The sequence below is a fragment of the Betta splendens genome, chromosome 6, assembly GCF_900634795.4.
Source record: "Betta splendens chromosome 6, fBetSpl5.4, whole genome shotgun sequence".
NCBI lineage: Eukaryota > Metazoa > Chordata > Actinopteri > Anabantiformes > Osphronemidae > Betta > Betta splendens.
This window is the reverse complement of record NC_040886.2, coordinates 5,256,750-5,322,099: the sequence shown is the minus strand read 5'-3', so window position 1 is coordinate 5,322,099 and position 65,350 is coordinate 5,256,750. Positions and strand designations below refer to the sequence as shown.

General features: G+C 45.3%; 2 protein-coding genes and 3 long non-coding RNA genes across 5 annotated transcripts; 4 read left to right on the top strand and 1 right to left on the bottom strand.

Annotated features, from left to right (window-relative positions):
- The first annotated feature begins 12,211 nt into the window (after positions 1-12,211).
- On the top strand, positions 12,212-12,893 carry LOC129604277 (uncharacterized). The gene is made up of 2 exons (XR_008695035.1): positions 12,212-12,356; positions 12,774-12,893. It is a non-coding gene; the product is annotated as an uncharacterized LOC129604277 (long non-coding RNA).
- A 6,640-nt stretch (positions 12,894-19,533) lies between these two features.
- On the top strand, positions 19,534-21,485 carry LOC129604275 (uncharacterized). Its single transcript, XR_008695033.1, has 2 exons — positions 19,534-20,093; positions 21,053-21,485. It is a non-coding gene; the product is annotated as an uncharacterized LOC129604275 (long non-coding RNA).
- Positions 21,486-21,710: 225 nt separating this feature from the next.
- On the bottom strand, positions 21,711-22,990 carry LOC129604276 (uncharacterized). The gene is made up of 2 exons (XR_008695034.1): positions 22,511-22,990; positions 21,711-22,079 (listed from the first exon to the last, which is right to left on the bottom strand). It is a non-coding gene; the product is annotated as an uncharacterized LOC129604276 (long non-coding RNA).
- A 16,661-nt stretch (positions 22,991-39,651) lies between these two features.
- On the top strand, positions 39,652-42,800 carry LOC129604274 (protein NLRC3-like). The gene is made up of 3 exons (XM_055509938.1): positions 39,652-39,711; positions 40,501-40,736; positions 40,861-42,800. Exons 1-3 carry the CDS (start codon positions 39,683-39,685, stop codon positions 42,783-42,785), a joined length of 2,190 nt encoding a protein of 729 aa, XP_055365913.1. The 5' UTR covers positions 39,652-39,682; the 3' UTR covers positions 42,786-42,800.
- Positions 42,801-52,082: 9,282 nt separating this feature from the next.
- On the top strand, positions 52,083-56,461 carry LOC121202320 (NACHT, LRR and PYD domains-containing protein 14-like). Its single transcript, XM_055509939.1, has 5 exons — positions 52,083-52,099; positions 53,282-53,455; positions 54,186-54,359; positions 55,093-55,263; positions 55,888-56,461. Exons 2-5 carry the CDS (start codon positions 53,334-53,336, stop codon positions 55,898-55,900), a joined length of 480 nt encoding a protein of 159 aa, XP_055365914.1. The 5' UTR covers positions 52,083-52,099; positions 53,282-53,333; the 3' UTR covers positions 55,901-56,461.
- Positions 56,462-65,350: the final 8,889 nt, after the last annotated feature.

Genomic DNA, 65,350 nt, shown 5'->3' with positions numbered 1-65,350 from the left:
GTGTGATGACAAAAGCATATCTGGAGTCTGTGTAGATGGTAACAGACTTTCCTTCTGCTAGTTTATAGGCTTCAGGCAATGCGATCAACTCCGCAGCCTGAGCAGAGTAGTGGCCTGGTAAAGCCACAGACTTCACGGTATGAGAAGTCCAGACTGCATAACCAACCTGAGATTTCCCAGTACCAGAGTCCCTGGAGGCAGAGCCATCAACAAAAAGGACAAGATCAGAGTTAGGTATTGGAACTTCAGACAAATCTGGGCATGGAGTGCAAACCTGGTACAGAATTGAAACAAAGTTGTGAAGCTCCCCATCGTCAGGGCCTGGAAGAAGAGTGGCTGGATTTAGCACATTGCACCTCTTGATAGTAATGTTCAGCATGTTGAGTAAGGTGGTGTTGTATCTAAGCCATCGGGCTGTAGAAAAATGTGAAGTTTTCTGTTGAAAAGGATCAAAGACACAGCATGAGGAACCAACAAGGTGACGTCAGAGTAGGCAACTATGCCACATAAAGACAGCGCGGCTTTCTCTGGCGCAGCCACTGCTCGTAAACACCGTGGGAGTCCAGCAGCGAATGGGTCAAGCTTAGCAGAAAAATAGGCTCCAGGGCGTAACCGACATCCGTGATCCTGCAGAAGAACAGAGGTCATACAACCTGATTTTTTATCCACTGTCTGGGTGAAAGGTCACATAGGGTCAGGCAGACCCAAAGTAGGAGTCGACTGAAGAGCAAGTTTGAGGTCAGTGAACGTTGTTCAGCCTCAGACGTCCATGTGAGAGAAGAAGTAGACGATGAAGGCGTCTGCATCAGAACCCTGAGTGGGGCTTCCAAGACGGCGCAATTAGGAATTAAATTCCTGCAATAAGAACACATGCCTAGAAAGGACATAAGCTATTTATATGTGCATGGTTTAGGCAAGTTATGAATCGCTTCAACTCTTTTAGATGAAATGTATTTCCCTACGGCGGTAATGATGTGACCTAGGAACATAACCTTTGTTTGTACAAACTATAATTTAGACAGGCTCGCATCATGGCCTGCAGCATGCAGGTGTTTGAGCAGCTTGATCGTGTCTGCTGTGCAAGTTTCCTGATCCTCACTGCAGATCATCAAGTCGTCAACGTACTGCAGCAGGGCGGTGCCTGGGGACAAAACAAGATGATCCAAGCTATCTTTTAGTGCCATATTGTAGATCGTGGGACTTTCTGAATATTCCTGACACAATCTTGTAAATGTTTACGATTTTCCATTAAATTCAAAGGCAAACCAGAACTGGCTGTTTTCATGACACACAGGCACACTGAAAAAAGCATTGGACAAATCGAAATCTTAGGTGGAACCTGAGAGAGAATTGGGTAAGGGTTCGGTATCGTAGGCGCGCGTGGTTGGACCAGCGCATTTACTGCTTGCAGATCCTGGAAAAACCTCCATTCTGTTGGCTGTCCTTTGTCTCTGATTTTCTTAACGGGGAAGAGTGGAGTCCTCACGGGAGAGTTGTCGCATGGGACGATGACTCCTGCTTTCAAAAGAGAATGAGCACGAGGGCCTCAGTTATAGGCCCTGCTCTCAGCGTCAAAGCTTCCACTCAGTTTAGGTGGATTGGAAAACGTAGAAGATCTTATTACTGAATTTGTTGCACCTGAATCAACCAAAAACAACATACTTTCACCTTGAATGGTTAAAGTAAACTCAGGAAAATGTTTAAACCCATCAGACTGCAAGGTCATACAGCAGATGTCATTATGCTGTTTGTTACCATTGACCAAATCACTCTGAAATGCTTCGAGCAAAAAGTGAGTCTTCATTGCAAGCAGATAGGAATGAATTTGAATCAATGGAGCATGTATGTGTGAGCATATGTTTGTGTGTCTGTGCGGGACCGTCTACGTAATCATGTGAAAGGAAGTCTTCACTGGGCCGCTCCCCTAGTCAGTCTGATGAGAGGGGTGGAGCCTGACATAGCAAAGGGCAGTTCTTCTTTCCATGTCCTGGTTTGACGCAGAAATGGTAAATATTCCCTGGATTTGTCTGGTGAGATCAGACAAACATGCATCTTCCTTCCATCCGGTGTATGACTGTTTGAAAGCCTCTGAAACTTCAGAGAGTAAGCGTTTTATCACAAGTTCACACAGGTGGCTCTCATACATTGAACAAACAGGCCCTCCCATTCCCTCCGCGGGAGGTTGAACCGGGTGTGTTGTATGCGGTGACCTTCAGCGATGATCATGTTCGAGAAGCCAAAAATGTGGTGGAAATTTATAATAAAAAGCAGATGAGAGAGTTGTTTTTTTGTGAAATTTATTTTAATAACAGAGAAAAAATAAAAGCTAATGGGAAAAGCAAATCAGAAGCTTCAGGAGAAGCTGCAGAACCTGAACAGAACCCACCCACATACGAGGAACATGAGAAGCCCGCACAGAAAGGCTCCTGCTGAACCCAGATCCTTCCAGCTGTGAACACCACACAGTCAGTTCACATCAACACAAAGTCCAGTTACACACTTGCATTTCTCACTGATGTTTGTGAAGCACTTGCAGAAATGTCTAGTGTTGGTTGGTTTCAATTCGTTCAATCATATTTCCTTAAAATTAAAATGTGATGTCTCATTCCGTCAATAGAACGTTTTCTGTGCGTTTCTATAAACGTGTCCAGAACCTGAGTTGGACTCTGGGTTTAGCTCTGAGGTCCAACCCGTCACATCTGACACAACTGTACCTGAGCTGGAACGATCCGCAGGATTCAGGAGTGAAGCATCTGTGTGGTTTTCTGGAGAGTCTTCACTGTCAACTGGAGTCTCTGAGGTCAGACTCCATGTTTTAGTTCTGTGTGAGCTTAATGTGATGTGAACTGTAGCAGGTTTATCACGAGGTCAAATCACCTTCAGTACTGATTACATTCAACTGTTCAATAACTGAAAGGAAGGAAGTAAAAAAAAATCAGTAAGTATTGACTATGGTTTAAAAAAAATGCAATTTAAATGTTTGAAGATGTTTGATTGTGACTGAACTGACTCAGACTAAATAAAGACACTTGTATAAAGCAGCTACAGAGAATCTGCTTGGGGCAAATAGAAGCAGGAGAGAATCAGCAGCAGCTTCAGAACCGGACACACGGAACTAAATAGTTGAGTGAAGTTCATTAATGATCATCACACACCACAGACAGCACAGGATGATGTTTGATTAGAGGAGGAGCAGAGAAGAGGAAATGAATCCTAGCAGCATCACAGAACCACCATCACCTGCAGCAGGAAGCACAGCTGTTCCAGAGGAGTGAAGGTCAAAGGTTACTGACAGCTTGGATGCTATGGAGACACTTTGGTCCACACTAAACATGTGTGGAGTCAGTGTCTCTGCTGGTGACGAAGCCTGAGGTTCTCTGGTTTTTATCTAGTAGTATATATATAGTTTAGACAGAAACATTTCAGTCAGGATCATGTTGTTGGTTCTGTCTCCATCAAGACGACATGGAACAAACCAGTGAATCACAATAAAGACACAAAGATGTTGATGAAAAAAGCATGATGACACCATGACACACTGAATGCTTTCAACTAACTCTTTGTTTTCTGCTGTTTCATCCTTGATTCTTTTTTCAGACTGAGTGGCTGCAGTTTGTCAGAGATCAGCTGTGATTCTCTGGCCTCAGCTCTGAAATCCAACCCATCACATCTGACACAACTGGACCTGAGGGAGAACAACCTGCAGGATTCATCAGTGAAGCCCCTTCGTGACCTGCAGCAGCGTCCAGACTGTCGACTGCAGACCTCTGAGGTCAGTAGAGGTTGGAGTCAGTCTGTATTGGACTAAACCCAGTTAGTGTCACAGCAGAATTCCAGTGTTCCCAGTAAAGCTCCAGTGAGACAGTGGTCGTCACTCATCAAAGTGTCGTAGCATCAACACTAACTACTGATCAGGTTCATGTGTCACAGCTCTGAGATCAGTCTGGCTGATAGAACCATGGTTCCATGTAGTGACCATGTGGTGCTGGTCCAGAGCAGAACCTCTGCTGAAGTCCAGTCATCACATCTGTGTCTGTGTCATTCTGTCATTAGTTTGCTCCAAAGCTTCTCATGTTTCAGTGTCAGCTGATGTTTCAAAGCAGAGGAGATGTTGGTCACCATACAGCGACTCTGTCTGTAATGGACCAACAGGAAGTCGTCTCTGAAGCCATGACTCAGCAGTTTGTTTCACTGTGGACTGGAGTGAAATGTGCAGAGTCAGCAGACTTGATGCTTCAGTCTAGACATTAAGATGAGGTGAAAGGAAGCTGCTCCACTTCTGCTCTGAACACGACTGAAGTCCTGCTGCTCTTTGTCCTGGATGTGACAGATGATGAGGGGAGTATCTGTAGAAATTCACTGATCTGCTCTCTGCTCTCTCATTCTCTCTGCAGGTGCAGGTGGAGATGATCCAGATGTAAAAGCAGCATCAGTGTGTGTAGAGGTTCTGACTGGTCCATGTTACTAGGATCAGAGCTTCATCCACAACTGACTGACAGAGGAACCAGAACCAGAACCAGTGGAGACGACTCTTTGTGTGAGCTGATTTGAGACCAGCTGCTCTGTGTCCAAAAACTTCATTACTTTTGCACTTTGTTTTATTTTGTTTTATTAACTTTTTGAGCCAGCCTTGGGGGACCCTTCAAAACGTGGCTCCATTGTTTACATTCGGGACCAGCTGTTAGCTCTCAGCCGAGTGGAGTTTCTCCACGCTGGAAAGCGATGATGCTGCAGAGCTGGAGTTAAGCGTTGTAAGAGAACAAAACGCCCGCTCTCTCTCTAACAAGCTGAACGAGCTGACGGCACTTATGCGTCTGCAGCACATGTACCAGGAAAGCAGCCTGCTGTGTTTTACCAAGACGTGGCTCAACCAGGACACACTGGACTCTGTGCCTCCATCAATGGATTCACGCTGGTGCGGGCGGACCAGAACGTGGCGCAGAGCGGCAGGAAGAAAAATGGTGGGGGACTGGTGGTATTAGTGAATGACAGAGACCGCATCACTGTTAAACAACATTGAACTGGTGGCAATTAGCGTTACCGTACTACCTTCAATGGGAGCTCTCCCATGTGTTAGTAGTAACTGCTTACATCCCTCCGTCAGCTGATGCCCCAGTTGAGTGTGAGCGCGTGCATAGCACTTCAACCAAGCTGCAGACAGAGCACCCAAACGCCTTGATTATCATGTTGTCACAGTCCAGGTCATTTAGCCACTGCAATTACTCATTTCCGGTTTTATTTTGTCACCACTTCCTGTTCCAGCATCTACATCAGCAGTTCTAGTTTTACTTCCTGTCCTAGTTTTCTCCACCTGTATGTCATCTAGTCATCATCACTCAGTACTTAAGCACCACCCCTCACCCCAGCACCTTGCCAGATTGTCTTTGTGTGTTATTGCCAGCAATCCAGCGTTACTTCATGTCTTGTTTTGTGACCGACCCTGTTTTTCCTGACCTTGTAATCCGCCTCATCTGTGATACTGCCTTGCCGTAAGTCCGACCCAAGCCTGACTTCTGACCACCGACTGTCTATCCCTGCCTGTACGGAAACTGCCGCCTTGTGTACCGACCTTTGCCTGCCTGACGACGAGTTATAATAAATACTTATTATCACCGAGCTTTGTCTCTGCTGTGCATGTGGGTCCGCTGCCTAGAGCGCCGTGACACATGTCTGACGGCAGTTCCCTCTGCGCTTCCTCTGACTGCAACAAAGGGACCCCACCAACAACCCACCGTGTGTCTGATGTGGTAGTCTGCAGCACGGGAGAACCTCAGGTGACAGTGATCTCCCCTTTCACACTGTACACACACAGTTTAAATACAACTCCCACCAGTTCTTAGATGACGATGATGAGATCTTATCTAATCTTATCATGTGGGAAATTAAGTGTGTGGTGCAGCAGTTACAGTGGATATCGAGGACAGTGACATGTAGTGTTTGATACAATTTGGATCTTTCTGCTTTTTAACATTCTTCATTTGGAATCAAGGATAAAAAGCTGTTGTTTTATATAATAAACTAACTTCCAAACCAACGTGTCAGAATCCAGAATGTGAGCTGGGTCTGGGTGGACTCTTCCAATCACGGGTTCTGTTTCCTTGTGTCCTTCATCGTTTGTGTTGTGAATGTGATGTCATGTAGTGTCACTGCTGCCTGTCGCCACCAGAGGACGTCACATGCACAAGGACCGGACTCCTGTTCTAAAGCTGAAGCTGTTTGCAGTGAGGAGAAAGTGAGTCCTGATAAAACTTAGATGACTCACAGACAGAAAGGCCAAGAGCTGAGTCAGTGCAGATAATGATTGACAGCTCACGTCATGTGACGTTACACAAAATGCCACTAAAGTTGCGTCACAAGATGAAAATGGCACTAAGTCAAAGTCACTGCTGAGCAGGTGGAGAAGAAGGAGAACACAAGCAGCACAGTGATCAATACAGACATCCATCCTCAGACAGTATGAACAGTGTGTATGTGAACACCCTGCTAATGGTTCAGTACACATGAAAAACATTGAAATTGCAGCACAACCTGTTAAAACATGGCTGTGTATCAAGTGTGAGTGAGCAGACTCAGAGACTGGTTGCAGAACAGGCAATATTTATTGCTGGAGTCTGAAGAAACTGGATCTATGGAAGCTCAGATCAGGGAGCTAAGGAGTCCAAAGAGGAGAGGAGCTGCCGGGAGTCCGGGGCAGGTGTCGGAGCCGATGGAGAGGTGGAGGAGGCAGAGATGTGGTTGGAGGGTTAATCCGTTAGCGGCTGCAGGTGGATCTAATCGAGGAATGAGATAGAATTAGTAATTGAGAAATCATCAAATTAGAGCCTATAATGTCAAAACACAAAGACTGGAGTGTTTTATATAAAGTTCAGCAGTGTGTTGCTGGTGATATGGAATAATAATTCAAATGGAGGTTGTGTGTAAGGAGTGTTACGTTTTGATTGCAGTGTTTCATTTTGGTAGAGATGTGAGTTGTTAATCTTCAAGTGCTGATGGCTGATTGGTTTGTGTGTAGAGTTTTGACATAATGGGCCAAATTTTGCAAAATGTGTGTAAGCAATAGGCAAAAACTGTAAACATTGTTTCAACATTTTGACACATCTGACATTATTTTAACCATATGTGAACATTGATTTATAGGTATTTTTTTAGGCAATTTTACAACCATTAGCATTAAATTTTGTATCAACATCACATTGACAACTGACATTATTTCTTATTTTAAACGTTGAAGGTCGGTTGTGTGCCTGCTTGGTACGATGAGTTTATACTGGTCTTACTGGTTTTTAATAATTGGGAAAAGACGGTTTCTCTTTGGTCACCAAAGCCAAAACAATGGAATTTGGACTGTTTGAAAGACATCGGTGTTAACTGTTTTGCAAAAGGGAGGAGAAAATGTGTCAATCCAGTTAGAGCGGGGTTACTACATGTGTCTGATGCACTGCTCTAATAGTGATTATAAAAATAAATGGAACCTACAGTAATTATGAAAAACAAGTCAAAGCGACCAAGAAAAACTGTAATATCATGACCAATGTTGGTTTTAGTGGGTGTGATAAGGCTTTGGGGAGGTCTTTTTTTGCTGATGATGACAATTTGGAAAAGAGGAAGGAATAGAGAATATATTACTACTGTAGGAAGGTGCAGGAAGAAGCAAACAAAGTTCAAGAATGGGGCAGCAAGTGGGGCTTTACGTTCTCCATAGATTAAACAAAGGCAAGATAGAGATGTTTACATTCTCACACCTGCATCACTGCCGTCTGACAGAGAATCAGAGAAGATGGAGCACTAAGTCTCTCAACAGACAACTCCACAGGAGCTAGAATATCTATCCATCCATTTTCCAAGCCACTTATTCCCTAATGCGGGGTCACGGGGGTGCTGGAGCCTAACCCAGCTGGCTATGGGTGAGAGGCAGGGTACACCAGTCCAGTCGCCAGTCCATCGCAGGGTAACACAGAGACAGACAACCATTCACACACACACTCACACCTACGGGCAATGGAGAGAGTCCAATCAATCTAATGCACATCTTTGGACTGTGGGAGGAAGCCGGAGAACCCAGAGAGAACCCACGCAAACACGGGGAGAACGTGCAAACTCCACACAGAAAGGTTCTAGGTGCCGCGGAGCTAGAATATGAAATATGCAATAGAAATATGCATAAAATATGAAAGAAACAAATTTTCCCCATAACACCTGTTTTATGAAACTAGTTTCCACTCAGTCTTCATCATCACTATTACAGCAGTGCATCAGACACGTGAAGCAAATGTGTAAACCCATTCTTATTAGATTGAAACATTTTCTCCTCCATTTTGCAAAACAGTTATGTTTCATGTCATGTCATGTCATTCAAACAGTACAAATTTTGTTAGCTTTGGTGACCAAAGAGAAACCATCTGTTCCTACCTATTAAAAACAAGACCAGTATAAAGTCACCATAGCACCTATTTGACACTCCTCCACAAAAATCTTTAATTTGCTATCAGTTCTTAGGCCTTAAGGTACCAGGCCTTTGGTGTTCAACGTGGAGTATCAGTATCAGTATATTTCCAGTGTTTTGACACAGTTAGAGCCTTTTGCAAACAAAACGTGTCATTATGACATTTGATCAGCTATTTAGACCTGTGTGTGAACTGTTAAGAGAATGTGTTGTTTCATTGGACGGCTGCGTCAAAGCGACCAATAAAAACTGTAAAATGTCCATGAGGAGTAATTTCTGTGGTATATTTATGTGCCATACTGTATTATATATTATTATATATACTGTGTCTGTTGCACGTGTGTTTCAAAGTGAATTTATGTTTATTTGTTGTTGAAAAAATTATTTGATATTTAATTTAAGAATGAAATCAACTTGAAGATGTTTGGTATAAACGCCGTCCTCTTGTGGACAACGTGAGTCAGTGACACGTGGGTTCATATAAGCAGAAGAAAGTTTGTGTGACGTGCAGCTACGAGGGAGTTTTGCCTTTATTATATAACCGATGAGCTGAAGGAGACAATGGGCATGTCTAGATTGAATATTGTTTATTTTTTACTGAGACATTTGTTTTTGTTTTTTTGTATGGACTTTCAACATATAGTTTATCAACGGTTCATGACATGATGAACTCATGAAGAGGGGGAGGAGCCAGTAAAACTGAAAGCGCTTAGTTCAACTTCCTCATTTAGGAAAACAGAGCAGAAGGAGGAAAAATATTTAAACACCAAGAAGAAGAAAAGTTAAGGAGGTGAATGTTTAACAACATTACTGTTACTGAGTATGTTTGTATTTTTTTATGTTTGGTAGAGGAAGAAGAGACCAGAGATCCACTTCTGTCAAACTAACACTGACAAGAACCAGATGTGAGGAGTATGGAACAAAGTGTTCATAATTAAATTAGTCAATAGGACGTCATGAAATAAATACATATATAAATAAATGAGAGATAATTATGTTCACTGACCATGAAATTATGAAATAATCACTAAAAACATTTTCCAAATTAAGCTAAGCTTTCCAAATTATTATAAAATACATTTTATTATGTTGTTAGATCTGCTCATTATTATGAAACTCATCTTATTATTTTCATAATGACACATCTGCCTTTTTATTTAAATCCAAAAGTTTTTACCGTATTTATTTCATAATGCCACTTTTCAGCAGAATGACTTGTCTGTCAATCAGTGCTGGTGGGTGGGACCTGCACGCACATCAGCTGATCTATTCACACCGATTCGTTTTCCTGGACACCTGTGAGAGGTTGTGTGGTTAGAGATGGCGGACATGAGTGAAGTCCTCCTTGGTTTAACGCACCAACTAGCCGTCATTTGCCTGAAGATACTGTTTTGAGTTGATTTGGTAATGTTTTTGAAATGCATCCCGAGCATTTCAGTACAGTATATGTTCACATTGATGACGCCATTTTCAACCATTTGAGCCTTGTGTCCAAGTGGAATTTGCACAAGAGGAACTGTTTTGTCTGCCATCCACGTCTTGAAATTCCAAATGCAGCACTAAGGACTTTTGTGCTGTTTAACATATCAGAAACATTATTAACATTTAACATTTGATATATCTCCCAGTACGGTTTGGAGGAGAATGGAGTGTTCAGTATTAAGTCGCGACTACGTTAATTAGTGACTTCCTGACCCTGCAATGGTTGTCAGACTGTGACACATCAGAATTGGGAAGTTTGGCTCTTTTAACTGACTCGGATCTTTAAGTCTTGTTCGGTAAAGTGAACAAATCATTTTGAGTCATTCATTCATTTTGTTCATTTACAGCAGGCAGCGCTGTGGGCGTTGTAATAATGGCCGTGGTTCTCAAACACTATATACTGGAAACAACATGGTTTGCTTCAGTGTACAAATTATAATCACAAAATGCCACAAGCATGTGGCTGTCACATGACGAGTGAACGAATGATCCATATGAACAAATCAGGAACGAACTGTAGTGCTCACCACAGAGCCTGAACTGTGAACAAACAAAACGTAACAAAAGAACGAAAGAACGATCCATAAGGATCCATAGAAACGAATCAGGAACAAACTGGAGCGCTTGCTGCTCGCTACAGCGCTGGCACGGCTTGGCTGTCACGTGACAAAAGAACGACTCCCTGATGAAGGATGGTCAGTTGTGGCCTGGTAGCTCAGTTGGTAGGGCATCGACCTCAGAAGGCAAAAGGTCTGCGGTTCGAATCCCCGCCTCGGCATCAGATGTGTCCCTGAGCAAGACACCTCTACCGCTAGCTCCCCGAGCGCCGCTCATGTGGCAGCTCACTGCTCCCCCAAGGGGGATGGGTCAAATGCAGAGAATGAATTTCCCCACTGTGGGACTATTAAGGGTTGCTTTCTTTCTTTCTTTCTTTCTTTCAGTTGAGTGAGTCCTGAACAAATAATTTCTATTTCCTGTCCTGCTGACTGAGCTTAAGCAGTGCTGCCATGTGGCAAGAGAAGGTAGAGATGGCGAAATCGAAGCCTCATGAATCACTGAGCAACTATGACACAGTTGGGCTGAAATCGACACATTGCTCGACACCATCATGACACAGTCAGAACAACGACATCTGCTGGTTGTGCGTGAGAACTGCTTGAGCAGACTGACCATCAAACCCTCTCTGATACGTTGTTGTTCAGGATCACAGTCTATGTTTTATTGTCAAATAAAACTTATTTAATCAAAGGTGTGTAATTGTGTTTCTCTCTGGATAATAATGTATAAGTGGCCTTGATGTGGCAAACATGTTTGATGTCCAATGTTATTAGAGCTGTATTTGTTCTTCTGCAACTATGTTTATTACTACATTGAGGAGACATGTTTGTCAGTTAGTTTAATCAAAGACCTTTATTTCATTTTATTTTTCCACAGAACATGACTTTAATCACATACTCTTTGGAGAAGAGCCGTTTGCACGGCACTGATGTCTGACTAATAAAGATATTTGTATTGGAATTGCGACTTGTCAAAATGTAGTTTTAGTCTTTAATTACATTTTGAACTTGTCATAAATAGATTACAGATGTCTGTAATGTGAAACCTGTGTATCTTATAGATCATATATCATCTTATAGATCATCTCCGGACCGCTTGCCACGTTTATAAAGCTCTGCCATATTAAAACAACCGTCCGTTCAAAGTGCACTTAAGCCGCTCGGCAGTCACGTGACGTATCGACACCTCTCGCTCTCATTGATCACGTGATTCGGAACGCGCTCGAGATTCTGCTTGACGACACTTCCGCTTCAAAAGATCGACGCTGAGTCGAGTGGGAGGTCTCGAGTTGAACATCTCTAAGAGAAGGTACTGCATGGAACTGAACGAGTCGTTCACTGAGAGGACTGCCGAGTCATATAATAGATTAGTTCATATTGAACGAATCGTTCACGAACGACGTGAGTTGTTTTATATTAATCAACTACCCAAGTCTCTCCCTCTCTCTTTTTTCCCCTTTGAGTTAGTTTCAGAAAGGCTCAACTATTTGGGCATAGTGGTCACTAGTTTTTTTAAGAATTTGTTCAGTGAAAATCTACGCCAATTTTGGACAAATGTAAAACTGATGTAAAATTTTGAGTCAGTGTTTGCAGCCCAGTGACTTTAAAATAACATGAAACTCAGGATTCAGATTTGTCTAACTTAGACTCCTATTAAACAAAGGCACAAAGTCTGTGAGACTCTGGACTCACTTTAATACATGTCACAGCAGGAGTTTAGCTCTGGATCTTTGGCTTTTTCAGAACATGAGTGTTTGTGTGGAGGAAGAGGACAGAGCAGAGTCTCCAGGATCCAGATGTGTGTCTATGAAGAAGGACTGGTCCAGATGTGAGCCTCCATCATTCAGTCCTGAACCTGGAGCCTCAGACACAAAGTAAGAACTGATCCAAACTCACAGATATGAATCATTTTTAGTTTATTTTCTGTGTCTTTTAGCTTCATGTCTGATCTTTTGAACTGACTATATGAATTTATATATGAACCTGACTGTGATCATCCAGGATGTTCATTTTCCTCTGGATGAACTTCATGTGTGTAGACGTGATCATTAAAATGAACAATGAAACGACTGATGACACACAGAATTGATTTGTTGGGTCTCAGTGACTCTGACAGCTGTCAATCACAGAGAACAGCTGGAATCTGATCTGAGATCTGATCCTAAGTGTGAAACGTCCTGATGATCTGCAGCAGCAGCAATAATTGGCGTTTAGAGCCACAGAAATGTCTTTGATCAGAGATTTAATCAGTGACTGATGTGATATGAATGAAAACATGTTTTTGTTTACAGAGTTCAGAACCACAGACAAAGCTCAGAACCTCCAGGACCCAGCTGTCTGTCTATGAAGAGTGATTGGTCCAGATTTGAGCCTGTAAACTTCAATAATGAACCTGGAGCCTCAGACACAAAGTAAGAGACAGTTTCTACTGAACTGACCTGATGGAGGATGAAGACAAAATGTTCTGTTCATAGACTTCTATTGATGATGCAGAGACTGTTTCAGAGTGAGATGGATGGTTTTCTGTCCAACTATTGATGTTGGTTCTATAGTGAACTTCTCGTTTCCACAGTGTTTGTTCTGCCTGTTTTCCTTCATTTGACAGTCGACAGTAGAGACGGACAGAAAACATAAAGGAAGAAACCATCTGGTCCCTGTGACACCACTGTTCCATGTGTGAGATGCTTCAAGCTCAGCAGTAGAACAGTAGTGGACAGAAGCTGCTGTCTGTAGTGGAGGCTTTTATTGTAAGGGAGGCGCAAGAAGTGCTGAGTGTGTATGAATCCCAGAGCAGTAGGTCATGTTTACTGGTCTCTGGATCATCTGAGCTTCTACATTGTTGGACTCATCAGTTTGGTTCTGAACTAATGTGTTGACAGAGACAGCTGTGGACACTGGTTCTGCAGACAGGGCATCACCTCATACTGGGACAATTCTGGACCATCAGGAGACTCTTCCTGTCCTCAGTGTGGCAAACAATCCAGGACCAGAACTGGACTGCATACGGGCCGTCAGACCAGCACCGTCCAAAGTGAGACTGTACATGTGTCTGATGATGTCATGGTTTCAACCAGACTGACTTCATATTTCATAATTTTGTTATTTTCTAAACAACTGAATCATTTGTGGGTCAAAAACATAACATGTGGGTTTCTGTTGTTTCTTCTTCTTTCAGCAGTTGCTGCTCTGCAGGAGGCTTTAGATGAACACAAGCTCAGTCTGAGGAGCAGATGTGAACATGTGACTGAAGGAGGTGAAACAGGAAGTGGAGTCCTCCTCACCAGCATCTACACTGAGCTCTACATCACAGAGGGACAGAGTGAAGAGGTGAACACCCAACATGAGGTGAGGCAGCTGGAGACAGCTTCCAAGAAGAAGACCCTCCATGAGGCTCCCATCAAGGTCCACCACATCTTTAAAGCCTCCTCTGACCCACACAGACCCATCAGACTGGTTCTGACCAACGGCGTCGCTGGCGTTGGAAAAACCTTCTCGGTGCAAAAGTTTACTCTGGACTGGGCCGAGGGCCGGGAAAACTCAGACGTCCGTGTTGTGGTTCTGCTGTCGTTCAGGGAGCTGAACCTGATCAGAGATCAGCAGCACAGTCTTCTCACGCTGCTCCATGTTTTCCATTCAACACTCCAGAAGGTCCCAGCAGAGCAGCTCACTGTCCTAAAGCTTCTGTTCATCTTTGACGGCCTGGATGAAAGCAGACTTTCACTGGACTTCAGCAGCAGGAAGGTTGTGTCTGATGTCACACACAGGTCATCGGTCAACGTGCTGTTGACCAACCTCATCCAGGGGAACCTGCTTCCATCCGCTCTGGTCTGGATCACTTCCCGACCCGCAGCGACCCATCAGATCCCTCCTACATGTGTGGACAGGGTCACAGACGTACGAGGCTTCACCGACGCCCAGAAGAATTAAGAATTAAGAATGCCTTTATTAGTCCCACAGCGGGGAAATTCCCTTCAGCAGCCAGGTTACCCGGCGCTAGTCCGACAGTGGAAGCAAATTGCAGTACAAACAGTAAAAATAAAACGCACACACATACAGTATCACACAGTACAAGTGGAAACCTTGCTGGAATTTTTTCTTGGATTCATCAGGACAGATAGATAAGGTCGGAGAGCAGACAGTGAGACTGTAAGGAGGGGAGGGGGGGGGGGGGGGTGTATCTGAATCAGTGTAATGAAGTGTTGTTTATAGAAGTATGACCGAGGCCGACCAAGATTACAGGTCAGTCCAACAGTTGTCCTTGAAGGGAGTCACAATAAGGGGAAGAGGATAGATAGAGGCACAGCTGGTGAGCTAGATTGGACCCGGGAAGGGAGGGGTGAGGGAGAAGGGACAGAGTAATACACAGCCAAAATTAATACATTTTAACAATCCATGACTAATTTGTCTAGATCAATACTCCAATGGGTCAGAACTCAGGGCTTCTTCGCCTCTTGTGGGACCATGGGTCACCCGTGACATCTCCTCAAGCCTGTCAGACAAGGCTGTCACCATATTCACCAAGTGTTCAGTCTGTCTGCAGATGTTATCCCTCTGTCTCTTGTCTTCCTACATACGGGCTGAGATCTTATTAGTCAGTCCTGTGATCCGGGCATCCGAACGGGCTGAGATGTTACAGATCAGTCCTTCAATCCGGGCAATCCTCTGGTGTAATTCCGTCAGGCGAGTAACCATGGCCCCCGTCGGCGTTTGCAGCTCCACAGCCGGTGGACATGCCAATGAGCCGGCCACAGATTTTCCAATCTTTCCAATCTTCCGATAAAGCAGGGCACCACCAAAGCCAATCATGAGTAGCCCAGTTATCGAAGTCCAAAATATGAATAGATCCTCTGCATCCTCGATGGACAGAGGCTCCAGACACAGGGGGCACCAGGAATCCCACGCGTCCCGCACGTAGCCGGAGGCAAAAGTCCCCGAAGGGCAGAGTGGTTCTCCCGGAGATTCTTTCCTTTGTGAAAACATTTTGTCCAATGCTACTACTGCTTTGTTCATCTGAGCGTTCAGGAGTTTCTGGCTGCTGTTTACATGATGCACTGTTACACCAACGAGAAGAAGGAGGAGATGGAGAACTTCCATCCATCCATCCATCCATTTTCATCCGCTTATCCGGGGCCGGGTCGCGGGGGCAGCAGTCTAAGCAGAGAGTTCCAGACTTCCCTCTCCCCGGACACTTCCTCCAGCTCTTCCGGTGGGACCCCAAGACGTTCCCAGGCCAGCCGAGAGACGTAGTCTCTCCAGCGAGTCCTAGGTCTTCCTCGGGGCCTCCTACCGGTGGGACATACCCGGAACACCTCCCCAGGGAGGCGTCCAGGAGGCATCCGAACTAGATGCCCGAGCCACCTCAGCTGGCTCCTCTCGATGTGGAGGAGCAGCGACTCTACTCCGAGCTCCTCCCGGGTGACAGAGCTCCTCACCTTATCTCTAAGGGAGCGCCCAGCCACCCTGCGGAGGAAGCTCATTTCAGCCGCTTGTATCCGTGACCTTGCCCTTTCGGTCATGACCCAAAGCTCATGACCATAGGTGAGGGTAGGAACGTAGATTGACCGGTAAATTGAGAGCTTTGCCTTTCGGCTCAGCTCCCTCTTGACCACGACGGACCGATACACCGACCGCATTACTGCAGCCGCCGCACCAATCCGTCTGTCAAACTCACGCTCCCTCCTTCCCTCACTCGTGAACAAGACCCCAAGATACTTAAACTCCTCCACTTGAGGCAGGAACTCTTCTCCAACCTGGAGAGAGCAAACCACCTTTTTCCGGTCGAGAACCATGGCCTCAGATTTGGAGGAACTGATTCTCATCCCAGCCGCTTCACACTCAGCTGCAAACCGCACCAGCGCACGCTGGAGGTCCTGGCCTGATGAAGCCAACAGGACAACATCATCTGCAAAAAGCAGAGATGCAATCCTGTGGTCCCCAAACCAGACCCCCTCCGGCCCCTGGCTGCGCCTAGAAATTCTGTCCATAAAAATAATGAACAGAACCGGTGACAAAGGGCAGCCCTGCCGAAGTCCAACATGCACCGGGAACAGGTCTGACTTATTGCTGGCAATGCGAACCAAGCTCCTGCTCCGGTTGTACAGAGACCGAACAGCCCTTAGCAAAGGGCCCTGGACTCCATACTCCCGGAGCACCCCCCACAGGATGTCACGAGGGACACGGTCGAATGCCTTCTCCAGATCCACAAAGCACATGTAGACTGGTTGGGCAAACTCCCACAAACCCTCAAGCACCCTGCTGAGGGTATAAAGCTGGTCCAGCGTTCCACGACCAGGCCGAAAACCACATTGTTCCTCCTGTATCCGAGGTTCGACTATCGGCCGAAATCTCCTCTCCAGTACCCTGGCATAGACTTTCCCAGGGAGGCTGAGAAGTGTGATCCCCCTATAGTTGGAACACACTCTCCTGTCCCCCTTTTTGTAAAGAGGGACAACCACCCCGGTTGTCCAGTCCAGAGGAACTGTCCCCCTCCTCCACGCGATGTTGCAGAGGCGTGTCACCCAAGACAGCCCCACAACATCCAGAGACTTGAGGTACTCAGGACGGATCTCATCCACCCCCGCTGCTCTGCCACCGAGGAGCTTACTGACTACCTCGGTGACCTCAGCCTGGGTGATGGGCGAGTCCGCCTCTGAGTCCCCTGCCTCTGCTTCCTCAGCAGAAGGCATGTCGGAGGGGTTGAGGAGATCCTCAAAGTACTCCTTCCACCGTCCGATAACATCCCCAGTTGAGGTCAACAGCTCCCCACCTCCACTGAAAACAGAGTTGGTAAAGAACTGCTTCCCCCTCCTGAGGCGCCGGACGGTTTGCCAGAATCTCTTTGAGGCCGAGCGATAGTCCAGATGGAGAACTTCCTAAAAGAATCCAAACACAGAGGATCAATATTTACAAAGATCAAACAGTTGTTTGTAAGTAAAGAAAATCAACACTGTGTTAAGTTCTTGTATAGAACCATGTCTAAATCCCTCCAAAGTCCAAGTGGCCACCTGGACTGTTTGTTCGCTTCCTTCATGGCCTCTGTCTGGAGTCCAACCAGAGAAGCTTAGAAGGTTTTCTGGGTCACACAGAGAACAGTCCAGAAAGCATCCAAAGAATCATCAACAACCTGAAGGAGATGAAGAATGATGAAATCTCTCCAGACAGAAGCATCAACATCTTCCACTGTCTGATGGAGATGAACGACCACTCAGTCCATCAGCAGATCCAAGAGTTCCTGAAGTCAGAGAACAGATCAGAGAAGGAACTCTCTCTGACCCAGTGCTCAGCTCTGGCCTACATGCTGCAGATGTCAGAGGAGGTTCTGGATGAGTTGGACCTGAAGAAGTACAACACATCAGAGGAGGGACGATGTAGACTGATCCCAGCTGTGAGGAACTGCAGAAAGGCTCAGTAAGTCCAACGTTAATGTGAAGCTAAACAGCTGGGGACGAGTGGAGCTCTCACCTACGTTGTCACACAGAGCAACACGTCCAGTTGATATGAGAGCAGCTACTGCCTGTGGACTCAGAAAGACTCACTGTGAAGTTGTTGCCTCAGCTCTGAAGTCCAACCCGTCACATCTGACACATCTGGACCTGAGTAGAAACAACCTGCAGAACTCAGTGAAGGTTCTGTGTGCTGGACTGGAGAGTCCTCACTGTCGACTGGAGACTCTGAAGTCAGTGTTTTTCCTGATTCATGTCTCAGCGGCAGTTTTTCAGCTTGTCGTCCATCAGACGACTCAGAATAGAGAAAAGACTCTGAATGAAAGGAACTAGATGTGGGTTTCTCTCCTCCACTTGTTTGGCTGTGTGTAGCAGCTGAGCTCCTCCGATCACCCTGGCTTTTACAAGTGGCATTGTTCATGCACCAACTTCTGCCTCACCCTTTGGTGAGCAATGTAAAGCTACAGCTTTACTAACCTTGTAGTGGGACACTGAGCACCTGAGCTGATAAACAGGCTTTCTAAACTTAGCTGTAAGTATTACTGGTACTTATCACTATCAATATCAATATTGTGCCAATATGGAAATTGTGATATTGTACATCATGTCTATTATTAAGTAGTGTTAAGTATGACATTATGTAGAACTATGTGTATGTGTATGTATGTGATATATGTGTGCACATACCTTCACACTATTCTTGGTATTGGTATTAATCTCAAAGGTAAACCACCGTACAGCAGTTGTTTAATTATAAATGTGTTAGCCTAAGGTTCCTCCCTGCTTATTTATTTTGCACCGATTGCTTGCTTAACTGATTCGCTTGGTTTCAGCAGCTGGTCGCTTGCTCGTGTGTGTGTGTGTGTGTGTGTGTGTGTGTGTGTGTGTGTGTGTGTGTGTGTGTGTGTGTGTGTGTGTGTGTGTGTGTGTGTGTGTGAGAGAGAGAGAGAGAGATACAGGAGACACAGTACACAAAAAAACAGGTCTGCTTTTCTACTGGTTTCAGCAGCAGCTTGTGAATCAGTGCTGACATCAACAGGTGTATGAATGTTGTGCTGACATGTGGATGATGTGTAGAAGCTGAGATCATGACGACACAACAACACAAGCACAAAGTCACTTTGCTCATTTTAGACTTAACATCAGTGATCAGGACAAATCTGACACATTATTAATGCTTTGATCCACATCTTTGATTCTTTATTCAGATTGAGTTGGTGCAGTTTGTCAGAGATCAGCTGTGATTCTGTGGGTTCAGCTCTGAAGTCCAACCCATCACGTCTGACAGAACTGGACCTGAGTCATAACAAGCTGCAGGATTCAGGAGTGAAGCGTCTGTGTGGTTTTCTGGAGAGTCGTCACTGTCGACTGGGGACTCTGAGGTCAGACTCCATGTTTTAGTTCTTTGTGAACTTAATGTGATGTGAACTGTAGCAGGTTTATCATGAGGTCAAATCACTTTCAGGACTGATCACATTCAACTGTTCTGTGACATTCTGCCTCCGCACCGCTAGAGGCGCTCCTGGGGCTTTTGGTGTGGGTCTGTGGTTGAAGTTCATTTCCTGCGTAATTAGTTGACCCACCTGTTTGTGTTAGTATTTAAAGGGCTCATATCATGCAAAATCCACTTTTTAGACATTTTGGAGCGTCCCTATGACTCTATGGGTCACATATACACACACTGAGCACGGTAGAAATGCATTTCCTGCTTTTTTCACATTTTGAAAACGTAAATTTTCTCATCCAATGAAAACAGCCACGACCTACTCTGAGGCCGTGGCCCAGTTGTCGTCACACTGGTTGAAAGTTCTCCTTGCAAATCCTGAACCACCACCCCCACAATGATCCCGAACCAAAACTGGACTTCCGCCATTTCCCCCCTCTCACTCACCGTGAACAGACCAGCACGGCAGCGCCCAAGTCCTCCCATAGAAATAGTTCGGTTCTTAGGTGTTCTAACCAACACCAAAGTCTCTTCACTTTAACAAGGGATCAACAAGTGAGGATTTGTGGGTCACTTTTATTTTTAACGGACCGGTGCCAGAAACACTGCCTCAGCATTTATACGTATGTGCATTTCAAACGAGGGTGCGTACAATGCTGGATTTGTTTCACGGCTCCTGTTGGAAAAAAGGACCTATTCCTAAAGTCCGTCATCCACTCACTGAAGTAAGTACATGCTTGATATTTATAATGTTTTAAAATGTTAGTTTGTCCGTTTAAATGTAGTAACCTATGTGTGAGTCAAGTTACTAGCTAGCTATGCTAACGGCTACAGCCAGTCGACCGAGCCTTTGTCCCCTTCAAATGTGCTCATGTGGGCTCCTGCAGCCACACACCTGTGTGGAGAAAAGCTAATGATTATCGTAACGGCATCGAGCGGCTACAGGCAGGGAGCGGTGGGTCTAGCGTCTGTCCTTTTTCTGTAATCACATACACCTGCGGGGAACAGCTGATCGTTATCGCCCTTCCAGCGGCGACAGACAGGAAGCGGTGGATCTAGCTCGCTGTAGTAAGTTTGTGCTTGATACTTGTGATATCTAAATATGTTAGTTGGGTCTGTTTAAAATGCAGTAACCCACATGTGAGACAAGCTAATCGCTAGCGTCGCTAACGGCTACAGTGAGTCAACTGAGCCTTTGTCCCTTTCAAATGTGCTACTGAGTTGGTGCAACCACACACCTGTGTGGGGAACAGCTAATAGCGATGGGCCTTCGATCGGCGACAGGCAGGAAGCGGTGGATCGAGCTTTTGTCCTGTTGACGTGCTGCCGCTCCTGTTTGTGTTGCGTTAGCCGTTAGCATGCCTTTAGGCCTTTGCACTTTAGAGCTACAGCTGGTCGATCGCTACAAAAAGAACCTGCAGATGAACGCGGTTATGTTTATTACCCCGTCCTGTGTCACAGCCTAAATCAACTTGTGATTTGGGGTTATGTCATTGTTCTATCAAATTCTAACATGATTAGTTGGAATGATTAGTGTTGTGTTGCAAACTTAGTTGCTAATTAGTCACATCTCTACAATACCTGCTGCTTATCTGGTCAGTTACCGATAGCTTGTACCATAGCCATTATATTTGTAGGACCAATATAATTTATAGTAAATGTAACAGTCTTTTCTATACTGTAGGGAGGCACATCCCAGTTACCCACATGCAAGGAGGCTGTCAAACAGAGAAATCACTGCAGACTGTTGGTACACAGACATCTGCTGCCCAGCTCAGGAGGTATGTAAGTTTGTATGTACCAACAGTAAGATAGGTAATAGAAGATTTTAATTGGTATATACTGTTTAGATTTTATATTTGAATTGTAACAACTGTTTATCTGTTGTTTTAGCACAGACAGGCCTGTCCTCTTGTTTGGTTTAATTTTTTGTCTGGTATTGTGTGTTCTTACATTAGAGAAGGTTTTGACCTACATAATAATGAACATTTCACTAATCTACAATTCTGATTGCAGTACCTTTTGTTTTGATGAGGTGATGGTGAGGACAGCCACAGCTTCCATCTGGTAGAGGACTGCTTCCGCTCAGTCTTCCAAATAGTGATGAGAACAAGGATCACCACATCTCCCTGTTTACCCTACTTTCATGCATTTCGTCTGCAAGGCCCTGCAAAAGCTTCTCCTTCGTCCTCAAACCCCCAGACTTCTTAATTAACTCAGTAACCTATACATTGCACGTTGGAGTTTGAAGGTAACAGTTTGTTCTAGCTTTGGAGTAGTGGTGCATTTTTTTGGTTTACAATAAAGTTGGCTTTAACTATTATGTATTTCACTGAACTCTGTTTCTGAAGGGAAAACACTTTTATTTAGGAAATCATAGTATTGAAATTACATGTTTTTCTCTTTCTAATATGGTAAGCTATAAAGTTGAAGCGGCCATAAATAAAACGCATATAAATTATATATAAATAAAGTTAAAAAAATTCTTAATGAGTGTTGCACTCACAAAAAACACATTTTTACTCAAACGGTAAAGGAGTTATTCTACAGGTGGTCTACATCAATCATACTATGAGTGTTTTAGTGTTTTATCCATCAGGAAACTGCCTTCATCTACAACCCAAGCATGAAGAGATGGCAACTCAGATCCTTCACCCCAGGAATCCTCAGCACCAGCTCACTAGCCTCTGTAGACAAGATACCTGTAACAACTTCAGATACAGAGACATATTACTGTCAGATTTATCAAGAATGACAAAAAACATAATTAAAAGCAGTAAAAATACGTTAGGTCAATATATAATTTGAACCAATGCTTTTTGTTCCCAGGAAGGTCATGCAGTGATTGCTCTAAATATTAATGCACATTTTTTAAATAAAATTGTCAGAGCAGCAGCACAAGTAAGACAAAAACAGTGAAATGTGTAAATGTAAAATGTATTTATATTATTTCAGCTATGCTCTCTAGCTTACATTATACAAATAAATAAGTTTAAGTAGTGTTTTCTATTAACGAGAGTTTTCCAGGTAAGTCGTGTTGTGAATATTGAAGCTGCACACGCCATTTAGCATTCGCATTAGCAACCGCTAGTCGCTTTGCAAATTACATAAATCAATTAAATTAAAGTAAATGCGACATTACCAATGAGACACATCTTGCATCAGCCGAAATGTGGCGACTTCAACAGCCTCCTCTTCAGCTTCAGGGTCAGATTCGGGATCGTAGACGTATGGTTCTACTACGCTACGAATCAGCTGACTAATGTCGTGCAGTCCTGTAGTGGGTCTTCTTCTTCTGTGGAGGATTGCGGTGGATTGCATTCTCAATGTCGCACTACTGCCACCTATTGTATCCTAACCGTGCGGTGGCTCGTATCCATGGAGCCAATTAAAAAAAAAAAACAACAACAAAAAAGGTATGCGCTTCCGCACAGAGGTGTGGCGAGCAGCTTCGCTTGCGACACGCCCAGAAAACACAGCGTTTGCTGATGGAGAGTGAAAACCACACATTGACAGGGGCAGTGTGGACGATCTACAGGGTTTTATGGGATGAAAATTTACAGAGACCTTACTGAGACATTAAAGTCTAATATTTTTTAGAATGAAAAGCATGATATGACTCCTTTAAAGTAAATGCGACATTACCAATGAGACACATCTTGCATCAGCCGAAATGTGGCGACTTCAACAGCCTCCTCTTCAGCTTCAGGGTCAGATTCGGGATCGTAGACGTATGGTTCTACTACGCTACGAATCAGCTGACTAATGTCGTGCAGTCCTGTAGTGGGTCTTCTTCTTCTGTGGAGGATTGCGGTGGATTGCATTCTCAATGTCGCACTACTGCCACCTATTGTATCCTAACCGTGCGGTGGCTCGTATCCATGGAGCCAATTAAAAAAAAAAAACAACAACAAAAAAGGTATGCGCTTCCGCACAGAGGTGTGGCGAGCAGCTTCGCTTGCGACACGCCCAGAAAACACAGCGTTTGCTGATGGAGAGTGAAAACCACACATTGACAGGGGCAGTGTGGACGATCTACAGGGTTTTATGGGATGAAAATTTACAGAGACCTTACTGAGACATTAAAGTCTAATATTTTTTAGAATGAAAAGCATGATATGACTCCTTTAAGGGATGTCCTTTTGTTAAGACACCGTTGGTGTGTACACTCGGCGTAGCTGGATGCTACCCCCATTGTTACGCTTAAGGAGAGCTAATGCAAAGGAGTTCGGGTTTTGGTTTGTCCTGTCTCTCCACGTAAGTTTTGTGAGTGTCTTATGTTTCATGTTTAGGTTTTGCCCGTGTTACGGAGCGTGTTTTGTTTATGCCTGTTAGACAGTGCTGTGTGTTTTAGTGGTCCTGTGTTATGTTTCGTGTTCATGTTTAGGAGTCTGCCCGTAGTGTACGGAGCGTTTAATTTGGGTAGTGAGTTTAGGTTGTTAAACGTTTACCTGCATTGCAGTGATTTTAGTTCTTCCTTTTTTGTTGAACTGAGTCCTGCTGTGCAGTGAGTTTTTGTTGTATTTAAATAAACCTTTTTATGTTAATTTTACCTTCTGTGTTGGGTCGTGCATTTGGGGTCTCCCCCCTCTCCTGTGTTCCCTGCGACCTGGTCTGCCGGTTGCGGCCAGGTGTCTGTGTGAGGGATTACACAGAGAGCTGTGTGCTGGAAGCACGTCGGCCGTGGTGCCTGAAGCCTCCGCTCAGTGTGAGCGTGATCTCCTCCCGGCTCCGTGAGGTGTAGTTCTCCCCGCTTGGAGCGGGTGCTGTCACCGTCTCTCTCCACCACATTCCCTCTCCTGCCCCAGGGTTCCGTCAAGCCCTGCCGGTTCGGAACTGACGGGAGGAGTTTAGTAGGTTCCCTGTCAAACCCCGCCGGTTCGGAACCAACGGGGCGAGTTCGTAACATGTTCAATAACTGAAAGGAACGAAGTAAAAATGTCAGTAATTGTAACAATGGTTTAAAAGAGAAAATGCAATTTAAATGTTTGATGTTTGATTGTGACTGAACTGACTGAGACTAAATGAAGACACTTGTATAAAGCAGCTACAGAGAATCTGCTTGGAGCAAATAGAAGCAGGAGAGAATCAGCAGCAGCTTCAGAACAGAACACAGAACTAAATAGTTGAGTGAAGCTCATTAATGATCATCAAACACCACAGACAGTGAATGATGTTTGATTGGAGGAGGAGCAGAGAAGAGGAAATGAATCCTAGCAGCATCACAGAACCACCATCACCTGCAGCAGGAAGCACAGCTGTTCCAGAGGAGTGAAGAAGGTCAAAGGTCACTGACAGCTTGGATCCTATGGAGACGCTTTGGTCCACACTAAAGCATGTGTGGAGTCAGTGTCTCTGTTCTCTGCTGGTGACGAAGCCTAAAGTTCACTGGTGTTTATCAGAGTTTAGACAGAAACATTTCAGTCAAGATCCTGTTGTTGGTTCTGTCTCCATCAAGACCACATGGAATAAACCAATAACTCACAATAAAGGCACAATCAAGACAACATCAAGATGTTGATGAGAAAATCATGACGACACCATGAGACACTGAATGGTTTCAACTGACTCTTTCTTTTCTACTATTTCATCTTTGATTCTTTATTCAGATTGAGAAGCTGCTGTTTGTCAGAGATCAGCTGTGATTCTCTGGGTTCAGCTCTGAAGTCCAACCCGTCACTTCTGATAGAACTGGACCTGAGTGGTAACAAGCTGAAGGATTCATCAGTGAAGCCTCTTTGTGACCTGCAGCAGAGTCCAGACTGTCGACTGCAGACTCTAAGGTCAGTAGAGGTTGGAGTCTGTATTGGACTAAACCCAGTTAGTGTCACAGCAGAGATCCAGTGTGGTTCTATCAGTCTGGCTGATAGAACCATGGTTCCATGTAGTAACCATGTGGTGCTGGTCCAGAGCAGAACCTCTGCTGAAGTCCAGTCATCACATCTGTGTCTGTGTCCTTCTGTCATTAGTTTGCTCCAAAGCTTCTCATGTTTCTGTGTCAGCTGATGTTTCAAAGCAGAGGAGATGTTGGTCACCACACAGCGACTCTGTCTGTAATGGACCAACAGGAAGTCGTCTCTGAAGCCATGACTCAGCAGTTTGTTTCACTGTGCACTGGAGTGAAATGTGCAGAGCCAGCAGACTTGATGCTTCAGTCTAGACGTTAAGATGAGGTGAAAGGAAGCTGCTCCACTTCTGCTCTGAACACGACTGAAGTCCTGCTGCTCTTTGTCCTGGATTGTGATAGATGATGAAGGGAGTCTCTGTAGACACTCACTGATCTGCTCTCTCATTCTCTCTGCAGCTGGAGATGATCCAGTTGTAGAAGCAGCAGCAGTGTGTGTGTGTAGAGTTTCTTACTGGTCCATGTTACTGGGAGCAGATCTTCATCCCCAACTGACTGACAGAAGAACCAGAACCAGTGGAGACAACTGTGTGTGAACTGATCTGAGACTAGTTGCTCTGTGTCCAGTCCACCAGGATCATGTGAGAGATGAAGCGTGTGGTGCAGTAGTTAGAAATCGTGGACAGTGTTGACTGTAATTCTTCTTCAGGCTCCTCTAGAGGTCAGTGACTGAGGACTTTCTACCAGCTGGAGCTTTGTGGTTTTCTAACCATCCTGGGTTCAAAGAGCTGAAGGATAACAAATGGACTTTAGCTTCTAGAACCATTGCCCCAATCAGATCAAAGCGAGACCAGGCTGACGGCTCTGCTTCTCTAATGGAAACCCTGGTCAGAGAATGTTGTCTCTATCAAAGATCATGGATCAGTCTGCAGGTTCATGACTAACATTTAATAGCTGCTAAAGTTAGTCTGTCATTACATTGTGACCAAGTGCCTTTACTTTGTGTTATGGTGTAATAAGCAGCGTCAGGGGTAAATACTCCATCAGGCCACTAGATGGCTCTCATTTCTAGAGAGGAGCCCTAAAACCCCACAGAGGCTCTAGTGGTACTGACCCACTAGGTCCTGATCCAGACCCACCTACATGTACTCCTGTGCTGTGTTCACCTGTGGAGGGAGTTGGATTCTTTACCAAATCTATTTGGCTCAGTAATGAATTTTAAGCACAACCTACAAATATTTCCTGTTTCCTTAGACCCTTTTTGTTCACATGATTTTAGTCTAAATTAATACTGAATAAAAATACTTTGGCCTATTCTTCTACAGTGAATCTATTTCTCCATGTAGCAGAGGGTCTGCAGTTCCACCTCCCTGAGACTGGGGTTCTTTTACTGTTGATTTTTAGGTTTCTGACCCTGTTTATGGCGTCTGGCAGTGTAATACTAAAAACATGGAACACTCAGGACCAGGAACCAAGAGGAACATTTTTATTCTTCAGTATTTTCAATTGTATAAAACCAATAGAACTAGAATCACATCCAGCTTCATTCTGCAGTGACATGTAGCGTCTGAGACACATTGCTTATTTTTTTCTTAACCAGCTGTATGTGGGTGGTGAAATTGCCTATGAAATCACAAGACGAAGGCTTAGAGTCCTGCTGTACAATTTATGAAAAATAATTCACGAGTCCATCCAGGGTCCAACCATCCACTGTTGAACGAAGCAAATGCCCCCACAGGTCAAGACTGTCACAACACCAGACTCACAAACTGTTTCCCAGCTACTTCCACCACTTCCGTCACTTACCTTCAGTTATGTGACTACTCCAGCTGCAGTTAATTCATCATTAGTCTCTTGTTATTTAGGCTCCAATATTCACCTGAACCACTGCCAGATTGTTGCGTGTTTCACCTCTTTCCAGCGTTCTTATTTGATACCTTGCTGTGCTTTTGATCCTGTTTTGTACCAGACCACGTCTCCAGCCCAGCCCTTGTTTATCCTGTCAGTCTGTGTGAGTTTTGACCATTGCCTGCCTTTGACATGCGCCTGCCTTATCCTTGTCTGTACTGCTGCCTATGACCTATCTGTGTACCGACCAATGTCTGTATATTGGACCTGTTTGTGCCATTAAATCCACCTTTTTACTTACCTTTCGTTTCTGAGCTGTGCATGTGGGTCCACACGTTAACCGTTATGGTGGAAACTTCCCATAAAGAGGCAGATGAAAGAGTCAAAAGCATGGATGGTGATCGTGCACATCAACAAACCAAAAACCAGCAGGGGGATCTCCCCTGCTGGTTTTTGGTTTTGGTTCACACCACGAAGGTGTGATGCAAAGAGCCCACAGTCCTCACGATGCTTCTGCCTTTTAACCCCTCTGTCTGACTACGGTGGAACGTCTGTGTAGCCCAATCAAACTACATGCACCATCTCATCCGTGTCGCGATTTAAGCTAAAATATAATTCAAATACTAATTTGAGTTCATATCAGAGTGTGGCTCAGTATCTTTTTTCTGTATTGATATAGACGTGTTATCAGTCTGGTGATAAACAGATGGGAGGAGTGTAATAGAGTGGTTTCTGTCTCCCCCTATTGTCCTGTTTATTCTATGGATCAATATGTTTGGCCAGAACCTCGCTCCCTTTAAAGAGTCTTTAAACATCTGCTCCACCTGAAGAGCTGCACATCTCTGTCTGTAGTCTTTCTTCTGGTTTCTTAATACTTTCTGCCACTTGCTGCCATTTGAAATATGAACAGTAGGTATATAGGTTATATGCGTCTTGCCCTGTTCTTATCCTCCACCACCTACAGCTCAGACCAGAACAAATGCACATAAGGAGGTTGCAGGGCATCACAAAAACTGGTTGATTACATTATCTGTCTCTGCTCCTCCATCATACTTGATGTTCAGAACAACCAGGATGTGAATGTGCCTCCCAGTCAGGGTCCTGGGCTGCTCTCCTCCCTCTCTGATCCTCCAGAACCGTAGCACTGATGCAGCAGAAGACTGGAATGTGACACATGATGGGGAGGTTTCAGGTCTTGAAGTGGGAGATGAGAGTTGTAGTCTGCTGCCCATGCATGAACTTCTTCCAGAAGTACTTGCCCTTACACAGACACACAAATCTTAGTGATGGGAAAGGTAAAATGTGGTGTAAGGAGGAAGTAGGATGTCAGGATCCTGCTGTTTCTTTGGCTTTCTTGCCATAGACACACCTCCTGTTCTGGACCACACCTGGACACACCTCTCCCACCTTTTTGTCAGGCCATGTATTTGCTGTGCTTCGCTACGTGTTAATTTTTAGGCCTCCTGGTTTGCTGTTTTTGACAATTGTCAAAAGGAGTGATTTTGGTTTAATCTGCCCTGCTTATTGCTTATTGGGATGATGGGAGAGGTGGTGGTGGGGAAGGCGAGAGTGGGGGGATTAATGGGAAAGTGAGTCTTTTCTTCTTCTATTCAGGTTGAAATTAATCATGCTATTGTTTAAAAGAACATGGTTAATAAAGCATATTTACATATTTGTACACTGTCCAGCACATTATAATGAAAATGAAAATGCAGCGTTCTTCATCAGTGATAAAATCTACCAGATCACTTCTTTCTTCATAATATCAATGGCTTTCAAAGCATGTGTTGTCTGAAAAGAAGCTAGAGCCCAGCTCTGCCCTCATACAGTGGTCTGGGTCCAGGCTGAATCACTTCTCAGATCTTAGTGATGTTGGCATTTTTTATTCCACCAACTTTCCAGATAAATCTTTTCAGCAGTTTTGAGCCAGTGCTTCGCCTTTCGTAGCTTTCTTCCATCGTTAGAGTTGCCTCTTGGAAGACAAACAACTTTTACATCACTGTGCAGCACAGAAAGGCCTCCTACTTCCTCTTCATATTTGTGGTGTCTCATGTGGTTTCAGTCCCTTGATGATCTCGATGCCGTCACACCAGTTTATCCCTGGTGTCCGAGGTGACACTTCAAGTACCAGCGAGATAAAAGCTGCTTTGGTGTATGTGCTCTTGACAAACTCAAAATGTAATGTTGACCTTAAGGACACTGCAGAAATGTTTCATATGAAGCTCAGTAATCACTGCAGCAGTTATTTTCATGGGGATATTCTCCAACACGCTCATGAGGGAAACCATTCAGTTTGTCAGCTTTCCTGTTTCTACATGGCAGATACTCTATCATTTCAAGTAGCCCAGAAATGCTATTTGGGACGTTGACTAAAGTGATGATAGCAGTGATCAGTGTTACTGATAAGTTTGTTCAGCACCTCATCACTTTGATTGTTCCATTTACTCCAGCCTGAGGTACATCAGAGCTCACAATTCATTCTCCAGTTTTCTTTCTGAAAGCCTATGAACAAGCTGAGTTTGTTTGTCCTGGTTGTTGGTCAGGAGAGATTTGATAGTGTGGCATTTTAGAACCATTCCCTGCTGCTGACATCTTTATGATCAGATAAACTTTTTATTTCAATTTTATGAAAAGCATGAACAACTAAGCATGTTTTCCTCTTTCACAGAGAGGCTGTTCTTCACTGTGACGCATTTAGGATCCCTCAGGTCCCTGAATGCATCCCAACCTATACTCAGAGGTTGGTTACAGTTAGAAAGTTTATTTGGCCAGGAGGGGGCGCTAATATTCAAATAAAGGACAAACTAATTGTTCCTATTTTCTCTATATTAATTTTATCTCATTACATTTAAATGATATTTTTATTGTATCTGACTTAAAGCTTACAGTTGGATCTATTTATTATTGCTCTTAGCATGATTTGCAGGAGTTTCAATGTCCCCCGCTGACGGAACAGCGGCTCCAGACTGTACGCACAGACACACACACACACACACGTAAACCGATCTGTGCGTGCGTAACCAGATTTGTGACTATACTATGCTTACACTTACAATTTGGGGCGTTAAAATTACGCACAAATCGTGGCTAAATTTACAAGTAAACTAACGTGACCTTAATTTGCCTCCACGCTCTCATTGACTAATGAACAAGGAAGTCGTCGCAGATCAGTTCAGCAGATCCTGAAAGCTCCACAAGCAGCAACAAGCTAGTCCACTGACTGATGACTTTAATTATATTTAATGATCAGACAGACATGACGGCTCTTATTCATGTGTATGGAGAGTGACGTTACTCTCGTGATTTGCGGAGGTGATGCAGTTGTGCGAACGTTAAACTGGTGTTTCTATCATACGTCAATGTAGCATGTTAGCCGACAGCAGACTATTAGCAATGCCATGCTATGTTATGATGTTAACCATAGCTTAACCACAATTTCAATTTTGCACTTTGATTTCATTTTTGTAACACGCTTATTGCGAAACACTACACAAATTTTCTTACATAAGACACTTTGTTCAAAACCAAAACCATCTGTTATCATTGGGAAAAAACTGTTCAATAAGCTGTGCTCATCTGGCAACTGTAGTCACTCACAAACACACCTGAAAACACCTGCACAACAAACACAAAACCAAACAGTCTGAGCCTCAGCACTACTGCTATTTTGCAAAACGGGTGTAATAATGTAATCAATAGGCAAAAACAGTAAAACACTACACACAAATCAATCAGACATAAGCACTTGGAGTTTAACAACTCACATCTTTAACAAAATGAAACACTATAATCAAAACTTAACACTTAACACACAATCAAATTTTTGCAACAAAACCTTACACACAACTCCATTTGAATCACCCTTTCACATCACCAGCAACACACTGAGGAACTTTACATAAAACACTGCAGTCTTTTTGTTTACAATTTTAATTCTTATTTGCTCAGAATTCTACCATGAAACTCAGACGTAACCTTTCTGCAGTATTCAAACAATAGTTTTCACACACAAAACAAACATTCTTACAGAAATGTATCAGCAAACGGAACAGACGAGAAGAGAAGGAGGAGAGGAGGAGGAGAAGGAGAAACACTATGTGTGTGTTGTGGGGGGGGGGGCTTATGGATCCTTTGTTTTGTGGGTCTGGCCATAAGACCTTATGCACATCTCAGGCGATGAGCTCATGGGCATCGGGGGAAAATATGGCCTTGTTTGTCGAATCCACCTCAACGGTGAAATCCACCCATGTCTTCGCATGCCTCTTCCACTGCAGGAGAGTCATATGGGTGTATGGTTGCTGATCATATACTTTCCACCGCCTCAGTTGCATTTAGGAAGGGGCTGTAATGGGGCAGGTATAAAACTGTGAACTGCCTATGGTTGTTGAACCAATCCTGGACAATTCCAGGACAGACAGGTGGCAACATAACCATGTGTGCTGCCTTCTCAAATGATGGTGTTCTGTGCCGTATTCCCATCATATCATTCCTGACTGTACTTCATGACAGGCTGATCTACCGTAGGAGCGAGGGCTGCTGAGATCTGGGATGCCACTCTTCATCATTATCTGGGACAATGTGGCGTTCCACTACCATCGCCTTGTTAGTGAGTGGTTTGGAGTATGATGATGCTGTTTCTCTGAGCATATTCACCATTTTTGAACCCCATAGAGGATTTCTTCAGTGCTTGGAGGTGTAAAGTTTACGATCACCATCCCCATGAACAAATGTCCCTGCTAAATGCAATGACTGCTGCTGCACAACAAATAGATGCAGATGAATGTCAAGGTTGGATAAGGCATGCAAGAAGATTTTTCCCTACAGTAGGTGCATTGCAAGGGAGAATATTGAATGTGATGTAGATGAGGCTCTGTGGCTCCATCATCAAGACAGAGGAGACTCATTATCAATAGCAGCCATGTCTTATATGTTTTGGTTTACATGTTACAATATTTCAGTTTTCAATTTCAATTTTCAGTTTAAAAAATGAATATCATGGATTTAATAAAAAACTGCATTAAAACATTTCTTTATCTGGATCAAATTCTTTGCATAAAAGGTAAATTTGACCTAAAGTACAAAGTCAGCAAATAGCAACAGGCTCCAATGTCGATCAATGAAGTGGTTTGTATTTTGCTGACCACTGTGTTATGACTGATTGGACGTGTTCATGTACTTGGTTGTAGGTTGTATTGATTGAAGGCAAAATTATGTTTTGAAGCATATTTTCAATGTTTTGACACAGTTAGAGCCTTTTGCAAACAAAGCATGTCGTGATGACATTGGAGTTGCTCTTTAGACCTGTGTGTGAACTGTCAAAAAAATGTGGAGTTTTATTGGACGGCTGCGTCAAAGCGACTGATAAAAACTGTAATCTAATGAGAACAGGTTTACAAATTTGCTAGATGTGTCTGATGCTATGCTGGAAAGTGATGATGAAGACTGAGTGGAAAATAGTTTCTTAAAACAAGTGATTAATAAAAAGTGTAAGAAAGATTATATTTCCTACATTATCTTCGCTACATTGTCTCCTTTAACAGAATTCCAAAATTATTCTCACTTACAAAGCACTTAATAATAAAGCTTCCTCTTATAAGACTTTGCTCTTCATGTTCTTGTCTTGTTGTATATACAGTATATGTGTGTGTGTGTGTGTGTGTGTGTGTGTGTGTGTGTGTGTGTGTGTGTGTGTGTGTGTGTGTGTGTGTGTGTGTGTGTGTGTGTGTGTGTGTGTGTGTGTGTGTGAAGAGGAATACAGATATGGGAGTGTCAAAAAACTCGGATATGGCGGAACCACATGCGCAGCGCTGAGACATTCAGGTAGGTGTGAAACAGGTTTAATGGCAGGTCGTTGTGTTGGGGCTCAGTACACGGGACGACGATCGGCAGAGGTACAGGTAAGGAGCAGGCAAGGGGAAGAAACAAAGGCTAGCAGGTTGGCAACACATCTATCAGGCTTGGCTACGATACAGTAGAGATGGCGAACTCGAATCCTCATGAATCACTGAGCAACTATGACACAGTTGGGTTGAAATCGTCACACTGTAATACAGTCAACTTTGATGATTAATAACTTGACTTTGATGCATAGTTCCGGGCTCAGACCACTTTCTCCTTGTTCTGCTAGAAGTGTACTATCACCCCACAAAGATCTGTGTATATTTACTGAGTAGTTAGGATTCATTATTATTTAAACCTACAATATCATACTCTAATACTGTATGGGCATTATAGTCAACTTTGATGATTAATAACTTCACTTTGGTAAATAGTTCCGGGCTCAGACCACTTTCTCCTTGTTCTGCTAGAAGTGTACTATCACCCCACAAAGATCTGTGTATTTTTACTGTACAGTTTAGGTCTTTGCAGTACTTGAAAGTATTATGTCATACTGTAATAAAGTCAACTTTGATAATTAATAACTTGACTTTGGTGCATATTTCCAGACCCAGACCACTTTCTTCTCGTTCTACTAGAGGTGTACTATAATCCCACAAAGATTTGTGTACTTTTACTGTATGGCTTAGGATTTATTAGTATTCAAACATACAATTTCATACTGTAATACCATATGGGCCTTATAGTTAACTTTGATGATTAATAACTTGACTTTAGTGCATAATGCCAGGCCCAGATTATACGTCACCTTTTCATATAAAGAACTGCAAGTAAGGCTAGGCATACACACATTAAATCCTTTTATTAGCATCTGTTAGGACTCCAAAGTGTGACTTTTAAAATTCAAAACTAAATGTTTATTGTTTAATATAGTATATAAGTCATGGAACAGTCAAAAACTGAATATTTTTGTGTGAAACATACATTAACATGGTGGAGGAGTTTGTGTGCCCGAATGACCCGGGAGCTATGTTGTCGGGGGCTAAATGTCCCTGGTAGGGTCTCCCAAGGCAAACAGGTCCTGGGCCACGGGCCAGACTAAGAACTAACCCTCGAGCCAAACCCAGTGTTGGTCAACAGTCGAATGCGAGAGCCTCGGCGACCCAATCTCAGGACAACCATTCTGGCTATCGAAACATGGACTGTTACGTCACTGGGGGGGAGCTTGAGCTTGTGCAGGAGGTTGAGCGGTACACCCTAGGCCAGAGGCTGTGGACGCAAGGTCTCCGGTGCCTGTCGTGGTGGTAATCCCCAAACCCGGTGCTGGACACCGGAGGTAAGGAAAGTCCCTTATTAGTCCCACAGTGGGGCTCTCTGCATTTTTGAACCGCAGACCTTTTTGCCTTCCCGAAGCCGATCTACTGTAACATTCTACCAGCTGAGCTACCAGGCCACCTAAAGGATGGAGTTTGTTTTATCATAGTTATTGCCGTCTCCGTTTTTGCACATTACAATATTTAGTGTTGAACACTAAAATGTACATACAAAATGTATATAACAACATATTCAGTATTAGATTTAATGCAATTATCCTCTCTTTGCAATACAGACTTAAAACAATACATAGTTAAACACTACACTGTTTGTAGTTGGTATTGTGGCTTTAAATATTAATAAATCCTAAACTATACAGTAAAAGCAAACAGATCTTTGTGGGGTGATAGTGTCATGATCTGTGTTTTTGTTCTAGTTGTTTCCTGTTGTCACGCCATGTCCTGTTTTATTTTGTTAAACTTCCTGTTCTGTCAGCTGTCACTTACCTGTTCCCAGTATCCACACCTGTCAGTAATTATGTAATCATTCTGTGTATTTAGCCACCACCGTTTCCCATAGTCCTTTGCCAGATTGTTGTATTCGAGTTTCATGAGTGTATTCGTGTTTCCTCAGTGTTCCGTGTTTCTTGAGAGTCCGAGTTTCGTTCGTGTTTCATCAGTGTCGCGTGTTTCCTGAGCGTTCCGTGTTTCCCGTGTTTTCGTGTCCCGTGTCCGTGCTCCTCGTGCCCGTTCCTGTTTTGCCTTGCCTCATGTATCCTGCCGACCCTGGACTGCTACTGACCGTGAGTTTGTCTCATCCCTGCCTGTACTTTTGCTGAGCTGCTTGTGTACCGAACCCTGCCTGGACATTCAATCAGAGATTGCCTGCTCCCTTGTTTACCGCTCACTGAACACTTCCGTGTATGACCTGGACTGCCTGACCCTGCTTTGTCTAAATAAACTTGTGCTTTATCATAATCGTGCCTTCGTGCTGTGCATGTGGGTCCGCCGCCTGCCCGAGTCCTGACAGAACAATCTGGCCAAACTTGGACCCAGCCAGCACTTAGCCCCCGGTCAGGTCAGTGACTGTTTTTTCCCCTTGTTTTTTACGACGAATATTACCCTCCCGCGGAAGCATGGACTTCACCTGCGCCGAGCTACCCAACGACCTACATGGTTATTTCAAGATCCTCGCGGAGGATTACCGCCGGGCTAGTAACCCGGAGGATCAGCGCAGCGCCGTGGAGGTGGCAATAGTGACGCTGGAGGACGATGACACCGCGTTAGATCACCCCAGTGTTCATCACCTCTATAAGCGACTGTGCGCGAAGTTTGACGAGTTAAGCGACGCGCTCTGCACCATGCCAACGCCGGTCGCACCGCCGGTTTCCTCCTTCCCGCCCCGTCGGATCGTCGTGCCTGCACCAACCTGCCCAGCTCCATGGTTGTTTCCCTGGGAGGATTTCCTGCTCTCACGCGGTCCTCAGTCTCCAGTCCAGCCGCGCGCTGTTCATTCTCCAGTTCAGGCGCGCGCTGCTCAGTCTCCAGCTCAGTCGTGTTTAGCCCAGTCTCCAGCTCAGTCGTGTTTAGCCCAGTCGCCAGCTCAGTCGTGTTTAGCCCAGTCCCCAGCTCGGCCGTGTTTTGCCCAGTCCCCAGCTCAGCCGTGTTTTGCCCAGCCCCCAGTTCAGCCGTGTGTTGCCCAGTCCCCAGTTCAGCCGTGTGTTGCCCAGTCCCCAGTTCAGCCGCGTGCTGCCCAGTCCCCAGTTCAGCCGCGTGCTGCCCAGTCCCCAGTTCAGCCGCGTGCTGCCCAGTCCCCAGTTCAGCCGCGTGCTGCCCAGTCCCCAGTTCAGCCGCGTGCTGCCCAGTCCCCAGTTCAGCCGCGTGCTGCCCAGTCCCCAGTTCAGCCGCGTGCTGCCCAGTCCCCAGTTCAGCCGCGTGCTGCCCAGTCCCCAGTTCAGCCGCGTGCTGCCCAGTCCCCAGTCCAGCCGAGCCCGGTTCAGTCTCCAGTCCAGCCGAGCCCGGTTCAGTCTCCAGTCCAGCCGAGCCCGGTCCAGTCTCCAGTTCCGCCGAGCCCTGTTCAGTCTCCAGTTCAGCCGAGCCCTGTTCAGTCTCCAGTTCAGCCGAGCCCAGCCCAGGTTTCGGTCCAGTCGAGCCCAGTCCAGGTTTCGGTCCAGTCGAGCCCAGTCCAGTCGAGCCCAGTCCAGTCGAGCCCAGTCCAGTCGAGTCACGCTCTGGTCCAGCCGAGTCCAGTTCAGCCGAGCCCCGCTCCAGTCGAGCCCAGTCCAGGTCTCAGTCCAGTCGAGTCCAGTTCAGCCGAGCCGCCAGGAACCGATGCAGGTGCGGCCGGAGCCGAGCCGCCAGGAACCGATGCAGGTGCGGCCGGAGCTGCGGCCGGCGCGACCTCCTCCTGGAGGTGCGCAGGAACTGCAACTGGCGCGACCTCCTCCTGGAGGTGCGCAGGAACTGCAACTGGCGCGACCTCCTCCTGGAGGTGCGCAGGAACTGCAGCTGGCGCGACCTCCTCCTGGAGGTGCGCAGGAACTGCAGCTGGCGCGACCTCCTCCTGGAGGTGCGCAGGAACTGCAGCTGGCGCGACCTCCTCCTGGAGGTGCGCAGGAACTGCAGCTGGCGCTGCGGCTCCGAGGGTGACGGGGACTGGAACGACCGCTACAGGGCCGACAGGAACGGGACCAGAGACAGGAACGCCCTCAACTTGGCCGACGGGAACGCCCTCAACTTGGCCGACGGGAACGCCCTCAACTTGGCCGACGGGAACGCCCTCAACTTGGCCGACAGGGACAGGAACTGGAACGACCTCAACTTGGCCGACAGGGACAGGAACTGGAACGGCATCTACTTGGCCGACAGGGACAGGAACTGGAACGGCATCTACTTGGCCGACAGGGACAGGAACTGGAACGGCATCTACTTGGCCGACAGGAACTGGAACAGCATCTACTTGGCCGACAGGAACAGGAACGGCATCTACTTGGCCGACAGGAACAGGAACGGCCGCAACATGGCCGACAGGAACAAGAACGACCCCTAACGGATCGACAGGGACTGGAACGGCGTCAACATGGCCGACAGGGACTGGAACGGCGTCAACATGGCCGACAGGGACTGGAACGGCGTCAACATGGCCGACAGGGACTGGAACGGCGTCAACATGGCCGACAGGGACTGGAACGGCCGCAACATGGCCGACAGGGACTGGAACGGCCGCAACATGGCCGACAGGGACTGGAACGGCCGCAACATGGCCGACAGGGACTGGAACGGCCGCAACATGGCCGACAGGGACTGGAACGGCCGCACCTGCATCGGTTCCTGGCGGCTCGGCTCCGGCCGCACCTGCATCGGTTCCTGGCGGCTCGGCTCCGGCCGCACCTGCATCGGTTCCTGGCGGCTCGGCTCCGGCCGCACCTGCACCTGTCTCTCGTCGCGGTGGTCCAAGGAGGACGCTGCTGGTTCCTGTCTCTCGTCGCGGTGGTCCAAGGAGGACGCCGCTGGTTCCTGTCTCTCGTCGCGGTGGTCCAAGGAGGACGCCGCTGGTTCCTGTCTCTCGTCGCGGTGGTCCAAGGAGGACGCCGCTGGTTCCTGTCTCTCGTCGCGGTGGTCCAGGGAGGACGCCGCTGGTTCCTGTCTCTCGTCACGGTGGTCCAAGGAGGACGCCGTTGGTTCCTGTCTCTCGTCGCGGTGGTTCAAGGAGGACGTCTCCGGTTCCTGCCTTGTCCTTGTCTCGGCTGCCGGACTGGTGGCCTCGCCCTCGGCGCCTCCTGCTGCGTGGATGGCGCTGCCTCCTGCGGCGACGTCCGCCTCGACTCTTCAGCATCTCGGATCGGCGTCCGCCTGGAGGACGTCGCCATTCGGGGTGGTCCCCGGGGACGTCGGCCCAGCCCAAGGGCACTAGGAGGGCCACCCGGGCTCAGCGGCGGCGGAGCAGGATCTCGCCACGCCCTCAACCCCCGTGAGGGAATCTCTGGACTTCGTGTCTTCCCCGTTCGTGGACTTTGTTATGTGGACTCTTGTTTGGCCCTCCTCCGGTCCTCCCTCCACCCACCCTGCTCGTGTGCCTTGAGGGGTAGGGATTCGGTCCCTCCGCCTGGGACCACCCTCCGCCCGCCCTGGTTTGGGGGGGGGGCTTCCGTGGGCGCCGTGGAAGGCGCCATAGGGGGGGGGGTACTGTCATGATCTGTGTTTTTGTTCTAGTTGTTTCCTGTTGTCACGCCATGTCCTGTTTTATTTTGTTAAACTTCCTGTTCTGTCAGCTGTCACTTACCTGTTCCCAGTATCCACACCTGTCAGTAATTATGTAATCATTCTGTGTATTTAGCCACCACCGTTTCCCATAGTCCTTTGCCAGATTGTTGTATTCGAGTTTCATGAGTGTATTCGTGTTTCCTCAGTGTTCCGTGTTTCTTGAGAGTCCGAGTTTCGTTTGTGTTTCATCAGTGTCGCGTGTTTCCTGAGCGTTCCGTGTTTCCCGTGTTTTCGTGTCCCGTGTCCGTGCTCCTCGTGCCCGTTCCTGTTTTGCCTTGCCTCATATATCCTGCCGACCCTGGACTGCTACTGACCGTGAGTTTGTCTCATCCCTGCCTGTACTTTTGCTGAGCTGCTTGTGTACCGAACCCTGCCTGGACATTCAATCAGAGATTGCCTGCTCCCTTGTTTACCGCTCACTGAACACTTCCGTGTATGACCTGGACTGCCTGACCCTGCTTTGTCTAAATAAACTTGTGCTTTATCATAATCGTGCCTTCGTGCTGTGCATGTGGGTCCGCCGCCTGCCCGAGTCCTGACAGATAGTACACGTCTAGTAGAACAAGGAGAAAGTGGTCTGAGCCCGGAACTATGCACCAAAGTCAAGTTATTAATGATCAAAGTTGACTGTATTACAGTATGACATGGTAGTTTTAAATACTAAGAAATCCTAAACTATACAGTAAAAGTATGTAGATCTTGGTGGGGTGATAGTACACTTTTAGTAGAACATGGGGACAGTGGTCTGGGCCTGGAACTATGCACCAAAGTCAAGTTATTAATCATCAACGTTTACTGTGAGGCCCATACAGTATTACAGAATAACATGGTAGTTTTAAATACTGTTACGAGCCTCGGTGTGAACAGCACTCCTTTATTTTCTTTATTACAACACGGGGTGACAACAGGTCTCCAACAGTCCTCAATCACCCGGAATTACTACAGAACAAAAAACAAAAAACGCCTCTTTCTCCCGGGTCCCGGAAGCACACCTGACGTCACGCAAATATCTGCGCTTCAAAATAAAAGAGCCACATAACACAACAAGAACTGGAACAGTCAACCAAACTATGTATGTATACAATACTAATAAATACTCAATTTTACAGTAAAAGTACACCGATCTTTATTAGGCGAAGCTTTTTCTATGTATGCAATGTTTTGTTTCGTAGTTTTCCCATAACTTCCAAACAAACTGAATAATAACATGGACAAACACACTATATCAGTGATAAGGTGAGTGTTTTAACTTTACTGAGTTAAATGTACACACATAGTACTGTATTTACCTCCGTGGTTGAGCTGCAGATAGTTTTGTTTTGCTTTCCTTCACGTTTATGCTTTGTGTTACAGATTCAACTCTTTAAGAAAATGTTTTCCATGTTGTCCATGCCCAAACACTATAGTGTATGTAGTACAAATTTCTTCTTTAATGTAGGTGATTTACATTGAAGAGTCTAACAAATTGTTGCATTGCCCAAGTTACACATCGGGTCTGTTTAAGAGCTGATCTACAGTTCCTACCTGTTCCTACAGGTCTAGAACAAACATCTGTGGATGGAAACATTCTGTTTGGACAAACAGGAACAGAAACTGGTCAATGTAGATTTAGACAACTTCTCTTTTCCACAATGATTGTTCTACATGTTTTCCTCCATTTGACAGTTGACAGACGGACAGAAAACATAAAGGAAGGAACCTGTGAGATGCTGCTCTACCACAGTCTTTAGAGTCGAGTCAGACCTGGCAGAGCCAAGCTCAGAAGCTGCTGTCTGTAGTAGAGGCTTTTACTGTGAAGGAGCTGCAGGAAGTGCTGACCGTGTATGAATCCCAGCAGATCAGCAAATGTGAGAAGAAAAGAAGAGCAGCTGATTAGTGTTTGTGCAGCAGGAGAGTTGAAGCCAGAGAAACCACACTGATGCTGAGTCCAGACAGAGCAGTGGGTCATGTTTATTGGTCTCTGGACCATCTGAGCTTCTACAGTGTTGGACTCATCAGTTTGTTTCTGTACTGATGTGTTGACAGAGAGAAAGAGAAGAGTCGTGTTCCTGTGGAGGAGCTGCCGTCTTGCTGTGCTGTGTGTCAGGAGGTTCTGAAGGATCCAGTCTCTAGCAGCTGTGGACACTGGTTCTGCAGACAGTGCATCACCTCATACTGGGACCAGTCTGGACCATCAGGAGACTCTTCCTGTCCTCAGTGTGTGAAACAATCCAGGACCAGAACTGGACTGCAGACGGGCCGTCAGACCAGCACCGTTCAAAGTGAGACTGAAAATGTGTCTGATGATGTCATGGTTTCGACCGACTGACTTCATATTTCATAATTCTAAAATTTATTCTGACAAAAACAGAACAAGTGGGTTTCTGTTGTTTCTTCTTCTTTCAGCAGATGCTGCTTTGCAGGAGGCTTTAGATGAACACAAGCTCAGTCTGAGGAGCAGATGTGAACGTGTGACTGAAGGTGAAACAGGAAGTGGAGTCCTCCTCACCAGCATCTACACTGAGCTCTACATCACAGAGGGACAGAGTGAAGAGGTGAACACCCAACATGAGGTGAGGCAGTTGGAGACAGCTTCCAAGAAGAAGACCCTCCATGAGGCTCCCATCAAGGTCCACAACATCTTTAAAGCCTCCTCTGACCCACACAGACCCATCAGACTGGTTCTGACCAACGGCGTCGCTGGCGTTGGAAAAACCTTCTCGGTGCAGAAGTTCACTCTGGACTGGGCCGAGGGCCGGGAAAACCCAGACCTCAGTGTTCTGGTTCTGCTGTCGTTCAGGGAGCTGAACCTGATCAGAGATCAGCGGCACAGTCTTCTCACGCTGCTCCATATTTTCCATCCAAAGCTCCAGAAGGTCCCAGCAGAGCAGCTCGCTGTCCTGAAGCTTCTGTTCATCTTTGACGGCCTCGATGAAAGCAGACTTTCACTGGACTTCAGCCGCAGGAAGGTTGTGTCTGACGTCACACACAAGTCATCGGTCAACGTGCTGCTGACCAACCTCATCCAGGGGAACCTGCTTCCCTCGGCTCTGGTCTGGATCACTTCCCGACCCGCAGCGACCCATCAGATCCCTCCTACATGTGTGGACAGGGTCACAGAAGTACGAGGCTTCACCGACGCCCAGAAGGACGAGTACTTCAGGAGGAGATTCAGCCACGAGCAGCTGTCCAGCAGAATCATCTCACACGTCAGGACGTACAGGAGCCTCCACATCATGTGTCAGATCCCAGTGTTCTGCTGGATCACTGCTACGGTTCTGGAGCACATGTTGACTACAGAGCAGAGAGGAGAGCTGCCCAAGACCCTGACAGACCTGTACTCACACTTCCTGCTGGTCCTGACCAAGAGGAAGAGGAACAAGTACCATGAGGGACATGAGACCAGTCCACAGGAGCTGACGGAGGCTGACAGGGAAGTTCTCCTGAAGCTGGGGAGGCTGGCGTTCAAACATCTGGAGGAAGGAACCATCATGTTTTACCAAGAAGACCTGGAGCAGTGTGGTCTAGACGTCACAGAGGCCTTGGTTCACTCAGGAGTCTGTACAGAGATCTTCAGGAGAGAGAGTGTGATCTTCCACAAAACAGTCTACTGCTTTGTTCATCTGAGCATTCAGGAGTTTCTGGCTGCTGTTTACTTGATGCACTGTTGCACCAATGGGAAGAGGGAGGAACTGGAGAACTTCCAAGAAGAAGAAGAAGGAGAAGAAGAATCCAAACACAGAGGATCAATCTTTACCACGATCAAACAGTTGTTTGTATGTAAAACAAATCACATTTCAAAACAATCAACAACAACAATCAAATCAAAACACAGTGATGAGCTTCATCCTAAAAGTCCCTCATCTCTGGATGAGTTCTTGTGTAGAACCATGTTTAAATCCCTCCAGAGTCCAAGTGGCCACCTGGACCTGTTTGTTCGCTTCCTTCATGGCCTCTGTCTGGAGTCCAACCAGAGAATCTTAGAGGGTTTGCTGGGTCACACAGAGACCAGTCTAGGAACCATCCAGACAATCATCAACAACCTGAAGGAGATGAACAGTTTTAAAATCTCTCCAGACAGAAGCATCAACATCTTCCACTGTCTGATGGAGATGAACGACCACTCAGTCCATCAGCAGATCCAAGAGTTCCTGAAGTCAAAGAACAGATCAGAGAAGGAACTCTCTCTGATCCAGTGCTCAGCTCTGGCCTACATGCTGCAGATGTCAGAGGAGGTTCTGGATGAGTTGGACCTGAACCAGTACAACACATCACTGGAGGGACGACGGAGACTGATTCCAGCTGTGAGGAACTGCAGAACGGCTCACTAAGTCCAACGTTAATGTAAAGCTAAAAAGCTGGGGACGAGTGGAGCTCTCATCTGTGTTGTCACACAGAGCAACACATCCAGTTGATATGAGAGCAGCTACTGCCTCATCACATTAAACACACATCACAGCTTCCTGTCACCACATCTGGACACCGTGACATTCCAGTGATGTGTCCAAACTATCTGCTCTTCATCACATTGATCACATTGACACAAGGTTCACACCACACTTTGTGATGGACGAGACCAACTGAGCTACAGCTGCTTCAGCATCAACATTCATGAAGTCAGTTCACATTTATAGACTTTATATTTTCTGTCATCACAGACTTTCTGACTGTTGACTCACAAAGACTCACTGTGAAGTTGTGGCCTCAGCTCTGAAATCCAACCCGTCACATGTGACACATCTGGACCTGAGTCACAACAACCTGCAGGACTCAGTGAAGGTTCTGTGTGCTGGACTGGAGAGTCCTCACTGTCGACTGGAGACTCTGAGGTCAGTGTTTTTCCTGGTTTGTTTCTCAGCAGCAGTTTTTCAGCTTGTCGCTTCAAACGTCTCCACTTGAATCTATAATCAAAAGAGACTAGTTTCAGAAACCTGCAGGAATCATTGATGTATAATTCTTGTGACTCTATAAAGTCTATAAAGCTCATGAACAGAAGTTTGTGTCTGTCTTGTCTTTTCTGTCACTTTAAATGTGACACAGCAGCAGAGACCCAGAGTAAATTATGTCGCCACATGTTTGAAGGATCTTTAGTGGCGTCTGATTCGTCTCCATCAACAGGCGACACTTCAACCTGTGTGTGATGCTTCCTGTCAGACAATGATGTCACTTTGTAGAGACACAAGCAGGAAACAGGAGCATGAATATGAGGCTGCAGACATGTTGCTACAAAGGTTCTAGGTTCCATGTAGGACCAGAGGAGAGAACATCTGACTGGGATCAGTTCTAAAGATGATTCACTTCATCAACAATGGTCAGTTTGTAGTTTGATCCAAACATTAGTTTGAACATTTTCCATCAGACGACACAGAACAGTTCAGGTTTAGAGAGAAGACGATGAATGAAAGGAACCAGATGAAGTCTTTGATCCAACACGTCTGTTTTTTTATTGGTTCCAGCAGCAGGTTGTGAATCAGTGCTGACATCAACAGGTGTATGAATGTTGTGCTGACATGTGGATGATGTGTAGAAGCTGAGATCATGACGACACAACAACACAAGCACAAAGTCACTCTGCTCATTTTAGACTAAACATCAGTGATCAGGACAAATCTGACTCATTATTAATGCTTTGATCCACATCTTTGATTCTTTATTCAGATTGAGTTGGTGCAATTTGTCAGAGATCAGCTGTGATTCTGTGGGTTCAGCTCTGGAGTCCAACCCGTCACATCTGAAACATCTGGACCTGAGTGACAACAAGCTGCAGGATTCAGGAGTGAAGCATCTGTGTCGTTGTCTGGAGAGTCGTGACTGTCAACTGGAGACTGTGAGGTCAGACTCCATGTTTTAGTTCTGTGTGAGCTTAATGTGATGTAAACTATAGCAGGTTTATCAGGTTTATCTGTTCAATAACTGAAAGGAAGTAAAAATGTCAGTCAGTGTCGTCACTGTCGACTGGAGACTCTGAGGTCAGACTCCATGTTTTAGTTCTATGAGCTTAATGTGATGTGAATGTTGTGCTGACACACAAGGCTGATGTTCTGCTGATGAACCCTGAGGGTCTTCATTGAAAAGTCTGTTTTTTTCTTTTGATTCAGTCGTTTATTTTATTTTATCACTGAGTTTAAAAGCAAAACCAAGTTTAATGAGTCATAAAACATCAAATCTATGATCAGTAGCAGATGCTGCAACACTTTTCTAAGGCTTCATCATGTTGGTTCTGAGCCAAAACCCAAGATTCCGTGATGAGACGTTCTGGATCTGCTTGTTTAACTCTTTCCATCAGTTTGACTCTATTAATTGATTCCTGAAGCAGCAGCATGTTGTCATTAATATTAATGAGTCCTTGCTACTGTTTGTTACTACTGATGTTTGGACCGTCTAGGTTCTTGTCTTATTGAGACGCTGGATGGTTTCAACTCACTCTTAGTTTTCTACTGTTTCGTTTTACTCAGATTGATGAGCTGCACTTTGTCAGAGATCAGCTGTGATTCTCTGGGTTCAGCTCTTAAGTCCAACCCGTCACATCTGAAAGAACTGGACCTGAGCTGGAACGAGCTGCAGGATTCAGGAGTGAAGCATCTCTGTCGTTTTCTGGAGAGTCGTGACTGTTGTGGTGGAAATTTTTCCATAAAGAAGCAGATGAGAGAGTTGTCCTTTTGTGCGATTTATTGAAATAATAAAGAAAATAAAAATAATGGGGAAAGCAAATAAAAAGCATGGATGTTGATCGTGCACATCAACAAACCAAAAAACCAGCTGGGGAGATCAGTGCACACACCACGAAGGTGTGATGCAAAGAGCCCATGATCCTCAAGTTGCTTCTGCCTTTTAGCTTCTCTGTCCGACTAGGGTGGAATGTCTTTCTAACCCAATCAAATTACATGCACCATCTCCTCCCTGTCGCAGTGTGTGTGAAGATTTTTACTTTCTCACACCTGCATTGCTGACGTCCAACTATCTGTGAGAAAGGAGCACCAAGTCTCAACAGACAGAGACACAACTCCCTGACCTTGGGTTTAGGAGCTAGAGTTGAGAGTCTATCAGGCAGAGACAACCATTGAACAATCTAGGTGAAATGTCAAATGCATACAGTAAGACAAAACATAAGATATTAATTGCAGAACATAAGTCATAACTCGTATAATAACTGCATAGAAATGCATAGAAATAAGGAAGAGACATAAAAATAAGGAAGAGACAATTTTTCCCATAACACTCCCCCCTTTTGATTACACATTAATCAACCACTAAGAAGAAAAATTGTCAACATAACATTCTGTAATAATAAAAGATCCTTGCAAATGAAACAATAAGGGTATTAACTCATCAAGATTCAAAAAACACCTTCACATAAAATGGAAGTAACTAAGGGACAAAAGGTTGGGAGCTGTTTTGGTGGGTAGTTAAACAAGAATAACCTCTGTATGAGCATGTGAAGAAAATAAGTCCATAATCATATTTGTACCAGATTATATTTTGTGATCAGATAGCCTAAGACCATCGTCAAAGTCATTAAGTAAATTAGAGTTGGGGTTTTTGAACATAGTGCATTGTGTCATCTCATACGAGAGTGTTGCTGAGGTCGCACGCATGATGAGACCTTTAACCAGTGGGATAACGCAAAAACCAAACAAGAGAATCACAGCCATCTCAATTATAAAGGAAACAGCTGTGGACATGAGGACAGATTTCCATTTTCCAGACATTTCGTCTAGCCAATTTCCAAGGGAAAGAACCTATACCAGAGTTAGCTGAGATTCTGAAGGCCGTGTAGCGCCTTCGCCACAATACCATTAGAATCAGTGTTATTCAGGATGTAAGTACAACATGCCTCTCCAAACATAACACAAACGCCTCTTTTCTCTGCTAACAACGTGTCTACGGCCATTCAATTGTAATGTAATAAAGACAATTAATGTATGATAGCCATAGGTTTCCGGTGGGGTTCTGTATCATATAATCTTCAGATAGATTTCATGCTTTCGGATCTTTAATTGTACATTTGGGCCTAGAGCGAATACGAGATTCAGGGATTTAACCAGAATGATGATGCGTTTTTCCGCTTGTGTTGTCTTTCATCTGTAGATGAAGGATAGAACTAATTGTAGCAGTGAATAAAGTGATTGTGAGCAAATTAAACACCAAGTCAACTTTAGGATATTTAAACTCAGTGTTGTGAATTATGTGAAATTTTCTCATTCAAAAGTATTGTGTAAAGTTACATGGAAACATCATATGATCAAGGCAATAATCAGAGTAACATAAAATGTCTAACGCAACAAGGTTACAATTGATGTCTGTAACAATCTGCTTCTTCTTATTGAACAGTAGCGTTAGATTGTTTCCAACCTGTGTGTTGAAGTATTGATTGTTCGTTGGGGTTCTTCGGTTGTGATCAGCTGATCACAGAGACATTTGGGGTTCGTTATCACCGCCAGGTTTCCTCCCAATGTCGTCTGAGTCACTGTCACTCCCATGATGTGAAGAGTCTACACGTCGTCCAGCGTCGGCAACTCAAGGCTGCTCGTGTGTGTGTTTTCTCAGGAGCGTGTGTGTAGATGTATGATCTGATAGTGTGATTCACCGGCGCAGCTTCAGGCGGCGCTTGGCTCACACCTTTAGCTGAACGGTCAACGCAGCCTCGCCTCAGTGCGTGTGTGAGCACAGCGAGGGTCGTTCTTCTCAATTCTTTTCGTCAGTGGTGGTTTTCTTGTGTGGTGTAGATGGAGGGTCGTCTGTTGGATCCGGGACCTTCCTGCGGTGGCTGGAGTGGATCCAAGTCGCTCTCTCTGCGATCTTTACAGCCGTGTGGGTCGTCAGAAGGACCTGGAAGTGGCCTCGCCACCGTTTGGAGTTCCAGTGCTTCCTCCTGAACTCCTTAACGATCACCCAGTGCCCTGGTTGGATGGTGTAATGGTCCTGTCGCCTGCTTTCACCTGTTGGGAAATCTGAATTATGGGGAAAAGGTGTTTGGGCGGCACGGCGTGTCATCAGGCCCAAACCAGACTCCATGGCTACAGGTGGAACCATGCGTCAGCCAGAGTCTGCGTTCCTGTGAGGTAGAAAATGTTTAAAGCACAGGGAGAGAGGAAGGAAAGGATAGAGAGAGTTGGAGAGAGGAAACAAGGATCAGGAGAAGAAACGAGGATCAGGAGAGGGAGGGGTTGTTGGGCAGCGACCTTCGCAGCAGCGTCTGCAGCTGCATGTCGGCACAAACAAAGTCGTCACTGATGGTGTCAGTGTCAGAGTCGGACAGTTACAAACAGCATTAGCTGTAGGCAGCAGGACAGCGTCCAGCAAAGCAGAACCTTATCATGATGTAAGATAGGTTTGCAATCAGACTTCAAAGCTTCCCATGCTTCCACAGAGAACCAACGTGTGACAAGCATCTGTGGAGTCTGTGTAGATGGTAACAGTCTCTCCTTCTGCTAGTTTACTAGCTTCAGTCAACGCGATCAACTCTGCAGCCTGAGCAGAGTAGTGTCTTAGCAAAGAGCCAGACTTCACGACGGACTCTTGATAGTAATTTTCAGCATGTTGAGCAAGGTGGTGTTGCATCTAAGCCATCGGGCTGTAGAAAGATGTGATCTATTCCAAAAGAATCAAAGACAGTATGAGGACAAAAGAACAGAAGTCGTACAACCTGATCTTTCATGCACTGTTTGAGTAAAAGGTCGCGTAGGGTCAGATCAGAAAGACCCAAAGTAGGAGCCGTCTGAAGAGCAAGCATGAGGTCGGTGAACGTTGTTCAGCCTCAGACGTCCACGTGAGACAAGAAGTGGACGATGAAGATGTCTGCATCAGAACCCTGAGTGGGGCCTCAAAGACAGTAAAGTTAGGAACGAAAGTCCTACAATAAGAACAAAAACCTAGAAAAGACATCAGCTGTTTATACGTGCACGGTTTAGGCAGGTTTCAAATTGCTTCAACTCTGTTGGGTGAGATGGATTTGCCATCAGCTGTAATTACAATGACCCAGAAAAATAACCTTTGTCTGAACAAACTGTAATTTAGACAGGCTCTCTTTGTGGCCTGTAGCATCCAATGTTTCAGTAGGTTAGTGGTGTCTGCAGTAACGCCATCTATGGCTCCTTTAAGAGGGTGTTGTTGTTTACATGGTCTGTGGTCAGATTTAGGTGTGATGACCACTGGTTCACATCCTCTGATCAAACCTACATCATGTCTGTGTGTGAGCCACAGGGAAGCAGGGCTTCCTGTAAGGCTGAGTGTTGGCTCAGAGCGTCCTCTGAAAAATAAAAATAAAAACATGTAGTGTGTCATTAGAATGTGGAGGTTCACTGCTTGTTGTGCATGACAGGCAGAATAAAAAAAAGTTTTTTTGTTTTTTTTTTTTAAGTATGCAAAGTAGGTGAATACGTCACATGGGGTCAGAAGTCGTTCACCAGTCTCCACCCCGTTCACATCTGTTCACGAAAGGACCCACGTCCTGCGTCTGTCTCCATCATGTTTTCACAGAGGGACGTGTGGAACTGTAGAATAAACATCAAAAATCTTTTTGTTCGTTAGTAAAAGAAATCGCAAGCGCAGACCTGTGTTCATCCCAAAAGAGGGAAGTTGAGGCCAGTTTGTCAGTGTGTGTGTGTGAAATCATAAACAAGCTGTGATGCAGCCTGTGTGAGGGCCTCAGTTACAGCCCCCCCTCAGCAGCCAATGATAAGAGCACAGCTGAGCTGAAGTTAACACCCACAAAAGAGGGATTATTTAGAATGTCTGTAGATGTAACCTGCACTCCGTCTGGAGTGGAAATCAATCAAATATCTAAACTACATGAGATCTCTTCCTAAAAATTTAACTGGGCACAAGTTTGAAAGCAAAAATGAATGTTACGGTGTCTTGCTGTCAGATGTTGCACAAGACAGTGAAAGAATAAGTTTTTCTTTAATAGTCTGGTACGTACAGTAATTATTATTACTTCTCTCTAATAGTCGTCTTCCCTTTAATAGTCATTAATAGTCTGTTTCAGTCAGTCTCAGTCTTCCTATAGTCTGTTTTTTTGTTTCTTTTTCTACCGTCTGTTTTGTTTTCTCTATAGTCTGTTTTGTTTCCTATAGTCTTCTAGTCTGGCCAGACAAACCTATATTGTGCACAAACCCTTTTAGAAACATAGAGGATTTTATTACTGAATTTGTTGCAAGTTAAAATAGTTTGAACCCATCAGACTGTAAAGTCATGCAGCAGTTGTCATTTAGCTGTTTGTCATCATTTTAAAATCACTCTGTGGGATTTTTTTAAGCAAAAAGCGATTCTTCATTGCGAGCAGATAAGCATGAACATGAATTTGAGCGTGTATCAGCTGTAAGCGTGTTTCTTCATTGCGTGTATGAATGTGTGTGTGTGTGTGTGTGTGTTTGCGGTACCGTCTTGTACGTCACGTGAAAAGGAACCGTCACCTTCCTCCTTCCCCAACCATCAGTCTGATGTGAGCGCCAGTGGGTGAAGCCTTTCAATGGGACAGTTGTTCCTCGATGACAGACCTTTCCTGGATCCTCAGATGCAGCTCTTTTGGGCCGATCACGTCTGAAGCCTCTCCTGTTGTTTCAACCAGTGTCTGTGTCAGAGCACGTTTTCCCTGCTGTTGCTCTGTCCTTGTTTTCCTTTGCTGATTGTCATAAGCAGGTGTCTGTGTCAGACACACACGCTTGTAGTAGCTGGTTCATCTGATGAGCCCAGAACGTGATGGCTGCAGACGTTGTGGGAGTCAGTGAGGCGTCCATGCTGTGGTCTGTGTCCTCCAGCTGCTGTGGTGTCAGAGCTTCCACCCTGTTCTGGTTGTTGGTTAGCGCTTCTTCTCCTTCGGTTCTTCTGCTGATGGTGGGAAAGGAGTCCAGATCCGGATTTACCCTCATCGCGCTCGGTTCTGCATTAGAATAGAGAGCAGAAACAGTGGGAGCATTTGATCTTGACATGATGTGTGTGTGGTGTGCGTGTGGTGTGGCAGAGTGCAAACAATTCTTCCCCAGAGTTGTTATCTCCTTTCTTTCCGTTACTTTCATCACTCTTTTGTTTCTTTTAGGGCTTTAGTTTTGATAGTTTTGCTTTTTCAAATCTCATCTTTTGTATTTAATTTTTCTTTTAAAGGTGCATATGTCTTTTACACTAAGTGATTCTCCTTTTGAACCCATAACCAGTTTCCCACTCATGGAAACATGAAACGCACTAATAACCATATTTACCTTTTTACTTTTAATTACCTTTACTTTTGTAATGCTGCAGTCTGGTGGTGGAGACTTAGATCGCCCCGAACCCATCTTTCAGAGTCCCGGCGGTTTTCTGCCTTAGATTTTTATGTGTTCCGGCCGGAACCTTTTTTCGAAATTTCTCTTCCACGGACGTCTCCGTAGAAAGGGAACCGCTCAGATCAGCGACAGGGTTCTCGGAAGTGGTCCCTCACCGTCAGGCCCCTCTAAGACCCGGGTCCCTCGTATCTCAAAACCACTTCCCCCTGCAAACGCGCTCCGTCTTACAGAAGCCGTCTTTTATTTCCTTGTCCACTCCCTTTGGACTGCGCTCAGATCTGCACACTGGTCTGTATCCTCAGTACAGACAAAACAAGCTCGGTCCCACGAGCCAACCCTTAGCAACCACCGTCTCGACCACCAGGGCAGACTTTGACCTAATTCATTTTTACCCGAATATTACATTTTTTTAATTTAAAAAAATTTGTTTGGGCCTAATTATTATATTTTAGATGTTTTCAGCCACATAGTCGTTTTAGAAATATTATTATCTCTTTTCCTAGTTATATTTTCTTTTTGTTTTTTTTTTTCCCAAATCAAAAGGAATCTCTCTCACCGAGCCGAGCCAAATTAGGATTTGAGTTTCAATCTGAGTTCGTGGATCTCGTCAGAGGCGATCCAGACGGGTGAGCAGTCCTCCCAGCTCTGAATGTCTGTAGAGGTTTGGAGGCTGAGCGACCCTAGTCCTCAGGACTATCGTCCCTGGTCACACCGTCCAGACGACCTGCCGCGGGATCCTGCCGACAACGCCAATTTCTGTGGTGGAAATTTTCCATAAAGAAGTAGATGAGAGAGTTGTCCTTTTGTGCGATTTATTGAAATAATAAAGAAAATAAAAATAATGGGGAAAGCAAATAAAAAGCATGGATGTTGATCGTGCACATCAACAAACCAAAAAAAACCAGCTGGGGAGATCAGTGCACACACCACGAAGGTGTGATGCAAAGAGCCCACCATCCTCAAGTTGCTTCTGCCTTTTAGCTTCTCTGTCCGACTAGGGTGGAATGTCTTTCTAACCCAATCAAATTACATGCACCATCTCCTCCCTGTCGCAGTGTGTGTGAAGATTTTTACTTTCTCACACCTGCATTGCTGACGTCCAACTATCTGTGAGAAAGGAGCACCAAGTCTCAACAGACAGAGACACAACTCCCTGACCTTGGGTTTAGGAGCTAGAGTTGAGAGTCTATCAGGCAGAGACAACCATTGAACAATCTAGGTGAAATGTCAAATGCATACAGTAAGACAAAACATAAGATATTAATTGCAGAACATAAGTCATAACTCGTATAATAACTGCATAGAAATGCATAGAAATAAGGAAGAGACATAAAAATAAGGAAGAGACAATTTTTCCCATAACACTGTCGACTGGAGACTCTGAGGTCAGTTCACTGACTGTTACTGTTTTATGTTCTAGGTTCTGAGTGTGGTTCTGCTTCAAGAAACCAGCAGGTTTCTCCCCTGACAGTCAATAGTTTGTTTTTTTTTGGGTTACATATATTTTGATCACTTTGGTTCCACTGAATGAATATTAAACATTAAAATACAAACAACAATATAAAACTATATTCTTTATACTTGGAGCCCAAATTGTTTCTGAAACCCTAAAGTCCTAAAGTTATTTCATAACAGACTAATGAAACTGGCAGAACTGGTCCCAGTCCAAAGGTCCAGTCTTGGTTTGCACAGTGGTTCCCTCTGCATCTATACATCCATCATCCCAACAACTTGTCCTGTTTGGGTCTGCATGGCTCTGGAGCTGATCCCAGCTGTCACTCAGCAGGAGACAGGGTCTAGTCTGGACCAGTCACCAGTCCATCACAGGTCCAACACACAGAGACAGACAATCAGACCTACGGAAGCTCAGAGTCAGCAGCTAAGCAGCCGAAATTCAGGTCTTTGGACTGTGGCAGGAGAACCAGAACAGAACCCACACAGAAAGGCTCCTGCTGAACCCAGGTCCTTCCAGCTGTGAACACCACACAGTCAGTTCATCAACACAAAGTCCAGTTCATCAGAACCCAACCACTGCACAGAAACACAAGGTGGCACCAAACAGGAGCCAGTCAGTAAGTGTGTGTTTGTTCCCAGTGGGACCAGGCAGGTCCATCCTGGTTGGCAACTCATTCATTAAATTCTTCTTCTGCAGTTTTACTTCATTTCAGTGAGTTGTTATCAAAGTCTTTGTTGACTAAGATGAAACCTGCTCAAGTTACACACTGCATTTCTCACTGATGTTTGTAAAGCAGCTGCAGAAAATGTCCAGTGTTGGTTGGTTTCAATTCGTCACTTCACAATATCACAAGAATCAGAATCATTAAGCCAGAATCATTGATCCAACATGTCTGCTTTTCTTCCGGTTCCAGCAGCAGCTTGTGAATCACTGCTGACATCAACAGGTGTATGAATGTTGTGCTGACATGTGAATGATGTGTAGAAGCTGAGATCATGACGACACAACAACACAAGCACAAAGTCACTCTGCTCATTTTAGACTGAACATCAGTGATCAGGATCTGACTCATTATTAATGCTTTGATCCACATCTTTGATTCTTTTTTCAGATTGAGTCGCTGCAGTTTGTCAGAGATCAGCTGTGATTCTCTGGGTTCAGCTATGAAGTCCAACCCGTCACATCTGAAATATCTGAACCTGAGTCATAACAAGCTGCAGGATTCAGGAGTGAAGCATCTGTGTCGTTTTCTGGAGAGTCGTGACTGTCGACTGGGGACTCTGAGGTCAGACTACATGTTTTAGTTCTGTGAGCTTAATGTGATGTGAATGTTGTACTGACACATGAGGCTGATGTTCTGCTGATGAACCCTGAGGGTCTTCATGGTAAAGTCTGTTTTTTTCTTTGATTCAGTCGTTTATTTTATTTTATCACTGAGTTTAAAAGCAAAACCAAGTTTAATGAGTCAGAAAATATCAAATCTATGATCAGTAGCAGATGCTGCAACACTTTTCTAAGGCTCCATCATGTTGGTTCTGAGCCAAAACCCAAGATTCCGTAATGAGACATTCTGATCTGCTTGTTTGACTCTTTCCATCAGTTTGACTCCATTAAATGTTTCCTCAGTGTAAAATGTTTCTGTGATGATGTCGTTCTGTCAATAGAAATTTTTCTGTGTGTTTCTATAAATGTCACGTGTCTAGAACCTGAGTTGGACTCATGAGGATCTTTAGTAGAAGCTCAGATAAATGTGTCAGCACAACATGAGTGAGTCCAGATGGAGCCAGTGGCGGAGCTGCAGAGTTGAAGAGCTGAAGTCACGACGTCTAAGCTGAAGCAGCAGCATGTTGTCCTTAATATTAATGAGCCTTTTGTACTGTCCTAACTTGCATCCTTTTGGTTTTGATGTTTGGACCTTTTAGGTTCTAAACTTCTGCTTTCTTCAGCTCCCAACACACGATGAGACACTGAGTGGTTTCAGCTGAACAGTTTTCTACTATTTCGTCTTTACTCAGATTGAGTTGGTGCAGTTTGTCAGAGATCAGCTGTGATTCTCTGGGTTCAGCTCTGAAGTCCAACCCGTCACATCTGAAACATCTGGACCTGAGTGACAACAAGCTGCAGGATTCAGGAGTGAAGCATCTGTGTCGTTGTCTGGAGAGTCGTGACTGTCAACTGGAGACTGTGAGGTCAGACTCCATGTTTTAGTTCTGTGTGAGCTTAATGTGATGTAAACTATAGCAGGTTTATCAGGTTTATCTGTTCAATAACTGAAAGGAAGTAAAAATGTCAGTCAGTGTAACAATGGTTTAAAAAATAAAATGCAATTTAAATGTTTGATCATGTTTGACTCTTAGAACTGACTGAGACTAAATGAAGGCATTTGTATAAAGCAGCTACAGAGAATCTGCTTGGAGAAAATAGAAGCAAGATAGAATCAGCAGCAGCTTCAGAACCGGACACAGAACTAAATAGTTGAGTGAAGCTCATTAATGATCATCAAACACCGCAGACAGTAGATGATGTTTGATTGGAGGAGGAGCAGAGAAGAGGAAATGAATCCTAGCAGCATCACAGAACCACCATCACCTGCAGCAGGAAGCACAGCTGTTCCAGAGGAGTGAAGGTCAAAGGTCACTGACAGCTTGGATCCTATGGAGACACTTTGGTAAACAGTAAAGCATGTGTGGAGTCAGTGTCTCTGTTCTCTGCTGGTGACGAAGCCTGAAGTTCACTGGTGTTTATCAGAGTTTAGACAGGAACATTTCAGTCAAGATCATGATGTTGCCCTGTCAACATGGAACAAACCAATGAATAGACAATAAGGAGACAAAGATGTGGTCTAGAAAATCATGACGACACCATAAGACACTGAATGATTTCAACTGACTCTTTGTTTTCTACTGTTTCATCTTTATTCAGATTGCATTACTGCAGTTTGTCAGAGATCAGCTGGTTTTATCTGAGCGAAGCTCTGAAGTGCAACCCGTCACTTCTGACACAACTGGACCTGAGAGGAAACGTCCGGGATCGATATTCAGTGCGTCTTTGTTACCAGGAGCAGTGTCCAGACTGTCGACCGTTGATTCTAAGGTCAGTAGAGGTTGGAGTCAGTCTGTATTGGACTAAACCCAGTTAGTGTTACAGCAGAGATTCAGTGTTCCCAGTAAAGCTCCAGTGAGACAGTGGCTGTCACTCATCAAAGTGTTGTAGCATCAACACTAACTACTGATCAGGTTCATGTGTGTCACAGCTCTGAGATCAGTCTGGCTGATAGAACCATGGTTCCATGTAGTAACCATGTGGTGCTGGTCCAGAGCAGAACCTCTGCTGAAGTCCAGTCATCACATCTGTGTCTGTGTCCTTCTGTCATTAGTTTGCTCCAAAGCTTCTCATGTTTCTGTGTCAGTTGATGTTTTAAAGCAGAGGAGATGTTGGTCACCATACAGCGACTCTGTCTGTAATGGACCAACAGGAAGTCGTCTCTAAAGCCATGACTCAGCACATTGTTTCACTGTGGACTTGAGTGAAATGTGCAGAGTCAGCAGACTTGATGCTTCAGTCTAGACATTAAGATGAGGTGAAAGGAAGCTGCTCCACTTCTGCTCTGAACACGACTGAAGTCCAGCTGCTCTTTGTCCTGGATGTGACAGATGATGAAGGGAGTCTCTGTAGACACTCACTGATCTGCTCTCTGCTCTCTCATTCTCTCTGCAGGTGCATTTGGTGATGAATTTGATGTAGAAGCAGCAGCAGTGTGTGTGTAGATGTTCTGACTGGTTTATGTTACTGGGAGCAGAGCTTCATCCACAAGTAACTGACAGAGGAACCAGAACCAGTGGAAACAACTCTGTGTCAACTGATCTGAAACCAGCTGCTCTGTGTTCAATCGACCAGGATCATGTGGGAAAAAAAGTGTGTAGTGCAGTAGTTACAGTGGATATCGAGAACAATGACATGTAGTATTTGAATACAACTTGGATATTTCTGCTTTTTAACATCCTTCATTTAGGACCAAGGATAAAAAGCCATTGTTTCATATAATGAACTAATTTCCAAACCAATCTGGCAGAATCCAGAATGTGGGGTCTCGTTCTGGGTGGACTCTTCCAATCATTGGTTCTGTTTCCTCGTCCCCTTCCTCGTTTGTGCTGTGAATATCATAGATGGATTGTGGGAAGTTGAGGCCCAGTTTCTGGTCATGTAGTGTCACTGCTGCCTGTCGCCACCAGAGGGCGCCATATGCACAACTCTGTCCACAATCCAGAATGCAATAAACTTATTTTATTTCTGTTTTTGTTCAGAAAATCTGGTAAATACCATATTAGAGTTGTCAAAACTTCATAGTTTTAGCTTTGATAACCAAACAGAAACTATATATTCCTAACTATTAGAAACTAGCCAGATCAGTGTAAAATCACTGAAGCGGCTGTTTGACACTCCTCCACACAAATCTTCTGTGTATTAATAGTGCCTATGTCTTAAACTAAATATATATAATTTTTTCTTTTTTTTGTTCTGTCCAGCAGTTTAACAAGCAGCATATATTACGCTGTATGCCATACTGTGATGGACAGCTTTGCTTTTTACAACAGGGGTAAATATAAAATATATATACTTTTTATTTAATGTTTTATTTAGCTAATCCTAAATATGTGTGATGTTGCTGTGTTGGTGGACAGGTTAAGTTTCTGCTTTGGGGTGTGTGTGCGGGAAGGGGGGTGGTGGGTGACGGTGCAACCAGCTGCTGAAATCAAGCAAATCTGTTAAGTACACAATCGGTGCAAAATTAATAAGCAGGGATGAACCTTAGGCTAACACATTCATGACTAAACAACTGTTGAACTGTGGTTTACCATGGAGATTAATACTAATACCAATAATAGTGTTGAGGTACAGTATGCGCACATACTCATACAAACATATACATATCATTTACATATACATATGCATTGTTATACATATCCCATACTACTTAATAATAGTCATGACATACAACACCACAATTTCCATATTCACACATTATTGATATTGGTAGTGATAAGTATCAGTAATACTTACAGTTGGGTTTGGAAAGCCTGTTTATCAGCTCAGGTGTTGAGTGTCCCACTACAAGGTTAGTAAAGCTGTAGCTTAACATTATTCACGCAAAGGGTGAGGCAGACGTTTGTGCATGAACAATACCGCTTGTGAAAGTGATGTGAGGGGCTCGGCCACTACGCCTATCCAACAAGCGAGAGAGAATCCTAGCAGCCAGGGAGCCCACACACCTTCAGTTCCAGGAGGGCAGGTGTTGCGACCCAAGCCCCCCACACAGAGCCCCCCAGGCAGAGCTGCAGCAGCCACAGAGACAGCACCTGAGGTCAGAGTGGGCCACCGGGGGTCAACGCTGTCCACCCCATGAGAACCAGGGGCAAACACTCCCCCCATTTGTATTTTCTGTAACATTTACAATATTTCAGCCACACTTTGAAAGATGAATGTCGTGGATTCAGTAAGAATTGTATCAAAGCATTTCTTCATCTGGATCTAATTCTTTGCAAAAAGAAAAGTTTGACAAAACTTCTATATAAAGACAACAAATAGCAACAGGCTACAATGACAATCAATGATGCACTGATTCCCACTGAGATCAGTGTTTGGTATTTTGTTGTCCACTGTGTTATGATTGATTGGTCGTGTTCATATACTTGTTTGCAAGTTGTGTAGTTTGACACAGTTTGAGCCTTTAGCAAACACAATGTGTCATTTAGGCATCGGAGCTGCTGTTTAGGCCTCTGATAACTGTTTAGACAAGTGGAGTTTAAATCAAATCAAATTAAAGAAACTTTATTTATCCCTGGGGGGAAATTCAAGGAAGAGTGAACAACTGACGGTTGTGAACTGAAGATTTGTGTGAAGTGGAAACAGACGTGGTGATTTCATACAGGTCTTGCTAGTTTCTAATATTTAGTTTCCGTTTCTTCACCAAAGCTACAACTATGGAGTTTAGACCTTTTCAATGACATCAGTGGTAACTGACTTGCAAAAGGGAGGAGAAAATGTCTCAATCTAATGAGAATGGGTTTACACATTTTCTGGATGTGTCTTCTGCTTTGTTGGAATAGTGATGATGAAGACTGAGTGGAATCTAGTTTCTTTAAACTGTAATTTTGAGCACACGCCCACAATTTATTTAAATTCGTGGAAGATTTTTAAAAATAAAGTTTCTATGGGCTTCAATGGTTTGAGGTCCTGAATGTAAAACCTTGGTGTTTTAAACTTACTGCAAGAAAGATCAAACAAAAAGACACTGTTTTGCCAAAGTAATCAATATGTTTTCAATGAATTTTGTCCAAATGTCGCAGAAGTTTAATTAGTGACGTTACACAACATTGCTTGTTCACAGAAGCGACTCGTGTCCAACAACTTTGTCCCCGGTAGGTGAACAGCAGGTGGACGTAGCCGCCCGTCGCTCTCAGCTGCCGCGTCCAAAGCGCGTGACAGTCACCTTGATGACGGAACGGTCGCGAGCTCACCTTCGAAATAAAAGCACAGCGAGTTAAGCCGACGGTTCTGTGAGATTCTACCAGGTGACGGCTCCACTTCGAGCCTTCGAGCCCAGCGGCAGCAGTACGTTCATACAATTATAAATTGGGCACAGGTACAGACTGAGGCAACATGTGGAAAAGAAAGGAGTTTAAAAGTCGGGACCGGAAATGCTACATCTTCGGAGGGTAACTTGACACCGTTGTGGTGAAGAGGTGCAGCTGCGGTTCTGTAGTTAGAAGAGACCGACATGACGAAGCGGACGGAAGACCGGGCCGAACCGGAGTCAGGATATCATTAATGGCCCAGTTGCTCACGGAGTAAAGAATGGGCTCCAGAGCATCGCAGCCATGGCCAGATCCACTAACAGAAGCGCCAAGGACGGCGACTCGCGGGTCACCGCCCCCACGGACCGCGGAGAAGCGCGGGACCTGGCCGAACCCCGGGAACTGTCTCTGGAGGAGGTGCTGAAGTCCTACGAGCAGCCCATCAACGAGGAGCAGGCGTGGGCGGTGTGCCACCAGTGCTGCAGCGGGCTGAGGCCGCCCCGCCCGCCGGCCGGGACGCTCCGCCGGGTGGAGGAGCCGTCGTCCATCCTCCTGCGCAGGGACGGAACCGTGGCGCTCCGGCGGGAGTCCGGACACAACGGTAGGACGAGCTGCTCAGCCTGGCGCTGTGTCATTGGGCTGCGTGGAGCTACGGCCGCAGGCCGAGCACCGACCTGCACCCACCTGCTCCAGCGGCGTGTGGAACGCATAACGGTAGTGGAGGGCAAAGTCAAAGCTGTGATCAGAGGACACAGGACGGAGCTTCTGCAGTATTAGTACTAAGGCTGAGTACAAGCACTGCAGCGCTGTGTGATGCCGGTAACTTGTTCATTATTCATTACTCAGCTTTGGCCTCTTCAGAGGAAAGGACAATGGTGCAGTCTCCCACTGAGTGTATCTGGACCTGTATTATGTATGTTGTTGCTGTCTTTTCGTATGTGTTGCTTATCTAGTCAGCTAGTGTAGCTGTAAACGTGACATGTTTTTTTTTTAAACAGGCTGGCGCATCCCAGCTACTGAAACGCAAGGAGGTTGCTTCTCAAACTGACTCCACTGCACTGCTGTGGACACGCGGGTAACTTGTAGAAGAGTTGTTGCTCACCTCAGGAGCAAAGGTATGTATATTTAACAGCAGTATAATCATTTGTTGGCCAATATGCAGTTTTATTTTACAGAGATTTTGGATTTCTCATTTCAGTAGTTGAGGTATTCATAATCTGATCTATATTATTGACTATATATATTTTGAATATATATGTATATATTGAATATATATATTTACTCTGTATGCAGTTGGTCAACTTATTTTGATATTTTAGTCCGTTGACGGGTAATTTATAATTCTCGTGTTATGGTACAGATTATGTGGAAAATGTGATTTTAAATGGTGTTTGCTCCAAACACCATTAAAACTGATCTAACTACCTCTATATGTATGTATTTATGTAATTATGATTAAAAGTAAAATTGTTTATGAATTTCTGAGATACTGATTTATTCCACACGTGTAATTGTCTGATATACTGTATATTAAATGTAATCTGTAATGAATACACATTTAATCATACTGTCCTGGATCATCAACCATACATGACAGTTTGGCAACTGGTTCAGGTGTCTTGAGGAAAGATTTTTCGAAATTTTAATGTAATTAATTAATATAAGTAATAAACACATGCTATATCTTGAAAGCAACAGTTGCTGTCACACCATGCCTCTGTAGGCATTCACACATTGGCACTTAATTACAGACAAATACGGCAAAATATAAGCTGCAGCTGAAGACCCCATTATGGAAAAATTATTTTGACACAGCAGCAGCACGAGAAAGAAAAGAACATGTAAAAATGAGTTTATATTACTTTATCGAGCTATGCTCCCAAACAGGCTGTAGTTGTGTTATGAATATTCTGTTCTATTAATTCAGGCTGCTTATTGGCAACCATTAGTATTAGCGTTAGCAGCTAATCAAGTTGCGCTATTTTATAATATATTTATATATATATATATATATATATATATATATATATATATATATATATATATATATATATTATATATATTTTTATATATATTTTATATATAAATTAAATTACATGTGAAATTGCCAGTTAGACGTACCTTGCGCCATTCGAAGTGCATGCACTTCAACAACCTTCAGATTTTGGATTAAACATGAACTTCACTACGAGGATGAGGTAGCCAGTGTTGCTGTTACAGTATATTCAATGACCGTGACGTTTGATTCCTGCGGCGGATCACGGCTATGCGCTTCCTCAAAAGGGTTGTGGCGATCAACTTTGCTTGCAATGCACTCCGAAAATAGAGCCTTGTGGACGAGAGCTTAAAACACACATTTTCAGGCTTTTTGGCATGAAAAGTTACAGACACCTTACTGAGACATCAAGGTCCAATTCTTTTGCATTGTGGAGCATGAAAATAGCGTGTGCATGGACCTTTAAGGGGGGCGAAATCCAATCCCCACCTCCACGCGGTGCCCCCTGGATAACCAACTAACGGTGATGGTCTTTGGCGTCAGATGGAGCGACACACCGGTCGAAGTATTCCCCCGTAGCATCTATGGCTACAGTCAACCGAAATTTGGACAACGCTAAGGCGTTCCCCCCAGGCGACGCGCGTCGTCCTCGCCCTAACGACGTGTTTTGGAACCATCAACATTGGAACAATGACCGGGAGAAGCCGAGATTAGCTGCCGCCCTGAAGAGCCGCCGTATCGACATCACGTGCATCCAAGAGACCAAATGGAGCGGAGCCAAGGCCCGCGATCTTGGCAAAGGGTACAAGTTCTACTACAATGGCGTGACGAAGACCCCAAATGGCGTTGGCATCGTGGTCAGTCCAAAGATCAAAGACAGCGTAGTGGCCGTCCACCGTGTATCCGACCGCCTCAAGTCATTGGAGATTGACTCAGGAAGTGCGGCCCTGGGAGTGGTCTGCTGCTACTCCCCGTTGGATGCTCGGACGAGGAGAAAGACAACTTCTGGAACAAGCTCGAAGACCACATCCTAATGAAACGGCCCGAAGAACACCTGGTCATTGGTGGAGACCTAAACGGCCAGGTTTGGAGCCAGAAGAGATGGCTATCAAGACCAGCACGGAGGGCATGGATATGGAACGCGAAATGAAGAATGCTGCAAGATCTTGGAATTCGCAGAAGCCCACAACCTCACCGTGGTCAATACCTCCTACAAAAAGCGGCCAACACACCTGATCACAGTCAATGACATCTGGGATACCATCACCGAGCAGATCCGGAATGCAGCCATCAACGTGTTAGGAGAGACAAAACCGGGAAAGCGCTACATCGAGAAGCAAGTATGGTGGTGGGACAAAGAAGTGCAGAAGATGGTTAATGACAAGAAAGCCGCGTTCAAGAAATGGCGTCAGACAAACGCAGACGGTGAATACCAACACTACTGAATCTGCAAGTCGGCGGCGAAGAGAGCTGTGGCAGCAGCGAAATTAGCCCACTACGACCAACTTTACGCCGACCTGGACACGCCAGCGGGGGCAAGCAAGATCTACCGCCTCGCGGCCGCCCGCCTTCATTTAACGCGGGATATCGGCCAGATTAAGAATATCAAGGACGACGACCACCAGGTCCTGCGAGATCCGCCCGCCATCCTCAGGCGTTGGAGCGACTACTTCTCCGGGATCAGCAACCAAGAATTCCCCCACCCGCCGATAGACAGCGCCACCCCGGTACCCGGACCTGTGCCGCCCATAACTGCACCCGAAGTAGAAGCGGCCATCAAGAAGATGAAGCACGGCAAGGCAACTGGGCCAGACGACATCCCAGCCGAAGCTTGGAAGCTCTTAGGCCGTCAAGGGACCGAAGCCCTGGTAGCATTTTTCAACAAAATTGCGGACACAGGCGGAATCCCATCAATGTGGCTGACAAGCACCACGGTGCCCATCTGGAAGAACAAGGACGACATGGCCGAATGCTCCAACTACCGCCCAATTAGCCTCCTGTGCCATGTGATGAAAATATTCAAACATGTCATCGATGCCCGCATCCATAAGATCGTCAACATCACCCAAAACCAATGTGGTTTTGGCCAAGGATGTGGGACGACCGATGCCATCCACGCTGCCCGCATTCTCCTAGAGAAGCATAGAGAGAAGAACCTGACTATCCACGCGACATTCCTTGACCTGGAGAAGGCCTTCGACCGCGTCCCCCACAACCTCATTTGGCACTCCCTTCGCTCCCATGGCGTCCCAGAGGCTTATGTCAGATGGATTCAGCTCCTTTACAACAATGTCACTAGCAACATCCGATGCGCAGCCGAGCTGTCGCCACCATTCCCAATCACTGTCGGTGTCCATCAAGGATCGTCCCTCTCACCGCTCCTCTTCGTCCGTTGCATGGACACCATCACCGCCGACCTCCAGAGACCGCATCCCTGGTCGCTTCTCTTCACCGACAACGTCTTCCTTGCCAGTAGGGCAAGGGCAACGACCCAAAAGGACGCTCAGCAGTGGAACGACAGGCTGGACGAGTATGGTCTGCGGCTTAACATCAAGTAGACAGAATACATGGAGTGCGGACCCCAAACCGATGGCACCATCAGCATCGACGACGAGCAACTGAAGAAAACCGAAGCGTTCCGGTATTTGGGCTCCGTTATCATGAGCGACGACAGCATCACACCCGATGTCTGTGCAAGAATACAAGCTGAATATATATAGAATGCCTTTATTAGTCCCACAGCGGGGAAATTCCCATCAGCAGCCAGGTTGCCCGGCGCTAGTCCGACAGTGGAAGCAATTTGCAGTACAAACAGTAAAATAAAACAAACACACATACAGTGGCACACAGTACAAATAGAAACCTTGCTGGAATTTTTTCTTGGGTACTTCAGAAGAGATAGATAAGGTCGGAGAGCAGACAGTGAGACTGTAAGGAGGGGAGGGGAGGGGGTGCATCTGAATAAGTGTAGTGAAGTGTTGTTTATAGAAGTATGACCGAGGCCGACCAAGATGTTAATAGGTCAGTCCAACAGTTGTCCTTGAAGGGAGTCACAACAGGGGAAGAGGATAGATACAGTAGAGGCACAGCAGGTGAGCTAGATTGGACCCGGGAAGGAAGGGGTGAGGGAGAAGGGACAGAGTAATACACAGCCAATTCTAATACATTTAAACAATTGTTGGGGGACCTCATCTGTATAATCTGTTATTAACAGAATTATTATTAAGGTCCCACATGCTCAAACAAAGGAGGCACTGCGGCCTGCATGTAAAGTCCTCATCCTGATAGTAGTGAGTGAGAACAAAGAGATTTCAAATCTCAGCGCCAAAACCAGGTGCCAGGCTGGGGACCCATACCTGGCTCCCCCGCTGACATCCAACTCCCGCTGACACAAGCGACAAACGGCGAAGAAACTTGGACGTCAGCCATCCTGATTGGACCAAACAATAGGACGGGCGTGACAAAAAACACAGTTATAAAAGTCGCCGTGACCCAAGACTCGTCCCTTGTTCTCTTCGACCCTATACTCCTTTCCCCACCTGGAGCTTCCCTCTGCACTGGCACGCCTGTAACCTCCACCGCAGCCAGCAGCTGAACTGACGGGGACGTCGTCACAGAGAACGGGCCTGATCACCCATCGACTTCCAGCCATCCGGCAGGAAACAGCCAGCTTAACCGCCTCACTCGCCGCCGCATCAGCTGATCACGACACGATCACCGCGATGCACACCTGGACCGGACCGGACCGCAACAGCGCACGCAACGCCGGATCGTCTTACCAGGATTGTGCAGTAAGGCAGAGGCAGTCTTAAGTCTGAGCAGAGTAGAACTCTTAGGGGATCAGTAATTGTTTTATTGTTGTTTTCTTTTCCTGAACACGCGATCTGATCACTGTGTATTTCCGCGATTATGTGACTGTAACGCTGTTACAGATCTACGTGAATCTAAGAGGTGCACATTTAAGTGTTGTAATCTGTGATTTCGCTATCTTAAGTGCTTTATTGTGTTACTGTTGCGGTGCTCTGTTTCTGCTTGCGACCACGCCAAGCGCACGTTTCAACCACTGCACGATTCCGCGATCACGTGACTATATCGCAGAATATAGCCCCACGTGTTTGCGTGACCACAAGCCTTATTCACGCTAGTCCCACTTCACACTCCTTTACACGCTTCTTTCCTTGTGAGCGCCAGACACGCGCGCTCCATTCAAAGGGCTCACCGGCACACGCGCGCAGCTGTGCCACCTCACCACGCCCCTAAAGGGGGGCGTGCTCCCTCCTCCTTTCTCTCTCTCACCCTGGTAACAGGGTGGTGCCCCGTAAATTAAGTAATTGTTAATTCAATTAATAATTATTAAATCAACAATAGTAAGTGTTTCACTTACCAAACTATAGACATTTGTCATATAGTTATATATATTTAAGCTAATAACCAAGATTTGTGAATCTAAATTATAAACATAATTGGTATCTCCAATCAGGAGCTATAAATCCAGTTATTATAATTTGTGCTCCTCGCATATCCCCAACATAATCCATGACGAATTTGTCTAGATCAATACTCCAATTGGTCAGAACTCAGGGCTTCTTCGCCTCTTGTGGGACCATGG

What these genes read in the sequence shown, in the direction of transcription:
- LOC121202320 (XM_055509939.1), top strand. Translation starts at nt 53,334, where the DNA reads ATGAAGTCCAACCCGTCACATCTGAAATATCTGAACCTGAGTCATAAC. An exon ending in TGTCGACTGGGGACTCTGAG is followed by an intron (nt 53,456 to 54,185) that starts GTCAGACTACAT and finishes GTCTTTACTCAG; the next exon opens with ATTGAGTTGGTGCAGTTTGT. An exon ending in TGTCAACTGGAGACTGTGAG is followed by an intron (nt 54,360 to 55,092) that starts GTCAGACTCCAT and finishes ATCTTTATTCAG; the next exon opens with ATTGCATTACTGCAGTTTGT.
- LOC129604274 (XM_055509938.1), top strand. Translation starts at nt 39,683, where the DNA reads ATGGACAAACACACTATATCAGTGATAAG. An exon ending in CACACTATATCAGTGATAAG is followed by an intron (nt 39,712 to 40,500) that starts GTGAGTGTTTTA and finishes ATGTGTTGACAG; the next exon opens with AGAGAAAGAGAAGAGTCGTG. An exon ending in TCAGACCAGCACCGTTCAAA is followed by an intron (nt 40,737 to 40,860) that starts GTGAGACTGAAA and finishes TTCTTCTTTCAG; the next exon opens with CAGATGCTGCTTTGCAGGAG.